Source organism: Varanus komodoensis, unplaced genomic scaffold (genome assembly GCF_004798865.1).
Source record: "Varanus komodoensis strain SLA01 unplaced genomic scaffold, ASM479886v1 scaffold42, whole genome shotgun sequence".
NCBI classification, from domain to species: Eukaryota; Metazoa; Chordata; class Lepidosauria; order Squamata; family Varanidae; genus Varanus; species Varanus komodoensis.
Genome location: NW_025335972.1, coordinates 8,024,435 through 8,095,388, shown reverse-complemented (window position 1 = coordinate 8,095,388; position 70,954 = coordinate 8,024,435). Strand labels below are relative to the sequence as shown.

At 44.7% G+C, this 70,954-nt stretch overlaps 3 protein-coding genes and 1 long non-coding RNA gene across 8 annotated transcripts in view; 2 read left to right on the top strand and 2 right to left on the bottom strand.

The window, feature by feature from the left end:
- The window catches only part of CNN1 (calponin 1), a 45,330-nt gene extending 29,977 nt beyond the window's left edge, over positions 1-15,353 (top strand). Inside the window, exons 3-7 of the mRNA XM_044443594.1 lie at positions 3,128-3,194; positions 5,002-5,139; positions 7,758-7,868; positions 11,794-11,940; positions 12,889-15,353. Coding sequence (XP_044299529.1) covers positions 3,128-3,194; positions 5,002-5,139; positions 7,758-7,868; positions 11,794-11,940; positions 12,889-13,140 — 715 coding nt within the window. The 3' untranslated portion in view covers positions 13,141-15,353. The remainder of the gene's footprint in view (positions 1-3,127; positions 3,195-5,001; positions 5,140-7,757; positions 7,869-11,793; positions 11,941-12,888) is intronic.
- Positions 15,354-19,503: 4,150 nt separating this feature from the next.
- On the bottom strand, positions 19,504-24,639 carry ELOF1 (elongation factor 1). 3 transcript variants are annotated; one of them, XM_044443599.1, is made up of 4 exons: positions 24,577-24,639; positions 22,693-22,814; positions 21,617-21,687; positions 19,504-20,618 (listed from the first exon to the last, which is right to left on the bottom strand). In XM_044443599.1, the coding sequence occupies exons 2-4, from the start codon at positions 22,806-22,808 to the stop codon at positions 20,554-20,556; spliced, it is 252 nt and encodes an 83-aa protein (XP_044299534.1). In that variant the 5' UTR covers positions 22,809-22,814; positions 24,577-24,639; the 3' UTR covers positions 19,504-20,553. The 3 variants fall into 3 exon arrangements, with proteins under 3 accessions (XP_044299534.1, XP_044299535.1, XP_044299532.1); XM_044443600.1 differs by lacking the exon at positions 24,577-24,639 and adding an exon at positions 24,169-24,289; XM_044443597.1 differs by lacking the exon at positions 24,577-24,639 and adding an exon at positions 24,308-24,530 and having other exon boundaries at positions 20,071-20,618.
- Positions 24,640-36,521: 11,882 nt separating this feature from the next.
- ACP5 (acid phosphatase 5, tartrate resistant) lies at positions 36,522-46,212 on the bottom strand. Of its 3 annotated transcripts, none has more exons than XM_044443640.1 (5): positions 46,131-46,212; positions 41,455-41,709; positions 40,334-40,461; positions 39,549-39,894; positions 36,522-38,549 (listed from the first exon to the last, which is right to left on the bottom strand). In XM_044443640.1, the coding sequence occupies exons 2-5, from the start codon at positions 41,704-41,706 to the stop codon at positions 38,307-38,309; spliced, it is 969 nt and encodes a 322-aa protein (XP_044299575.1). In that variant the 5' UTR covers positions 41,707-41,709; positions 46,131-46,212; the 3' UTR covers positions 36,522-38,306. The 3 variants fall into 3 exon arrangements, with proteins under 3 accessions (XP_044299575.1, XP_044299574.1, XP_044299576.1); XM_044443639.1 differs by having other exon boundaries at positions 46,109-46,208; XM_044443641.1 differs by lacking the exon at positions 46,131-46,212 and adding an exon at positions 45,596-45,721.
- A 7,421-nt stretch (positions 46,213-53,633) lies between these two features.
- LOC123030067 lies at positions 53,634-65,768 on the top strand. Its single transcript, XR_006416038.1, has 4 exons — positions 53,634-53,737; positions 57,705-57,823; positions 60,157-60,263; positions 65,446-65,768. It is a non-coding gene; the product is annotated as an uncharacterized LOC123030067 (long non-coding RNA).
- The last annotated feature ends 5,186 nt before the right edge of the window (positions 65,769-70,954 follow it).

Sequence of the window (70,954 nt, the reverse complement as noted above, 5' to 3'; positions counted from 1 at the left end):
GTCCATCCTATCGGAGGGGTTCAGTGCAGGTTATAGGAGTTTTGCCAAGCGCAAGAAGGTATCATCATCTGTGTCAGTGGTGGGTGGACCTATGGCACGCATGCCACAGTGGGCACACACAGTCCTCTCTGTCGGCACGCAAGCCAAGTCGCCCCAGCAGCCGAGCATCAGATAACAGTGCACACAGGAGCCATGAGCATGCTTGGAAAGGAGTAGCGGCGCCAGGCAATGATGACACAAGCTGCAACTCATTAGTCGCTACTCTTCCGATCTTTCGCATGGCCGGTCAGTGTGCTGCCCCCACCCTCTCTCTCTCTCTATATATATATATATATGCTTGGACTGGCTGCGAGTTGTTTTTTTCTAAACTAAAACCTCAGTATTCAGGTTTTATTGCAGTGTTGGCACTTTGCGATAAATAAGTGGGTTTTGGATTGTAGTTTGGGCACTCGGTCTCTAAAAGGTTCACCATCACTGATCTATATCATCTGAACTAATTAAAAAACATTTGAGGAGGCTAGGAAACTAAATACATTGTAACATAACTTTGCTCAATAGAAATAGGATGAAGAAGCATAGTTCTTTCTCATTTACTCATTCTGGATCCGTATGTCTCCAGACCCAAAGCAATTGAATCAACTGCAAGATTGGGAAGAAAATGATCAGGCATCCTCAGAGATGTTTTCAATTTAAGGCAGAGGATTGGAGCACACAAGCTTAAACAGTAGGTGACCCTGTCATGAGGGAGGCATCAGATGGTGAACTTTGGGCCCCCAGTGAAAGGACAAGAGAAGAATAGACATATCAGATACATGGAGGATAACCTACTGGGAACTCCGTACTGCAGAGTCCATGCTCGGTATAGTGGATTGTGTACAGGGGAACTTCCCAATGGATTGTGCCCCAAGTAAACTGGTACCATTTTTATTTTTCACCTAAAGCAGCCTCTTCCTTAAACTGTGTATTGCAGAGCCTTGAATCCCAACCCTTGAGTCCCCAACTTCCAATTAAAAAACATTTCTGATATCTTTATAGGACAAAGAAACAGAGTCAGATGGACTCTAGCAGAGCAAACTTAATAATAAATCCTTGTCTGTCTTTCTTTATCTGCTCACCTGCCATGTTCTTCTTTACTACCATCATCAAGAGGATGCAAAACAGCTTCATAGAATAGTAGAGTTGGAAGGGGCCAGGAAGGCCATCAGGTCCAATTCCCTGCTGTTGCAGGACACCAGTTTACACCATCCCATTCAGATGGCTGTCCAGTTTTGCCTTGAATGTCTCTAGTGTGGGAGTGCCTACCACCTCCCTAGGCAACAGGCTACACTGTCATATTGTGCTGACCATGAGGAAACTTTTTCTGATTATCTAGTCTGAATCTGGGTTGGTACAACTTTATTATTCTGTCTTACACTCTGGTATCAGCAAGAAGAAATCTTGACCTTCCTCTTTGTGACAGCCTTTGAGGTACTTATAGAGGGATACCATTTCCTTGCTCAGTCTTCTCTTCTCAAGGCTGAACATGCCCGGTTCCCTCAGTCTCTCTTCATAGGGCAGTGTTTCCAAACTCTGGATCATTTGTGTTGCCCTCCACTGGACCCTTTCTAATTTTTCTGCATCTTTCTTAAATCTTGGTGCCCACAACTGGACACAGTTTTCCAGTTTTCCTCATTTCCTACTGAGGTGTAAAGGGGAACTACTACTTCTTGTGATTTGGAAGTAATACTTCTGTTAATCCATCCCAAAATAGCATTTGCCTCTTTGGTGGCTGCATCAAATTCTTGGCTCATACTTAGCCTATTGTTCACAGTTACTCTGAGATCCTTTTCTTTTTCAGCTTTGTTAAGCCATGTATTCCTCATCTTGTATCGATGTATTCGGTTTCTTTTTCCTAGGTGGAGGACTTGGCACTTGTCCTTATTGAATCTCATTCTGTAGCTTTCAACCCAGTGTTTGAGTTTATCAAGGTCACCCTGGATCTTTGTTGTCTTCTAGGGTGTTCACTATTCCACCCAGTTTTGTATCCTCTGCAAATTTGATTATCTTTCCTTGTACTTCCTCATCTAAATCTTAAGAAAGATGTTTAAGAGTATTGGGCCCAGGACTGAGCCCTGCAGCAGCCCCCCACTAGTTACTTCCCACCAGTTTGAGAAAGTGCCATTGATGAACACGCTTTGTGTCCGATTTAGCTTGCTGTCCTAGAGTGGCATCATTTGATACAAAGGGAAAATTAAGTAGTTAAAAATGGAAAATCCAGTAATAACCAAGTGATTTTGTTGTAAGATGGAAGTAGTATCTTACTGTTTTATATTAATTATCCTTTTTAAATGTTTTTTCATGTATTAGTTTTTTTAATTATTATGCAGCTTTAGCAATATACCATGCAGACCTTTATCTGAATTGAAGGGTCTAGTTCCAAACTGAAAAGCAGCATCATTCCCTAATATTTCTCTTGCTCAGTCCTAAAAAGATTATATCCATGTTCCTACATAAAAATGCTCACCTTCAGCCCTTTCATGTACCACCCACCCCGCCCCGGCAAGTTAGAGTTTTCTTCTTAGCTTTACTGGCTATTTCACCCACCCTCCTGACCAAGTGCTCCATATTCTCCTCTGTACTGACTTTTTCTTTCTTCAAGTTAAAAAATAATGAGTATTTCTTCATTTTCCGTCATTTATTTGTTGATCACATTGATCAGGCTGAAAACACAGTATCACCATGTTATCTACCCCTGCTGTAGAATAATGAATTATTGATCTCTATCTGTTTGACAGCACTTCATATACTATGATTATAGATGCTTGGTTTTTCAAACCAAGATTGAAGTGGCCTTTGGAGTCTTTTCTAAAGACAGAAAAACAGAATAAATAATAATTCTCTGCTGACTGTCTCTTCTCAAATTACCTGATTTCAAGACTGCATTTTTGACAGCTTTTTTCTCCATGGGTCACCTTTGCGTAGGAAAAAGCCTGCACATCATTTATAAAATATAGTGCATCCTTGCATTAAAATAGTTGCAGATTGGGAAGCCTATGCTTCATGTAGGAGAAATGACACACTATGTCTTAATAAACACACAAGTCACTCTGAAATAAACTTACTGACTTCACCCATTTTCATTGTTCAGCCTCATCAACAAACTCCAACCTGGATCTGTGAAGAGGGTGAATGAATCCACACAGAACTGGCATCAGGTGAATATTCCTCTTCCTTTGCCACTAATTGATGAATTCATTTTAAGTGTGAAAGTGGAGCAGAAAAGTATGAACAGAATAAAAAACTGGGAATGCTGGTAGTCTATGCACAGGCACCAAATCCTAAACTAAAAGTCATGGAAGCAAGCTTTTGTTCTAGAGCCATAAGCCTTCCCTTCCACAAGAATGGAAGAGCCCTCTGCATGATCAGACAAAAGAATGTGTCCCAATCACATTTTACCCTTTCTCTTCAAGCCCTGATCCATCTACATGTGGATGTGTAGGAGTTCCATCCAGTCCCTTTTCCTTGAATGTGTATTCCAGTTGAATGTGCATTCCAATGCAACCTTAACCAAATTAAGCTAAACAATAAAGGTTCATAAAAGAGCAGAGCAGTTCACATTTCTAGGCCCTGGTACTGGGACTGCACAGTCAGAAATGCCTCAAATAAATAAAAATACAGAAGGAAAAAGGGAAATTCACAAAAATGTGAAATATTTGTGCAAGAAATACCCAAGAGATGCTTGAGGCACTCGCACAATCCTGTCCTACACATAAAACTCAACAGCCCTGTCTGGGAAAAATATTATATTTGCCTGGTATACTGTTCTGAGTGCTTGGTGATACCCTTCTAAGAGGACCCCATCCTATGTTCCCTTCTGAGTTTTGCTGCCATTCCCACAGTGGGCCAGCTTGCACAGCATATCAGCCCAGACTGTGGGTTATGTGACGACTGCTTAATTCTCAAATAACCTCTGTTGCTGAGGTTCACACAGCAGGATAAGACAAGGTAACAACCATCTGTGACTTGCAAACACATATTGGCAGACAAAATGCACCATTGTGCTATATGTCTACCCTGTGATCATGAAAACTGGGTCTTGGGGTCTTGGATGCTTTGCTAATCTTGCCAACAGCCAACCTCACCAAGTTTGGATAAAAGAATAACCTACAAGTGGAGGCTGTGTTACAGAATGGACACCTGCATATGTTGCAAAGCAGACAAGCCACGGTATGTCACAATAGTCATGCAAAACAAGTTTTACAATAACCTTCTTTTGGGTGCTGGGAAAATAGACTGGAAAATCTTAGCTGGTGGTCTTGTGCTCTTTGGCAACATGCTGACTGGATTCACGTAGTCACAGCAACCTATCATGGTTGTATTAAGCCACAGTGGATTGGGGTGACTGCAAGTGCTATGTTGCCAATTCAAGCTGCTGCTGCCACAGCTTCTCATGTTGCCTAACCCTACAATACCAAAGCCATACTTGCTGGTTTCAGACAACATGTGAAGTTGTGGCTGGCAAGGGAGTATTTTGCAAATCAGTCTGCATGTGACTGACATGCGGAGTGTGGTTTATAAGCTACCATGGCTTGTTAATGCTCCCGTGATCTTGCAAGCTGAATCATTAACCAAGTTCACACAATTGCAGAGGGGTCAGCAAGCCACTGTACCTGCTTCTGTGCTGCCCAAAGATGGGTAGCATAGACTTTTTGAGGCAGTGGCAGCCCTCAACCCATGGGCTGTTGAGTTATTCAAAGGATGCATGAAGGACTATGAACTCCATTCATTTCCATTACAGAAAGTAATAATGGACTCAGTAGTCTTGAATTCTGCATTTGTGTCTTTGGTTTGAGGGAGGGAAGGAAGAAAATCGCAGAAACCAGTCAATTTGTCCACCATCCACTTGTCATTGGGTTAATTGTGGACGGAAGCCATTACTAGGACAAGAAAGCTGGACAACTTAAGAGAAGCAGAGTAAGAAAAGACACAACAGACGATTCATTGGTTTCTCCTATTTTGCAGCTGGAGAACATTGGCAACTTCATTAAAGCTATCACAAAATACGGAGTGAAACCTCATGACATCTTTGAAGCAAATGATCTCTTTGAGAACACAAACCACACCCAGGTCCAGTCTACACTGATTGCTTTGGCTAGCATGGTAAGTGGATCACCTGACCACCTTTTCAGCAAAGATTCAAATATCCGTGATAAAATAGAATACTAATATTTAGAACATACGAAGTGAATAGAAGCTGCTTGACAAGCATAACCTCAACAATCTCTAGAAACAACTCTAACCTTAAAGCATTTTCCCCAGTTCACAGACAGAGAAGCAAAAAGCAGTAGCCTGCCCAGGCCCATCTGAAGAGTTCATGGCATAAGTATTTAAAGGCACAGCTCACAGTCTCTGCTGCTTTACCTCAATTTGGTGTGGTGGGGTCAGACCAGGCAGCAGCTATACACCCAATGTAAAATGTGTAGATTATAAACTGGATGTGCTAATGGTGGTCATTCTGTTTGTTCTTGGGAGTACTGTATCATGTGCATTACCGCATCTGCATATCAGTTCAACCCATGTAAATAAATCTGTGTTCCAAATGTGCTTCTTATGTCCTTTACTTTATATCTAACAGAGAAGCCTAGCTTCCCGCCACCCCAGCTAGTGGGCAGAGAAAGCCCCAATCTAGAGCTTCACTTCAATCAAGGCAGATCCCAAGAATGTCTTTTAAATATCAGATCTAAGCCCTGGAACATGTGAAGTACTTAAGATGCCTCTAAGCCAAGTACATTTCCCTTCCCACTCTAACTGAAAACTATTCTCACATTTAGAATTAAGGTGCAGAGATTCCAGAATAGATCAGGCTTCTCACTCAGAGAAAAACATTTTTGAAGCACTGATCACTGATCTATCTGATCCCAGTGTAGTAAATCCAGCTGAAATTGTTATTATTTATTAAAGTTATATACTACACCCAAAAGTCCCACATGCGGCTCCCTGGGCAGTATAAACAGGAGAGCTTCTTGCTGCTTCTGGCTTGAATGCACAGTAAATTTCACCCCCACTCTGGAAAAAAAGACTAGGCTCCTTGCTGCATCTTGTTTTATTGCACTTCATGGTTATTGCATTTCTTGGACATAATCCTGTGTCAAGCACGCATGTCTTTTGATGCCATGTTTCCAACAGCAGTCATGCACTTCATGTCTCACCTTTTGGCAATATAAATCTTGCAATTCTGTACTGTATTTCAAACTTTCTCATTACTGTATATTTGTTATGGTTTTTTGTGATCTTTGATGTTACTGTGATCCTTGTAATTGTTTTGACTGCTTCACTCCCATGTCTCTCTCTCCCTCTCCCTTGTGAGACACAATATGCATGCAAATTAGGCCAATTACTGTAATAGCCCTACAATGGCCCCCGAGTGAGTGAGGAAGCTAGAAATTATTCTTAGTGAGGAAGGCATGCTGAATCCAGAAGCTAGGCCTCTTGTGTCAAATGGTCAACCAACAGAATAACCATAAGTACGTGTGACCTGAGTTATTGCTATATTCAGCTTATCGCAGTGGTCTGGAACTGAACCCACAATATCTCCAAGGTATGCCTGTACAGGAGATCCGAGGGTAAAGGGATCAACTTTTTTTTTTTTTTTGGCTCTTGCCTCTTGGCCGAGCAGCAGAGTGGCAGAGGCAGGGAGAGAGTGCTGAGGGTGGTCAAGGGAACAGGAGCAGCAGAGAGGAAGGGGCGGGGCCACCGGCCCGAGAGGCTTTTAAGGTGTCATCCCTTGCCTGTGTCCCTTAGCTGCTGCCTGGGGTCTCCCCCCGCTTTTTTTAATTTAAATTTTTATTTTGCCCTTGTGTGTGTGTGTGTGTGGGGGGGTTCTGTCTGGGAGAACTGGGCAAGTGAGGAGTAGTGCAGGACAGACAAGGCGGGGACCAAGGCAGGGTCTCTGAGGGGTTCCCAATGGCAGGCCAGGAGATGGCCTTGGCGGGAGTCACGGGTGTTGCTGTCTGCTGGGACAGCTGTGACATGTTCGCCCTTCTCCTCCAGGAGAGGCAGGGATACACTTGCCCTCGGAGCAAGCTGCTGACCCTCCTAGAGGAGGAGGTGAGGTGCCTGAGGGCCGAGAGAGCTCTCCAGGCCCCCCGGGAGCAGGCCCCCTCCAACAGAGGGTTGAGGGAGGGGCCACGGGAGGAACAGCCGGGGAGACATGGAGGCCTGTCACCCACAGGAGGCAGCGGCCAGCATGGCCGCCTCCTCCTCCTGGCACTGATCTGGAGCTGGGAAACAGCTTCTCTCCGCTTGGGGAGGCTGGGGCTGATGAGGTCTTGGGCGAGACTGAGGGCGAGACTGAGGGAACTGGGTCTCTTCAGCCTGGAGAAGAGGAGACTCAGAGGGAATCTGTTGGTGACATGCAGGTATGTGAGGGGGTGTCACACGGAGGTGAGTAGAGACCTGATTTCCCCTGCAGAGGAAGGAAGGACATGCTCCAACAGAGCAAAGCTCAGGGAACCAAGGTTCAGTTTGGATGCCAGGAAGTACTTCCTGACAGTTAGGAGCCCGAGGGTATGGAATGGGCTTCCACAGGAGGTGGTTAAGGTCCCTGTCGGTGAGGGTGTTCAAGGATAGGCTAGACATGCACGTAGTGGGCATGTCGTGAGTGGAGCCAGCTGGAGCCGGGGGGTCAGACTAGATGGCCTGGGAGACCCCTCTGTTTCTATGTTTCTAGCTTTACAAGGACAAAACTTGAAAGGATGTCTGCTTCTTATCTGAAACAGGCCAAGACAAAAGGCAACAAGGTGAATGTGGGAGTGAAATATGCTGAGAAGCATCAGCGCAAATTCCTGCCAGAAAAGCTGAAAGAAGGCCGGAACATCATTGGTTTGCAGGTATGTGGTTTCAGAATTCCATCCTAAACTATTTCAACTGGGAATTCTCCCTAATTTCCATCATTAAAATCATTCCATGTGACCACAAAAGATGTCAGAAGCATCCAGAATGCCTTGTACTATTGGAGGAGGAGGAGGCTGAATCCCAGTTCTAGAGGTCTTGAATGACCATTTGGAGGTGGTTGTGCAGTCACACCAACCCTGGTTGTAACCACAAGCAAACAGAAGTAGCAGGTCAGCAGATCCAACCTGAGCATTTCAGAGGAAGAAGGCTTTAGGCATTATGTTGCCACCAAAAGGCACTGCATGACAGTGCACCCAAAGAAACATATTAGGAATAGTGCATTAAAAATGAAATTATTCATAGCATAAAACTGTAAGAATGTCTGTCTTGATGTTATGCAACATAGCATTCATTTGTTTCTCTTAATGGCTGTTCCCAAAGTATATCATCTATAACCCCCCACTTTTTTTTTTTTTTTTTTTTTTGCAGTTTCCACTTTTAGCCACAAATGTGACTTAGGAAAAAGGTGTGTGGGGGGGGTCCTCAAGCAAAAAGTCATGAAGAAAGGAATGACTTCTGTCATTTAGCTCATTTTATTGAACTGGATCCCTACTCCCCATTATTACATTAACCTGCATTTTACCCTTTTGCAAGGAGTCCAGGACAACTCACATGGCCTTCCACCTTTTCCTTTCATTCTCACAACCACTTTGCAAGCCAAATTGAAGCCACCAAGTGAGCTTCATGGCTAATCAAGGACTAGAAGCTGGATCTCACACTCCATTACATCACTCTCTCACATGTGCACTCCTCACCATATATATAGACAAGTGACACTGGTCTACAAGGAGAAAGCCTCGGAAATGAAAGTAGCTAAATTTTACTAGAATTGGGTCACTAATAAAGGAAAATTAAGTCCTGATTATTAATTGGCTCCAATTTCCAAGATACAGCTTCAGGTCAAAATTGCATCAAAATAATTCTAAATTACGAGGATGTGCAATTATGCTCTATAACTTTTCTGCAAAATGTGATATAGCAATGAGAATAGTGCCACACCAATCATTATAAATTTATCTTTTTATTGATACTAATAACATAACTTTCCATTCATTTATTGGTTTTTCATGTAACATTTTCATGCTTTTAGCATGAAAAACTGACAAGCTCTAACATCAGATTAAACGATAGTAGGATTCTGGTGGATCTGAAATTGGCAAGTCCTCACCATGGGATACAAAACGCATGGAATGTTTTGGATATTCCATGGTCCATTTCTTTCTTGAGATCCCTTTTGCAACTGGGGAAACCATGCAAAAATAGCAGTTGCTACTATGATTGGTGGGTTCCCTCCACACCACTGGGACTGCCAAAGGCATGGACTTTTTCTTCTTAACCAATGACACAGATAAGTTGCACATGTAATGCAATAATAATGAGGGGCCCAACTCTTGTCCTGATCCCCTATTTTGCATCCAAAATATAGGTGGTATGCTTTTTTTTACCACTGCCATCATACCGCATTTTTGAGATGCAAATGTAACCTCGCCACAAATGTAGCAGAAATTCGGACAGTATGTATGTCCGATGTATTTTATGATTGATGTTTTTAGTAGTAGTTTAAAAATCCTAATAAAAATCTTTAAAAATATGTAGCAGAAGTTATCTGCATTGTTTACACAGTTTCGAGGCATCTTGCCTTCTGAGGCAAAACATCACATAACTGTTCCTTGGAAATGTTAGGCAATGATACTCTCACAAGCCAGCCGATGTAACTGTATGATGTGTAGATCTGACCAAGACAAATGTACCTTGCAATAAAAGAATAAATTACAGTTAGGTAATAATCTTTAGCCTCAACATGAAGATAAATTTATACACTTCTATGTGGTACCATTTTCATGGTTCTACCATACTTTGTTGAGAAGTTACAAGGCATCATGATCATCAGACACCTCCCTCCCTTGTAGGCAAATATACTCGCCTGTGAAATATCTTGAAAACTTTAGCCAACCAGCACCTTTATCACCTGTTTTCTAATTCATCTAATCAAAATATGTAAGAATTAGCACATTTTATCTCAGAGGTCAATAATTTCCCCAAATTTGTAGACCAGTGTGACAGGCACATTCACAGTCCTCAATTTCAGACCAAGACATGTTTTGCTGTGCTACGTATTTACTGTATTTTGTTGTGTTACAAATCTCCAGAAACCTTCTTGTGTTGCAGGTCTTCAGAAATCACATAATGCAGGTACTCGAATGGAGTTCACTTGTGTGCAATTCCAGTGCCAAATAATTTCAGATTAAATACACGTTTCTAGAGGACCAGAGTTTGTTGGCGAGCATAGCTAAACAAACAGCAACATTAAGACCAAGGATTAATCAATGCAGCTCTTAGGTAAAGCTGTGCAGAAGCAGCAATCAGGATTAGGTTATTTTAAAAAAAATAGCCTGAAATATGAACATTCCTTGGAACACCATTAAATCCATTATTGCAAAGTGGAAAGGATATGGATCAACCGAAACTCAGCCACTGCAGCAAAACTCACTGACAGGGTAAGGAAGGCATTAGCTTGAGTAGCAACAAAGGAAGCCAGTGGTAACTCCAAAGAAGCTGCAACAGAGAAACTGTCCATGGGACAATTATTACCTGGCAACTCCACAAAATTGGGCTTTATGGATGAACGGCAAGAAGAAAGTCATTGCTGAAAGAAACCCTTTATCAAAACCTGTTTGAAGTTGTAAAAAAGGCATGTGGGTGACAAACGTGGGAAAAGTTCTCTCACCTGATGAGATTACATTTTTTGGCATTGCTGCAAACCTCCATGTATGGCATAAAGCCAACTGTGCTCACTGCCCTGAGAACACCAGCTTACTATAAAGCATGGTAGTGGCAGCATCCTGCTGTCTGAATCCTTTTTCTCAGGGTAGAAGGCAAGGTAGATGGTACATTATAAGGCAATTCTAGAGGACCACCTGTTTCAGTCTGAAAGGGGCTGGAGACTGGGGTAGGCCTTCTACTTTACAGCAGGACAGTGACCCTAAATGCACAACCAAACTAACACTGGTGTGGTTTAGAAAAAAAACTTGACTATCTTAACATGGCCCAGTCAAAGCCCAGACCTCAATGTGGTTGAAGATCTGTGGCAGGACTTGCAAGTTGCTGTTCACCAACAGTCTCCATCTAACCTGACAGAGCTATAGCAGTTTTACCAGTAAGAACAGGCAGATACTGCCCAGTTCAGATGTGCAGAGCTGGTGGAGACTTACCCAAGGTGACTTGCAGCTATCTAATTGCTGCCAAAGGGCTTCGATCAAGTGCTGACTTGGGGGCAGGGGGGCAGAGTTCTCATGCAACCAACAAATGTCAGTATGTTTGTTTCTTTTTATGCTACAATAGAAATATTTTGTACCTTCACAAGCATTACCACTTAATGTACACAAGTTATTCAACAATGCTGTTTAAATCCATTTCAGTTCCAGGTTGTAACACAACAAAATGTGGAAAAGTCAAAGGTTGCTGGTGGGGAATACTTCTACAAAGTGCTGTACATTCACTCCCATGCTATTCCCTCTCATAAAAGATTCATACAACAGGTAGCTTGGTACCTTCTGAGGGATTTGCACCACCTAGAGATCTAATCTAATTTAATCTCAGCCAGGATATTCCACAACCTAATTTCCAGCAATGTGGTAAGTGGGAACAAATTAAAGGAACCCCTAGCTGGCAGGTCTTCCAGAAGCACCACATACATAGCAAAGATGTGCAGTGGAAATACACATGCAATGTAGAGTATAGAATTTTCTGTTCAATAGGATAATTTGGGGCTTTATGTTAGTGGGTAGCTGGGCAGATACCTATTCTCCAAAAGGAAACCTGGCAATGACGGATTGACCAATCTAACTATGTCATTCTTAGATGGGAACCAATAAGTTCGCCAGCCAACAGGGTATGACAGCATATGGCACACGTCGACACCTCTATGATCCCAAATTGGGCACAGATCAACCTCTAGATCAAGCCACAATCAGTCTACAGATGGGAACCAACAAGGGGGCTAGCCAGGTAAGAAACGGGAATGCAAAAGGTGTGTGTGGAGATTAGGAAAGGAAACAGAGTTAATCAAAGTACGATCACATGAAGTCCAAGAAAAGCAGTTTCTTAATTAAAAATCAGATGAAATCAAGCATAGCAATGGTATTTCTGGAGGAAGCAGTTGCCCAGATGTTACATGGGTACCTATTTATATCATACTGTACAGCATGAACCAGGCCCCTCTGCAGATTTCAGGCACACTGTTTTAGATAACTACAAATTAAGCATTTTTGTACAGTTCATGTTTAGGCAACATACAAAAAATAGTATTCCACTAGAGATAAAGCCCCTGCTGCAGTTTTATACATAATCATTTAACCCAGAATGAAAAGCAAAACATATCAGTCTCAAACTGAGACTAAAGCAAGTTCAGGCCAGGCAGGGGCCAATATCTCAAGATAAGATTGCCAGTAAACACGTCCTGGCTTGTTCTTCCCTCCTAAGTGTAGTTCCAAAAGCCAGTATGTCTAATCTCAAAGTGTTCAGCAAATAATTCTAGCTCCCTAAAGATCAGGGTAAACATAGGAGAGAGATCTGAGGTATGAGATTTACTAGAATTGAAGCACCTCAACCTTAGAAAGATACTTAAAACACGCAAGCCAGAATTTCCCTTCCCTTCACCTATTAGCAATCCTAAGCAGTAGTGAGCATGTCACGAGAAGTCTGTATGCCTGAAGAAGGTAACCTGGCACTCTGCAGATGTTTGACGCTAGAACTCCCAGACATCTTGACCACTGGCTATGCTGGCTGGGTCATATGGAAGTTGACGTAAAAAAATCTGGAGGGCACTGGATTGTATACCCCACTGCTTATTTTCCATTCTTCTCCTTAAGACATATTGCAAAGCTTTTTATGTTCTTTAACTGTTTTCTATTTATTTGCTCTTATCTTCCCACCCCTACCTACATCCATCCTCAGGCAGGTATGACGGCTCCTGGAACCAAGAGGCAGATCTTTGAGCCCGCCCTGGGCATGGAGCACTGTGACACTCTGAACATCTCCCTGCAGATGGGCAGCAATAAAGGAGCATCACAGCAGGGCATGACTGTGTATGGGCTGCCCCGGCAGGTCTATGACTCCAAGTATTGCCTTACACCCAACTATCCCATTATTGGAGATGATGAAGACAATTACAACCACAGCCATCATAACTTCTACAACTCAGAATAAACAGCAGGAATCATGGGACAGACATTAAACAGAGACACGGGCACTGCAAAGGCACTTCCAAAAAAGATCCACCATCAAGCAGTTATTTTATCTTGGGAATAAGAAGATCCCCAAAACTGCTAACCAGCTCGCTAGAGACTCCTTAAAGCCATGCCAAACCAATTCTCCCCTCCAGCATCCATCACTGAGCCTCAAGAGCTTCACTTTACCTTTCACGCTTTTATTTAACTTATCAAATACTGCCACTGCTTTTAAGCATGCACTACTGTGGCTCAAATCCCTCAGCACAGAATGTCATAGAAAATGACCCAATAGAGTGAGAGAACTAGAAAAAAGGGAATGAGTACTCTTGATATCTCTTCCTTGCTCCAGAATAATTACCAAGCCTCCTCCACGGCCATCACATCTCTGTGGCTTGTGCCAGGCACTGCTGCTGTTTTAGGTCTAAGCAGACGCACACAATGGATGTACAGCTTTTCTATGTGATCCTACTGACTCCTATGTTCCCGTTTTGCACATTCATTAACAGAAGTTGCTCTAGTACAAGCCACATTATCCAGCCTACTCTTGTCTTTAACCAGCCTCATGGTGAAAGGACAAGCATTCCAGCTACCTACTTTGCCATAGGTTCCAGTCACTTTTGTATTCTAAATGCAAACAGTTTGCCCAAGAGCACTGGCAAAGTGAATCTGCTATTGGCTTCTTGAAAATGAAAGATGTTTAGGTAGAATGCATGTACTGTGGACAGAGACTATGGAAAGGAGGTTGGACACTTAAAGAGATAGTGTATGCTCACAGAGCATATCTGAAAGTATGGAGGTTTCCCAAGATTGATGTGATAGATCATTTGGATGGGACAAGAGACAGGAAGATAGACATGTAAACCAAGGCTGTTCATCTTCTAAATTTTCACACATTATCTGCATACCTGGAAAGTAAATTACCAGACTCTTAAGAATCTAGTCTTCACTAAAAAGAAAAAGTGTCTAGCCCTTTTTCTCTTCAGTCTAGCTGTACAGCATGCAGGCAGCTTCTACAATTGATTCAGTTGCTTGGGGATGGGAATTTCTTAGCAATTTATGGCTACCTGTCCCTTCCTACTTTTGACTGCTTCTCCTGCCTTTTATTTATCAATAGTTCTGTCAGAATGGCTCTTCCTTGCCATAAACCTCATTCATCCCAATGCACACAAACTTCATAATAGAAATGAATAAATGTCATGCAAAGTAACCATGTTTGCATACAATCTGCAGTAGTATTTAAAGTTCTTGAGGAAAAGAGCATGGACAGCTTTGGAAAAGACTAACAGATACGCCAGTTGCCATGGAACTAATTCATGTTTAAAACCAAGCTGCTTCTTTTGCTATCCAGATTCATGTGCCTTAAATCCACTTTGCAGTTCAAGGTTAGAATCACAAGTCAAAATATGCATACATACAAATGCACACACCAAATTAAGTTCCACTGAAGTAATTGGTACTTAGCCCCATATCTAAGTTAGATTTAGGACAGGGTTCTCATTTGAAGAAATGTTCATTGTGTGAGTTTTAATCAGTTAACCTGTATAAATTGTAACCACCACCACCATCATTCTGAAGATAAAAGTTCCACTCAGTTTTTTGATGAGGCCTGCATTTGTCACAATTGGTACCATGTAAAAGGAGGCATTTTCTCTCTTATGGAGATGGAAAATAAATGTCTCTTACAAGGTACCTGTAATTACTCACACTGAAAATAGGTTTTTTTAAAAAATCTTTTAACTGATGAAAGTATTTGTTTGGTTAATTAACAGTGCAACCCCACTTTAAGATTGGTGTGCTTGCCTACATCGTTTGTGTATGAATGAAGAACAGGAACAGCTGATTTCACTAACTTTTTGTACTGACATGTTGTCTGGCAGGAAATTTAGAGTTAAGAGTGGGCAATTTGGCCATTTATTCTCAACTATGATGTGTCAGACATTGTTAGAAACCAACATTTCAGACAATGCCAGAACTTAAGACTAGTGAGAAGTCTGCTGTACTGCCGCGAATGAAATCCCAGTGAATCCCCTTTTCCCAGAGTTAGAGACATCCTGCATGCTGAACAGCTTATACTTTGCTCCTCAAAACAAATCAACCCATTTATTCTAAAAATGTTTGTAATGTTCTGCTAATGAACAGTTTTAAAATTCACTATGGCACAATAAAGAGAAAAAAGTTTATTTAACATGATTGAAGATCTCTGACAAACCTATTTAAAGCAAAATATATAAGCTTTATACCAAGCAGGCCCATCGAATCCTACAGTAACCAGCTGTGACTCTCCAAGATCCCCAGACAAAGGCCTTTCTGAGCAAAGTCCTATGCATGTGAAATCTAGGAAGTTTTTATGAGCTAAAATGTTTGGAATTTGGAATGTCTGCTTGCTCTTCCAATTCGCCGTTGAACCTTTGTGTCTGTAAATGGAAAACAGTCAACTATGCAGAATTCATTTTCAGATGTCAGCATGAGAATATGCACGTGTGGTCATAAGTGAGCTACCAATCAGAGCACACAAAACATAGAAAAACTTTTGGCAAATGAGCAAATCTGTAGCCCCTGTAGTTATGGATAAAACTAAAATATAATGGGCAATTTGTGCTCAGTTTAAAAAATCATACTTCTACAAAAAGGGATATACTATGCTATGTATACAGATTTGGCATAGTCTAAAATGGGGGCGGGCAACTTGTAGCCCTGCAGATGTTTCAGCCAACAATTCTCAGCTCTAGCCAGCAGGGATGATGAGGTTGTTGCCAGAACCTCTGTGAGGAACCCACAATGCCAATGACTGGTTTAGAATTTTCTAATGGAAAATAACTCAAAACAGTTTCTTCCAGAGCAAGCCTCAGAAATAAGTACAAAGTCAAGTCACATTTAATTTGATAGCCATCTGTTCAGGTAAAACTGCTGTGAGAGTTTAAAAGCAATGCATTGTGGGCCAGTTCTGCCCATCAAAAAGCAGCTTCTTTGTACAACCCAGAACCCATGCACAAATCACACAGAAAAACTTATATTGTGCACCATGACACTGTGCATTTTATGGCCATAGCAATTACGCCAAAGAACTGTTACCAGCAGGTGTTGTGCCCATATGCACATATACATAGGCTGGGCTCATGTGGAACAAGAGTAATTTGGTCTGGCAGTGTTAAATTCAGCCCTGAATTCTGCTAAACGTCTACAGCAGCCTTCCCCAACCTGGCGCCCTGTTGGTATTCTGCATTACAAATCAAATTGGCTATGTTGGCTGAGGCTGGTGGAAGTTGAAGCTGAAATCATATGGAGGATATCAGACTAGAGAAGGATAGCTTTCAGAAATGCTCATGGCCACTCATTACATGCAAGGAGCGTAAGAGTAAATACTCGGCAAGTTAGGAGAACATTAGCAGCTGTGTTTGCATGAAGACACAGTACCAGAGACTTCACCATGGAGAAAGTACCTCATCTACATTGTCCACTTACTACAGGAAAGCACTTATAAGCCACCAGCAGAGGTCGTACCTCCCCTTGCTGTATGAAAAGAACAAAGCTTTGGTCTCCAGCCTTCAGGATACATGATTATGCTTCCAGCAACCCTAGATGCTGGAGCAATATATTACCCACAAAACAACAGCTAGCCATTGGATCCCAAATGGCTTCAGTTGCCTAACAAGACCTCTATCAAGGCTAATGCTCTCACAGGATGGCTTCTAATTAAAATATATATTTTAATGCTTGTTACAGTAACATAAGGTGCCCAACACTTGTGGCCACACCACTCCATGCTATGCATCCTGCAGCTATTTAAGGAGCAGGACGGCCTTTGAAAGATGAGCTACCAAGAGAACAGAACGATCTGCAAAGGGCCCCCCTGACTGACTTTGCCCACAGTTCAGATTAGACTTCCCCCAGGTTTCATTTACTTAGCCTAAGCTCTCAGAACCAACAAGCCCAGTCAGCTGATGCCACAAATGCTTCAATCTGCCCTCCCAGGTTCTTATCCCACTCTGCTTTTGCTGAGGTCAACAGCAAATAGGATAGTTTACCTCAAGAAACCACTTTAGCTTTATAAAAAAGAAAAGGAAAATAGCAGCAGCAACAAACATAAGCAGATACAATTCAGTAGCTGGGTGGGAGCTCAATTGTCAAAAACTTCATAGTCAACCTGCCATTCGCACTTGTAGGAGGCATTTGAGCCCTGAGCAACAGCAAAAAAAAAAAAAAAAAAAAGAGAGAGAGAGACAGGTTCACTTTAAGGCATGGGTCCTCAAACTACAGCCCTGGGGCTGGATCTGGCCCACCATGCCCATTTATCCAGCCCACCTCAGAGGTTTTAGATGCGCTGCGCCCGCCGCCCCCTTGCTGTGCACCCCCTACCCCCACCCACCCCTGCCTCACCACACCCGTGCACTCGCCCCCTTGCCAGCACCACATTGCCGGCCCTCTCTCATCACGTCACCTTTCAACTGGCCCCCTGTTGAAAAAGTCTGAGGACCCCTGCTTTAAGACAAGGTTAAGCTGCATGTGGAGAAAAAAAAGGCTCTTTTCTCAGGTAGATCTCTAGATGCAGAAATGCAGTCTTTGGCCATTTGACAAAATCTGGACAAATGATCCTCTCCTCTGGAGGAAAAATCAGCAAGGTTTTGAGGGCTCACTGAGCTACAGTTATCTCATTGCCTTAGCAAGCTCCTCTCCAGATGTGAGCTAAAATAATAGAAACGCTAGCTGTGCCTCCTCTTGGCAAGCTCCTGTAAACCATAGCTTATGCACTGACTCCCATGGCCCTTGTCCAACAAAAGGCATGAGGCAGAGCTGTTTTATGGAGTTCTTGAGAAGTTTCTCAAAGCACAACTCTGCCTCCTAAGACAGGCATACAAGCGGGCTCCAGCTAGCCAAACATTTACTTAGCCCTGTCTTCTAGCAGCCTTCCCAAAAGTGGAGTGACACCCTTATGCAAAAGAGAGGTTTTACAGGATAGCACTTAGGTCACGTTGCACCATATGGTTGCAAGGCAGTCAGCTCCTTTCAAGTTCCCATGCAGTTGATACTTATTTTATTCCTCAAGCAACCAGGAGAAAGAGGAGGAAGCCAAGTGCCTCATCACTGTCTTGCATTAAAGCATGCCCAGTGTGAATTTGCACCAGCAGACTACTTCTGGAATTATAATCCCAGCAGAAATTGTAAACTTCCCTTGGGAAAAGTTCAGCTGTTACTGTTCTCTGCCCTTCCAAGCAGCTCAGAGCAGATTTAATCCGCACAACACCCCTGTAAGAGCAGATCAGGACAAATGAGAGAACAATTTACTCAAGGCCACCTGGAAGCTTCTGGGGATTTGAAGGTGGGATGGTCAAGAACACAAGCCATACTAATTTTCCTATTCCAGCTGCTACTGGATCAAGCAGCACTCATTTCAATTTGCAAGCTGAAGGGTTAACAGACACTTTTTGGTCTCCAAAAGGGAAATTGGCCATTGTTCTTGGAAATTTTCAGCCTTCCCCAGCAGAGTGTTCATTTACATTAAGGTATTAGGAGCCATTTAATCCTGTAAATACTACCTGATCATCAGACAAGCTGTTTTTTCCTTCTGGTATGCTTCAGTTTGAATTGGTTTCACCAGTTAAGTGGGAGTGGGGAAGCAGGCAAAGGAAGAGATGCTAGTCATCTAGCTCTCTTCACAGAATTCAATTACACAGTCTTTTAAACACAGGGTGAACAGCAATTATGTACCAAAAACATGCACACACAAGTAAGGTTGTCACAAAGGAATTAGTTAAGAAACACAAAGCAATTGAGAAAGAGCAGCTTGGGACCCAACACCCAACACTAAAAAGTTGCTTCTCCAATATGGGAATCACTGCAAACCACTGGCTGAACCTCTTCAAATACATTAAAGACCAGAGGTGGATTTTTGCTTCTTCAGAAATAGTTTACATATAAGGATATGGGTATTATTTGCTCAGTAGAACATGGAATTAATTTTCACTTACATCTTAAATAGAACTTGATAGGGCAGCAACTGCAATCTGGGAATATATATCAGGATGCTAAGCAAGAGTCTCCTAAATCAATACCATGTAACTCTGAGGAAGGAAAGATGAGGAAGAATATTTTCACCTGTTCTCAACTGACAGATTCAGAATCAAACCCCAGCCTCTAAGCAAAGAGACATGCAATGTATTAGTCACTCTAAAGACACTGGCAATAATCCTTTTTTCCATAGGCACTAGGAAGAAACTAAGGAAAGCCAAACTGGCAATTGAATAAACTGCTCCTGGGAATCAGAGTGCACATAGATCTCACATCTGGAAATAGACTGAAGCAAGCAAAAAAAAAAAAAAAAAAAAAAAACACAGAAAGAATGGATATTTTACAATATACCATTCAATACCACCTTTACATTATACCAGTGCCTATTTATCAATAATGGCACAATTTCTCACCAATGAAGGAAGTCTGCTTCTCTGAACATTTAGTACATCATAATAGAATCCTTGAATTCTCGTGCCCCATGTCATACAAAAAGCTTAGCCTCTAACAGTTAACATCATTAGCAACAAAACTGACTGTAAAATAAAGAATTTAAAAGAAAGCAAAACTTACCTCATAGGATAGAGACTCCATTTAAAACAATAAAACCATTTTTTCCATCATGTTAAGGCTGAAAAATGTCACATTTCCTCATACTGAACTACAGGGCAGGAATTATACTTGCCTATTTCTAACCTTGCCTAGGAAGATTAGATGTTAGAAAAGTCCTGTGTACAAATGGACACAAACAACAATGGCTGGCAGAGAAAAGACTGTAAGAAATTCTGGCAGGAATACAGACATGTTGCCCCCCAACCTAATTGCGGATAGTCTACTGAAAAGAAAATAACTTGAATGCTCAAGTCAAATACTTCAGCAAATAATGAACAAAACCATAACGTATGGGACCAAGAGAGAATTATTTGTTACATTCTGTGTATTCCCAAGCACTGCAGTTTAACCATGGCAACAAGGAGCACAACACTTCAAGGCCTACCACTGAGCACCCAGTGGCAAAACAATTTGCGTGGACACCTCTTCCACAGAAGTTCAACTGAAATGATCAGTTGAGGAGCAGCACTGGATGAGCCATGTTGCCAAGCAGCCTTCTAGAGGAAATCATCCAAAGGCCTGGTTGTTCTCAAAAACTGATGGCCTCTCCCAACCTACCAGCTCCTGCTGATAGTTTAGTCCTCCAAATGCAGGGGAACAATTCCACAATATTCATGTAAAGGGACAGGATTACTGGATAGACAAAACAGCACAAGAACCTCCATTTCCTGGGCACTCCCCTTGCATCTTCAATGTATTATGTAACAGAACCCCACCCCCTCAACCCAACGCAGTCATATTTTATCCTCAGCAAGTTCTTCTTCAGTTGCTGTTATTGATTGGCTGCCTCACATGCATCTATCCAATCACTGTAAACATCAACCGGTTCTGAAAGATCTTTAGGGTCAAAGGTCAAGGAAGAGAGCCTCCTACATAAAATGATCTTATATGAATGTGCAATGCCCACATTCTTTCCCCTTTTTATCTCCCTATAGCCTTTCATACCTGTTCTCCTTTTTCCACCATACAGCACTTTTATAGTCATGCCACACAATGCATTTTATAGAGTCAAGACTATTACTTTAGCCCAAATGTTTTGAGGTAAAAGCAGCAGAGAATACGAAGAACCAGTTGCTATAACCTGGTTCACAACTGATTTTGCCTTATCATGGCTAAACATTCTAGCACCCCACTATTTCACTGTTATCGTTTCAATTTTTTAAAGAAGTCTCCCTTCTGTAAGGAGAATTTTAGCAACTGGGAGTGATAAGTCTTCTTCCTCTGTGAAGTTGCTACAGCCCTGATTACATAGGATAGGCTGGATACAAAAATAGAGAACAGCACAGAATACCTTCTAATGCATCCAGCAGCACACTTCCAGAAAACCTGCCTTTTCTGCTAGCTTGGAAGTGGTCAGAAACCCTTTTCCAAAATACTAATTCTTTCAGAAGTATTACAAACCCTTACTAGTGACCGTTTTTATAAATCATGGTTAAACTGGTGCAAAAATAGGACTTAAGCTTATTTAAATTGTACAGTGAGGAGAGAGAACAAGCTTCAACTGATTAGCACTATGGAATGAGCATCTGTGGTTATGCTCTATAGGACAGATTAATCAGTTTTGATGTATTTCCAGACTCTTATCACAGGACAGGCAGGACACAAAAGCAACCAAAAAAAGTATCTTACCCTTCTGTAACTCATTTTACAAGATACTGTCATGAAAACAAGACCCAACTTTCCAGACTAAAGGAGGATCCACTAGTAAAACAAAATACAAGTACTTTTTCTCCTTTCCTTCCCCACACTGCAAACATACGTTTCCTTTTTACCCAGTAGGACAGGAGAAGCATTTATTGTGGATCCTTTTTGCTGAGTAATAGACCAAAGGATACATGTTATAGGGGTTTGAAATTCTTCCAGGCACACAGTACAAGATATCACACCAGTATTCCGAGCCCTGTCCCTGGAACACAGAAACAAGATTACAGTGGCAAGTATTTCCAGTTCCACAAAATAATTGCAGCTAAAAACCTGGAGGCCAGAAGAATAAACATCAGCAGGGGCTTGTTCAAACATATTAATTTTGGCACTGAGCATCCCTCAACATGCAATGAATAGTGGATGCAAATATCTGTAAATTCATGTCAGCCAGAGACATAAGGGAAGTGCCAGCCACAAAGCTTTCTCTGGCACATAGCCAGCACCTGACCAGTTCTTGGGAATGAGAAGATGGGAGGTTGATACATAATGAAGCAGAAAGGATTTCCCATTTCTGATCCACTTTATTAGTAGCAGAAGAGGCTAGAGGCCATCCAGTGAAACACAATCAAAAGCTTTCTTAGGATTTCTTGGAGAAATGGTGGCTTTTTAGCTTTAAAACTGTCATGCTAAATTCTTGTTCTAGTTTCTATTATTTTTCAATATTTTTACTTACTATTAAGTGCACTCAAGAAATCACTGACTCTGAAGTATTTTTCACTTTTTCTTCTGCCTCAGTCTTTTTATCTCACTGTTCTTTGGTTTCTTCTAAAATTCACTCTAGCTTTGGTGCCATATTATTTTCAAAATCTTTGAATGTCTGTACAACTACTTTCTTTATACCATCTTAGAATGCAAAGGCGGGGTAGAGAAAAGGGTTGAGCTTTCTCACTGTTTTGTCTCAGGAGGGACTTGCTTTGCAACTACACTGCAGTAGCACATATCATTACTGTTTCAAACATTCTGTACAATGTAAAACATAAGCTGGATCAGTGAGAAGGAAGATGACCAAATCAATCTTCTGCAAAAGCGTTCCACCACCATTTCCCCCCATTCCTTTCACAATCCAATACTGTACCAAATAGAATCCTCCTGTACTCTTGTTTTCTGAACCTTCACTTTGAAGGGCCTGGAACCCAAATGGCTGCACTCTATGTAAATACAGTTTGTCATCCATCAATTTGTCCAATTTTTCTCTCATACAACCTACATTTTAACATCACATGACTTTTCATGGTTACAAAAGGGACAAGTAAACTGGGTCTCAAGTGTCCCAGTCATCTTCTTCTTTGGTGGAGGCTTTCGCTTTGATTTCCTTCGGCCCATTCTTGCCTGTAACATAGAAAAGGGAAACAAATGTTAAGGACAAGAAATGTATTTATTTTTGAGGAGCTTTATCATTAGTACCTTTTCCATTCCCAATAGCTGTGAAATATTAAGACTAGATGCAAATTTTTGCAAAAATCTACATCTCTGCAATCATCACTTGGTACCACAGTTACCAGGTCTAAGTGAACTCAGATTCTGTAATTATGAGGGTTCTTCAAAAAGTTACCACACTTTTAAAAACTCTATTTGTTAAGAATTTCAAAAACAATTACATCACTTTTCTACAGTCACTTTCCTTTGTGATGAATTTTCCCAGCGTCGTGCCAACTTTAATACCATCAGATGTGGAAACTTTGTGAAGACCCCTTGTAGATACAGATTTAAAACCTAACAGCCCCTGCAACCCCAAGCAGGAAATCATTTTTTTTTTACACAAAAATAAAAATGGTGTTTTTAAAAGCTGGAGCTCCTGCCTTTGTTGTTGCCTTTTCTGAATGCCAAGGGATGGGAAGGAGATGCTGCGACTGCTTTTTATGCACTCCTAAGGTGACCCTTCAAATGTGCTCCCTGATTTCTGTGGTCAACATTCTGAATTCCGCTGGAAATAGAAGATATAAAAAGTTCAATGCAAATTTGCATCATGTAGGCCTCCAACCAATTTGATCTCCATGGTTCTCCCCACAGTGATTTAGTGTACAACATCGAGTTTGATGAAGACTTCTGGAGAATTCAAAATCTCAAATGTTGGCTGAAACTAAAAAAGAAGTTTGGCAGGTTTTTGTTTTCTTTTCTTAGACCAACATGGCTAACTTTGCTTTTAATGCCCCATCTATACCACCTATATGCCTCTCCCTCAAAGAGCTCTCATTACATAGGCAATGAAAGAGAACAAAACCAACAACACTCCTGATTACAGAAAGATGTGCAACAAATGATACAGTTGGACTTACCTCTACTACCTAATGAATTATGTAGAAACTAACACTTTCCTTACCACTGGAAAGGAAGTAGCTCCTGCCAGGTGGGCTGGGCAAGCAAGGAAAAAAACAGGGAGGCTGCTAACTTTGTCAACCACTTCTGAAAAGGCCCATTGTAAGCTGCTCAGAGAGCCCACGTGCGGGCTAATGTAGCAGCATATAAACTGGATTAATGTAATTGCCCTTTTAAAAGCAGTTTGATTTAGAGAAACTACGAGATTTTACAAATGCAAGGAAAATTTGTACGAGCACAACAAACAAGCGGTAGTACGACAGGCAACACTTTTTCCTAGTCGACTCTAGATAAAACAACATCCAACAAGAACTGATACGGAAGAGGGTAAAGAAGCGAGAAGCAGCTATCGGAATAGCAGCATTACCAGCGAACCCTCCTACAGCCTCTGCCTGGTTCTGCATGACTTGGAAACGGGGCTGTGGCGGGGGAAGGGGGTGCAGCGGCTGCCTTCGGTTTTCTTTGCCATCCCATTTTTTTCTTTCGAATAATTAAAAACAGCTTACAATTTCTTCAGGAAAAGTCTGCAAACCACATGAATTGCTCCTTGACATATCTGGCGTTCCCCCTCAATAACTTTCAGGCTGGGTACGGGCCTGTTCGAGGAGAGCACGCGAGGCAGCAGGCAGCCGACCCTTTCGGCGCTCTCCCGAAAGCCCAGCCACGGGTCCAGCCCTGCTCGGTGCCGAAATACCCGCCCACTCGGGCGCGAGGGGGCACCGCCCCTCCAGAGGACCGGCGGAAACCCTTCTGCGACCCCCACCCCCTTCCCTACCTGGGATCCAGAACCTCCCCAGGCCTCGTTTCCAACTGAGACCGGCACTTCCGGCGTTTGACCCGGAAGGAAAAGGTGGTCGCTCCGCCCTTTTTATTTCAAGCGCTATCCGGACCTTCCGGGTTCTTGCAGCCAAGGTCCCCCCCCCCCACCACCCTCCGGCGGAAGTCGGAGCTGCCCGCAAAAATCAATACTCTGGTCTGGTTAGTGAGTAATAAAACATTATTGCTTTTTCTGACACCGGGCTTATATCGGGTGCAAACATAATCGTCTCAAGAGTTTTAAAACAATTGCAATATTACTGTCTTCCTATACGGCGGCAACGTGTTGCTTTGGCTAGGACAGGCATCATTAGAACAGTCTTACAATGCCGTCCATTTTTGATACTGCAAATCAGCGGTGAAGATGGCGCTGATTTGGGTTTGCAGTAAAAAATCTGAAACTGCAGCAAAGGTCAGCCTCAGTTTGATTTGCATCCCCTTAACCAATGCTTCGTTGCGCTCAGAAGCTTTCTCTGATTTGCATTCAGATTTAAAACCTAACCTGCCCCCGCAGCAAATCGCTTTTTTACACAAATTTATTGTTAGTTAACTGACATATGCTTAAGTATGGAATACAATCTGATGCATGTTTATTCAGAAGTAAGCCCCATTGCGAGCATTGGTGCTTTCTTCCTAGTGTGGTCCCATTCTTGCAGGACTGGGACTCAGGAGAGCTGCATTCCATTCCCCACTCAGCCATGCGGTCAACTGGATGACTTTGGGCCAGTACCAGACAATCAGCCCAGCTTACCTCACAGGGTTGTTGTTGTGAGGGTAAGATTGAATGGAGAAAGAGAATTATGTAAGCCACCCTGAGTTCCGTGAAAGTAAAGAAAGGTGGATAAAAATACATACAAATGGCAACTTTTGTTTCAGTAAGGGATGACAATGAGTAGCACAGCAATTCTAAACTGGATGGTGGCAGAACAACAAAGTGCCAACCAGCATGGTAAGAGTGACTCCACCACTCACACGTAATACCTTGTTTCTGTCCTGGATCGAGGACTTTAAATTTTACCAGCTTTTCCTTACAACAGGAGAAAATTATCCTGCAGTAACTCTAGGCCAGTGATGGCAAACCTTTCAGAGACGGAGTGCCCACATTGCAACCCAGAACCCACTTATTTATTGCCAAGTGCCAACACTGCAATAAAACCTGAATACAGTAAAACTGTGGATTGTGAGTAACTTGGTCTGCGAGTGTTTTGCAAGATGAGCAAAAAAGTTTTTCTAAATTTTAACTTGATAAACAAGCAACGTCTTGCAGCACGAGTATTACGCGCACTTTGCCTGCCGAGCGTCATGTCACAACTGAGCACTGGTTCTTCTCTCTCTTACTGCGGGTGTGAGTACAGCATCGTCTCCCCCCCGAGCACACCTGCAATCGTGCCTGCCTCCCCCCCAGAGCTCCCGCAATTGCATGTGCCTCCTCCCCACCCCGGCCCGCCCGTTTCAAATTTTTGTGATTAAAAAAAAAAAAAGTTACAGAACGGATTAACCTTATTTACATTGAACCTTATGGGGAAATTCGCGTTGATATACAAGTGCTTTGGATTACAAGCATGTTTCGCAATCCAAGGTTTTACTGTGCTGAGGTTTTAGTTTAGCAAAAAACAACTCACAGCCAGTCCAAGAAAATATATACATATTCTTGGCAGCACACTGACCAGCCATGCAAAAGCTCGAACAAGTCGCGGCTCATGAGTTGCGGCTCATGATGTCATTGCCTGCCGCCACTACTTTCCGAGCATGCGCATGACCCCTGTGTGCGCTATTATCCAATGCTCGGCTGCTGGGGCGACTCAGCTTACGCGCCGACAGAGAGGGTTCTGCGTGCCCGCTATGGCACCTGTGCCATAGATTTGCCACCACTGCTCTAGGCTGACATAGGTGAGTGGCCCTCTTGTGGAAACTGAGCCATTGGTTCCTGCAGAATGGCCCCAGAATTCACCTTATACTGAGTGTGTTCCTTAACTAGGCTAAGAGCTACTCCCTTTTATCAATTAGTTTATTATTTTACCATGTGAGCCTTGCAAAATTCAAGCGATAAGGAGATAAAGTATCTGTATTTATTCTGTTATGATGTCCTTGGTTTTGTAAGAGTGGCACAACAGCAACAAACAAAACAGGACCTGCCCTTAGCTGATATTGACAGAGATCCAGCCTGACCTTTTGCTTTGGTTAGGTTTTTGTTCTGAAGCCAACTGCCAGAAAAGCAAGGAGAACATCTGGAGTCTTCTGCTTTGGCCTCCAATCCACAAGGCAAGCACACTTGTTTTCTCTCTTTGTTTATTCTATACATACTAGACAGTCAATTAAACAGATACAAGACACTCCTGGTTACCACTGTTACCTTTGCTTTCACAGACAATGCCAACTCCAGGCTGACTCCCCATCCCTGCAACTAGAACCTGGACTTTCAGAGGAAGTCCCATTAAGAAATGGTTGAGTATCTCTGTCTGGAGGAACTAGCTTCCTGACCCACAGTACAACTTTCTTACCTAGTTTATGGTTTAGCTTACTTATTTTCATTCATCGCAGAACTACTTCCAGGCATCTGTTCAAGAATTCCACAGTATCTTTGGGATTAATGGGTGGAAATGAAAGGTGTCTACTATGATCTACTGTGTAACTCACAGATGTCCTCCTGCAATGACTTCATTTAGAGAGCCTGGAAAACAGGACAGAGCCTTGAGACACCCTATAGGCCTAAGCTCTAAACTGCAGCAGAAATTCTTTTGTACCATCAGTTAAGCATGTCCTACCAGAAAAGGAGCCATCATAAAACTGCACCTCCTCCGACCCTGCCCCCCCACACACTTCAGCAAGACAAGCAAGATATAATGATCAATGCCATGCAAAGTGATTGAGAAGTCCAGGTTGCATCCTACTAGGTTGCCAGTTCATTCCTTGATGTCACTCATCCATCAGACTTACCAACATCCATGCTGGAAAAGAGATTGTAACAGATGGATGCAAATTTCATGCAAGACTGCCTTGGAATGAAGTACAAGCACCCTCTTCCTCACTTCGTACAAAATCTGGACATGTTAATCTAGTGATAGTGATCCAGGACTATAAGGCACCATCACCTTTTTTAATGCAGTAGAAATTTCCTCAAAAGAAGCATCTGAATCTTGTGTTAGAAGCCTAGACTTACCCAAGATGAACATGAGTCCAGAAACATGTGGGCCCAACTCCTCCGAGCAAGTTGTTTCCATATCCAGTCTGCACAAAGTAAAAACCACCTCAGAACGTGACCAGATAATATCCTAACTGTAAAACCATCTCTGTCAGAACTGTAGTAGCCTTTTGGTCACTGTGAGGGGCTTTATGGGAAGAGAAGTCCAGTAAAGCCCTGGTTGGCAAACTGGATTTCAGGCTCATAGTTTACATGTTTTGAGAGGAAGGTTTTATGGGCAAATTATTTATTCATTTATTTAAATTATTCATTTCATAGGTACTTGTGCACCAAAAAATAATTGTCTTTTAAGTAACTGATGATCCATTACTAATGCTTTTGGTTAAAAATGCAAATAAAAAGCATAAAACATAAGGAAATAACAAGCATATTAAGAATGACCCTAATATTCCTACTGCACAAATTTTGAAGAACAGGACCCTTCACAGTCACAGATGAGGACACAGCAAAGTGTTTCCTGTACGTGACATATTGTGCAACTTTTCTCATGCACACTGGCCACCTCTGGTCAGCTGCTGCTGACATTGGGAAGTGTTGTCCAGAGAGGCTGACAGGATAATCTTGTTTTCCATCCCTAGTCATATGGCTTTGGGCTGGAGAACTGCTGGTGTGGCAATTCCTCCTTTTTCTGGATTGTAAAGCAGCTCTTTTTCACAGCTGAAACACCACATCTGATGTTGGAAGGATATTTTCCATAGTGTTTCTTCTGTGTAAATAGGTTCCCAGTTACATACTGCACAGAGGATTGAGAGATCTCTTGGTGTCTTTGTCTTGTTCTAAAAATAGTCACATTGAAAGCTTGGATTGGAGCAAGAAGAGAGGGTAAACTAGCTCACCCTGCATAATTTCCTTAATGCAAACCTCTTGCATGCAACAGCTATAAACTACAGTGGGGAACACATTCAGGTGTAATCAGAGTGCCTACTAAGAGCAGCTGCAGATGCACAATGTATATTCAGAGACTGGTGTGCAGGGAAAGAACTAGCTCCTCCTGTGGGACTGATCCAGGTCAGGCATTTCCTCCATGGCTACTTTTGGGGATAAACAAGGAAAAGGCATTAGGGAATTCAGTCATGAGGCAGTTGCAGGCTGTGCATTGACACTTTCAAGTGATTTGTAAACTTTTACATGTCTACATCTTCCACCTGCAATTCAATTTTGGCTCACCTGGCACCAAGTTCTGGTTTATATCCCATATGTTTTCTCTTTGTGTGTATATCCCTAACTTTTTCCAATTTGGAGTGGGCTCCCACTCCAAATCTGTGACTCTGCTTGCTAGATAGGAAGATGACTTCTTTATTACTAACTGGGTTTCCACAATGCAGCAACCCATCTCAGTAACTTAGACAGGATGGCTTATTATGCTGTCCAAACCTAGACTGTTTCCTGTTGGGTGTTTGTCTGTAAACCAACAACACTTAGCTCGCCCAAGGAGTTGTTTGATCCCTGATATGCTGTCGTGTCATCTGAACCCAGCAGAACATTTTTAGTGAGTTGTAGGGACTGGGCTAGTGAGCTACTTAGGAAGACCAGTCAAAACCCTGCCATTCCTCATCATCTTGCCCAAGCCATCACCAGTGCTAGTCCCTCCACCGATGCCCATGTGGCACTGAGAACAACCATCACTGGTTTGTTACCCTTTTTTCAGCACCAGAAAATTAAGAAAGAACGTTTGTAATTTTAAAAATTATTCTTATTTCTGGCAGTGTTTCACAAATGAGCAAGTATACCCTCATGGCTGTCCAGAATGTGCAGTCTCGACTGGTCAATTTCCTTTTATGCTTCCTTGTATGTCAAAGGGAGCAATGAGATGGATCAGGTTACACAGGACAAAGTGAAACTGCATATAGCTTAAATATATGTACAGCTTCCAGGGGCCAATTGCTGACCAGACAATTTCAGTTTCAAAGCACTGAATAAGATGTGTGTGTGCATGTGTGGGCAAAAGTAGGTGTATCAAAACAGCAGAAAAGGAACAGTGCCTGCCCCTTAGCAATTGAATCCTCTGACTTAAAAGTGTTGAACTGACACTTCTCAGTGTCCTCCACCTTTTCAACACTTCCTAATTGCTTCAGCTATTTGAGAAAAGGAAGCTCCTTTTTTAATTATTGCGCAATAACCTCCCCTCCCCCCACACAGAGTACACCATTAAAAAAACCCCCTGAAGCATTACATTTTTTGACCATAAAGGTTCATAGCACTAATTACATGTATATTGTATATCTCTGTATGTTAGTATATAACACAGCATACCACCAGTATTAAAAATAATTATGTACAGACTTCAACAAAGTCACTCCAAATTTCCATATATTTCTCAATTTGTAAATTATGTCTGTAGGCCACCCATTCAAAGATTGAAAGTTTCATTAAATTTTTCACCCACTGTGCTATTGAAAATGGCCATTTATCTTTCCAGCGTTGTAATATTAGTCTTTTAGCTGTCAAAAGGGTGCAGAAAATCCATTTACATAGAGCTTGCATTAAATTCCAAGGGATGGGTAGGTAATTCAAAAGAACGTGTGCATTCTGGAATAGTAAAGAACTTTATATCACAAGAGTTAGCTGAATTATTACTTCCCCCAAAAGGAAGCTGCCATTAGGCATTGTCAATGCATATGAAAAAGATACACATTCGCAACATTGCACCTCCAACAACTGGCCAATTTAATTAAGCTCTTACCAAAAAGACATTGTGGTGTCTAATATACTAGAAGCATTTTTTTTGTTGAATTGAGCATAGCCTAAGATCCATGATGCCCTGAAAAACAGATGATAATAATGAGGCACTCCATTGATTGGGCAAGTTCATGACTGCATTCTTGATTAAGACCTGTGTATCATTTTTTATTAACAGATAATTATATATACACACATGAATTGTAGGCTGATGCAACTGTTCAGCCTCAATCAATACTTCCAGTAACACAGGCAGCCCTGAAGCTATGATAGCAACAGAACCAAATGTGGATTCTGACAAATGCTTCAGCTGCATGTATTGCTAGGCAGCCGTAGCTGGCAACTTATATTTAGCACATAGAACAGAAAAAGGCAGAAAATCATTATCAACATGCTGATCCAAATTAAAATCAGCCTGTCTATCTATGTTTGCCAAACAAATGTTTTCTTGCCAATTTTTAAATCTTGATTTTCCTATAAAGTTAATTTTGGGTGTGAAAATATGTCAGACTACAATTGATGTAAAAATATACACAGCTCTCTAGTTGCAACAACTGGAGGTGGTACATTATTTTGTTATGAGTGTTTAGTACAATTCACTTAGAAAAAGGATCCAGAAATTAAGATTTCAAAAATGATCAGGGAATCTAGGTGGAAAAGAGAAAAATCCAGTCCATGTTAACAGGCCCAATGGTATAAGGAAAGGTCAGGGAGTCCAAACTCATGTTATCTGATTGAAAGTTGTATCCTTTTTAAGGATATTTATGGTGGAGTAGAACTGCATAAAAATGTACAAAACAAAACATAAACTTCTGGAAACACTTGCCAGATAGAAATAAAGAAATAGCGCATAAAACAAATAATTCAAGGTATTACATTCATTTTAAGTGCATTTACTGTACTCCATAGATGCCTATCTGTCCCTTGAAACCTCATCGACTTAGTCAAATCTATGTCATTTGTGATAATGTCTCTTGGGACAACTATTCCCAGATAGGCAGTGGACTCAGCACAAAATCTAAGCTGCCAATTAGATAATACACTGTGGACTATATTGTCTCCAACAGAATAGAATAACCAGGTATATGTCCAAAAATAAATAATTGTCTGCATCAAAGCAAATAGAGTTATAAAATAATGGGATGAAAGGATAATCAGAGTAAATAATAATAAACTTGTTATTCTAACATTTCATGCACAAATCTATGGATATTAGGGTTTTGTCAAACAGCAGTTGCCGTAAGTTCCAAACATAAATTGATACCTGTGAGGAAAGAGAACATCCCTGACTAACATCCCTGACTAGCATGAAACAGAAACAAAAAGAAAGCTGAGACAAGATTCCATTCATCCTAATTCTGGCTCTAGGAGTTTAATATAAAATTTTAACCTTTCTCTGAAATTCTAGGGGAAAACTAGTATTCAATGTGGCAAAATAATTTTCCAATAAATTTAATTGGTGCTCTTCATTGCATCCAGAGAGATAATGACAGCTCTGCCAGTCCTGTGCTTGTTGAATGCAATCTGATCCACAACCATTTAGGTTTATCAGACCCCTGCCTGTTTTTAATGACTGCTACCTGACCCAGGTGGGTTAATGATACAATTATGTGTTATGGTCTGTCAGCTGAATTATAGTTAGTGTTTTAATATTAACATTCATCAGTGAAATAGGTCAATAATTAGCACAAAGGATATGATCTCTATCTGGATTAGGAATTACTGTAATACAAGCATCACTGAGTGCTGATGAAAGAGGACCCAATTTAAAAATAAAGTAACACAAATATGAGATTTGTAGAAAGCCTTACAATTTTGTTATCCAAATCTGGGCCAAGGCCTTTCCCTGCTTTCATATAATTTTTTGCTTTTGTAATTTCATCAATCCACAAAGGTGCCTTTGAAAACTGCCTTTGTGACAGATCAAGACAGGAAAAATTAGCCTGGGGAGAAAAATGATGTTCTGCTCTGATATTTCACAGCCACTGCAATATATTTTTGAATAAAATGTTATTAATAGAAAATGTATGTCTTTAGGATGAGTAAATATGTAGCTGCTACCATCTGTAATCATCAAGATAGTGTTTCGGTGTTTATGTTGCTGAAGATGATTTGTGAACATTTAACTTATCATTTAACAAGGAAACATTAAGGCTTCAAAGACCAGCAGGCCTTGAGTGATTTGTAAGCAGCAGATCCAAAGTGGGGCATATTCTGCTATTACCCTAACCCAATCTTACAGTCTCTGATTTGGTGTAACAAGAATGTGGAAACAAAAAAATAAGCCAATCAGAGACAATTGTTATGGACAGAAAATACAGCTGCATTGCCTCTCTCATCCAGATGCCTCTTAAGGACCAGCAAATTCCTATGCAGAAATAGTTTCCATCTAAAAACTTGGAAACCTGTTGGGAATATTTGCACAATTTGGAGGGCTGGGAAATACACACAGATTTAATGGGTGGGAAATAGAAGTAGATGGATGGGAGATTGGCACCAATTTGAGGGAAGTAAATGGAGGGTTAACTTACACTCCTGCACTTACTTCTCAATCTTTAAATTAGTACACATTTCCCCACCATTTGCATGGATTTCTGGTCTTGAAGAACTGTCAGGTAAATCTGACAAAGTAAATCTCTCTCCTTACTAGAATAGCTGGAGACACACAAAATGGTGTAAGGTGCTGAGAAATGTTACTTCCATACTTAAAAGTGCAAGGGTTTCATGGCTATGTGGCAAAAATTATCTCCTCTCTGCCCTTTAGGTGCATCTCTTTTTGGCACTCCCCACCCTTTTCAGTACTTTTCAACCCATTTAGCAAGGGTCCCTGGTGTCTCTGTGCAAAGCAGCCCATGCACAGACTCACCCTGACACTTTCCATTTGATGACTGAAATATATAAACCAATAGACCAGATAAGTGAAATATGGGTAAAAGAAAAGGAAATGTGAAGGCAACTGCACAGTTTTCTGGCTCTGAAAGAATAAAATAAAAATACACCCCAATAGCACATTTTGAGGCTGAAAAAACCACTATCCACCACCAGTGGCAAACAGGGCAGGGATCAGACAAGGCAGATTCTGCAGCAAAAGAAGCTGGAGGGCCAAGGGGGAAGGAGAGGAAGAGCATGCCAGAGTGATCCAGGTCCTCTGCTAACTCATTCGTAGGCTGTCTTAACAAGTTGTACAAATAACAACACCAACAAGAACAACAACATTATATTACATTACATTTCTATACCATCCATAGCTGAAGCTCTCTGGGCATTTCACAACATATAAGTTACCCATCCAGATTTCAGCTAGGCCTGTTCTTGCTTAGTTTCCACAATTGCTGTAAACTGTCCTGAGACAGTATAGAAAGGCTTTAAATAAAGAAGGCAGGGTCAGTCTGTACAGAAGCTAATGCAGACATTATGGTATGGATGCTTGCTAGGTGAAGATTACCATCTTGCAATCCTTTAAAATAATTCACATTGGCTTCTAGTTATTTCCTGGGAAGAAATCAAAGCACAGGTTTTGATTGTTAAAGTCCTGAAATGTCTGGCCCAAGAACTGCCACAGACTCTAAAACTGCCAGGGGTGGACCTCCTTTGAGTGCCTCCTTCTGCTGCTGAGAACAAGAGGATGGTTACAAGGACAGGACCTTAACAGGAATGGCACCCTTCTTGCAGTACTAAAGAGGCCTACTGTCTTGCCAGCTTGTGTAGAGATGCTGGAATATATGTTTAGACAAGTTAGACAAATTTAACTGCAGCTCCTGTTTTGGAGCATGGCTGCCAATTAAAATATCTATGTTGATTTGGTTACACTAATTTGCTCGATCCCCTAGCAAGTTGCCCACCATAGGTTAAAGGATGGATAATAAGGCCGATAAAGACCCTTGGAGAGCTGCTGCTAGTCAGAGCAGACAACATCAAGCAAGGTCTGATGACATCTATATGGCAGCTTCATGAGTATCAGTGATGAATAAATGAAAGCATCTTTTCCTGGCATAGAAGCACCATGGTGCATCAGTTGCCTGCCTTCCATGCAAGGCACAGGAGCCCATGCCTAAGGTTATGTTGTCATTATGCCATCTTTTGTATGCAGCCTTAAATTTAAAATATTCCAAGTTATATAGAAAGGCAAAGAGAAAGCCAGGGACTCAAAAATTTGAGACAGCTCAGTAAAAAGATACCGTACTTGCTTTTGATACCTCTTACAAAGGTAGTGAGAAGCTTAAAACCTCCCACCAGCTTACAGGTGGTGCAGAATTAAAACTCATAGAGACAGTGGTGCCAAACTAACAGAGGAAGCCCGGGTTCAAACCCCCAGCCAGCCACGACAGTCACTGTGTGACTCTGAGCCAATCACGTGCCCTCAGCATAACCTACCTAAACGGGTTGTTGTTAAGTGTAGAATGGGGTGAGTAGAAGCCATATGTGTACACCACTCTGAGCTGCTTGGAATGGGGGCAGGGAGTGGATAAAAATCTTGCCTTTTAAGTTGGGCAGGGAGATGAGCAATGTTGAGTCCTGCCCCAAATCGCTGCAGTGCAGGACAGGTTGCAGCTGCCGCCGGCTACCGGATATCAGCATACACAGGTATCCTTTGCAGTGTGCATGTCACCTTTGGATGGACAAGGCTAAGGAAGCCTTCATACACATGTATCATGATTTATTTTTCATTTATGAGAGCCAGCTTTACTTTCTTGCCATTTTGCAACTGGCCATGCCTCCTACTGCAATCATTGTGTGGTTTCTCAAAATTCCTAAATGTCCCTACTCATGTAAAAAGGAGCCCTGACCTAAACATTCACTCATGGCAGTAAAGACGAGATAAGCATATGTGCTGGATAGATTTGTCTGGGTCTTATTGATACTAATTTCATTTCTAGACCACCCAATAATCAAAGGTCTCTGGGCAGTTCACAAGTCATAAAATTTGCTCTTATAAGATTTTGTAATGTATCTTTATACTTTGCAAGATTCCTTCTGCAAAACTGGTATGTGTATCTTGTTGATGAAAAATAATTCAGTCAAGAGGCGCATTGCAGATTAACAATTTCTGTGTGCACATGTGAATTTCTGCAGCAATTGAACATGATCATGCTTCTAAATTGTTTGTATATATTTATTTGTCAACTAGCTGGTGTGATTAACAAGGCTTGTTGTCAGTCTGAGATGCCTGGCCAAAATGAAAGCTGAATGTTGAAGATTCTAAAGTTTCTTTCATTAGGAGGGAGAAGAAAAAATATAAATATGTTAAAAATGAATATGGACCCGAAATAGAATCCTCTGGAAAAAGGGATAGGGATGGTAAGCTGTTACTCTCAAGAAAGGCAAAATCATGCTCCTTCTTCCACTGACTCTTGACATCACTTTCTAATGGCTGCCAAAATATTGTTTTTCAGGTTTCCTGAACAATGGCCTTAGTATCTGAAATTGGAGGCATGGTGTGTGTGAAAGCTGTGCTGAAGCATTAAAGCAAAGGCAATAGCTCAGTTCAGGCAAGTCACACTGAAGGGTACAGCACAGGTCATGTATGGGTAGCCGCTGGACCATGGGTTGTTAAGCAATGGGTTCTCATGTCGTCTGAAAGCAAACTGCTAACAATGTTAACCATGAACATCCCATGACCTCATGGCCTCTCACTGGGTTGTGAACTGTGGGCAGTTCATGATTAACCATGGTTTGTACAGTCAGCACAATAACCCATATTTCAAGAACTGCCCACAGTTAAGTTGCAACTGACAACAAATCCGTACTCAATCCTTAAGTGTGGTTTATTGTGTTTTCTGAACCCAGTCACATTACAAGGGAGATTGTGGTTGTTTGCCACTGACATATCCTTGACTATGTCTAGTAAAGAAATGTGTGATGTGGCACTATGTTTCTTTTACTCTAGATTTTCAGGAAGGTACTAGGTGATCTCTTAGTTAGGCTATAACTGCAAATCAGGTAAGCCTGAGGGAACAAGGAACACCTTGTAACTACTGTTTGTTGCTAAGTTTTAAAACTGAAGTAACCTTCTCTTACTCCTGCATTTCCTCATAGCAACAGTATGCTGGGTTTTTTCTGTGAAAGGATATGAAAGAACATCCATTTTCAGTAGATTTTGGAATTTACGGGTCTAAGGGGGTCTCTTTTTCAACTTAGACATGCAACCTACCCTTCAAAGAGTCATACTGAAATTGACAGTAGTGAAAAAAGCAGAAACTATTCTAAAAGTAATTTATTGAAAAGTCAGTCACAAGAACAGATTAGCTGATCCTATCCTCTAATAAATCTAAGGAGTCCACTGGCATTTGGATGCACAGGATCATTGGTCTTACATGAAACTGAAGCCTGTTTCCAAAGATAACGATCTCAGCAAATAAATGAGTTTGAAATGCCTAAGGACAGCTAATATGGAGAGCAGAATCAAATACTCAACGCACAGAAAATCCAGGAAAGAAGTGATCTGTCATTAGACAGTGAATCCATTTGAAGACAGACAAAACTTTGGTGCTTTTGGCACACAGGGAATGGCATTCTCCAAATTGGCAAGGCTGCGACATTAGCAGGTTTGATGCCTGCTCTGCTTCAACCAAGGCTGTCTCCTGCTCTACAGGAGCTGCTTGCTAAGTAGAGGAAACATCCTGTACGGCTCTACCATGATGGATACCCAGATACTTGAACAGAATGCCTGCGTCATCCCATTGGAAGGGTGCAGGATTCTCACACATGGCACAGAAAGAAGGGTCATTAACATGAGAAGGGAGAAAGAGAGCAGCTGTATGGCTCCCAAGTGGCAGTGTGCGTATGGGTTGGGGGGCGGGGGAGCAGCACTCAGTCCACAGAGCTCACTCCGAAAGCCTCTGTTATTCTCCGTCAAATTTTCAGTTGTGTCCAAAGTCTCCAGCTTCACTGAGTGCTCTGCACCCAGAGCAAAGTTAATGTTCAGCCCCAGCCCTGATCACCCACTGAGTCTCACCCCCTTCACCTGCAACTGCTGACACTGCAGATAGTTTAAAGATGGAGAGCTTAGCTAGGTAAAAGTTCACTCCCCTTGAAGACGATTTCAGGAGTTAGCGGTAGCTCCGAGAACCGATTTTTGCTTCCAGGGGGCTTGCTCAAGGCTGCATTTCTATCAAGTTGTTGCTATTGGCTCCGCAGTTAGCGAAGGAACCGTCCCCACTTTCCCCTCCTGCTATGAGAATTGCCCAGTTTCCCTTTGGCTGCCTGCTTCACATGTGCCTGCATGACAGGCAGCTGTTAAGGGCTCTCCCAGTGGGAGGGTGGGAGAGATTTCAGCTCTTCCCTTTCCATCTCCCTGAGCAAGGCTAGCAGTGCCTAGCAGGACTGCATGGTGCAGGGCTGGGGCAGGGGCCACACTCCGTTAAAGCTGGATAGGCATCAGAGCGCTGCCTGGCACAGCTGCTCCTCGGTTCATGCAGTGAGGCTAGCCTGCTGCTCACGAGTGCCCCCCAGAGAGGCTCAGAGGAGCGGCCCGCTATGGGGCAGGTTGAGCTGGTTCAGTGACCGCGTTTGATCTGGCATGCTCCCAGTTTTGGCAGAAGCCTCAGAGAGACATGAGACTGCAGTGCAGAGTTCACAGAAAAATACGTTGGCTATTGAGGGGAAGGAAATTTGATAAGATTTTGTGTGTGAAGTACTTCGCAAAATATGAGGTACTAGCATGCTCTCTGGGCAGTAATGCTTCCCATAAAAGCCAGTTCTTGTCCAGGGGAAGGTATGAGTGTGCCTGTGCCAGAGATGCCACTAGCGCCCCTCTCTACAAGCAAAGAGAACAAACGCAGCAGTCGATGACGATGGCTGTGCTGTCTTTAGAAACGCCTCCGCCTGGGCAGTGAAGTCTTGTATAGTGACTTGCCTTGGCCCTCAATGTAGGTGATACTCATCTCTTTGCCATTAATCTCAATGTAGACAAACCCCCCCTGAGAAGAGGTGCGGCCATAGAAGAAGCGTAGGTAGCCAGCAGGAACTTGGTGGAGGTGCTGCTTGGAGTCATCCATGAAGTTGCCCGCTCCACTTAGCACGTAGCCCAAGCCAGTTTTGTCCTGCAGGTACTATTGGGGAAAGAGACAGGGGCAGAGGTAAGGCAGGATCACTGCCATGCCCCTTTTGGGTCATCCCAACCCATCATGCTGTCGCCTGGCAAAATTCCTGTGGGGAAACACTATCTGGCAAACTTCCCTTTGGGTCCAATTCCTAGCTCAGTCAGGAACTTACAGAATTGCTGTGGAAAGCTCAGGCATATTCAACTGGCATCCCAAGGAAAGTGGGGGAAATGCATACACATTTTGTTCAAGATGGGCTAAGCAGTGTGTTGCATTTAGTGCTCAGAACGTGCTATTGATAGATTGCAACCCTCCAGTGCCATGGCTTTGCTGGAGAGGACTTGCTACCTGGCCTAGAAGGGCATGGCAGTGGAGTAAAGGAAGGGGTCAGAGCAGCTTTCCAAGTGAGGCTTTTATAATGCATAGTATTTAACTCAATGCAAGGTTTTGTTTTCAACTGTTGTATACAGCCTTGGTGGCTTTTTAGCAGATAATTATAAATGAGTAGGGATGGATAAGGGCTTGGGAGGATGGAGAGAAAGAGGACATATGGCAGCAGGAGATGCACATGTGCCCAAGCTCTGCTGGTTCAATGAAGGCTTTGGTGAAGAGGAAATATGAGGAGGGTTTTGAAGGAGCCAAAATGGCTGAGTACAGAGGAGGTGGTGCTGTCCTCCCTCGACAGGGATAGCACAGCAGGTGGCACAAATGTAGGCGATAGGAGGAGGTTAGCCCCCAATCCGTGCCGCAAAGCAGAAGGCAAAGCTTATCCTTTTGCCCATTTACCGCCTTGCTGATGTGGGGAGGAGCAAATGAATTAGCGGCAACCCTTTCAAGTAGTTCACTCTCCTTCCCGTCTTACAGACTGGAGACAGAGGGAGGATGTGATAGCTACCCGGGGAGCACAGGGCCAGGCTTGGTGTGAACCATCTGCGCTGCAAGCTGTGCCCCCTTTGCCACAGGCGTGTGGCAGCAAGCTCTGAGCATGAGGACAGAACCTGGACTCACCTGCAGGTTGTGGTCATGGCCACACAAGTAGGCTGTGGCCTTGTATTTCAGCAGCAGCGGCTGCAGTTGCTTGACCAGGCATGCAGTGGGGCCGTGCTTCCCCACAGACCACAATGGGTAATGCCCAGCCACCAGCAAGTAGTCATCTTGGGAGGTGGCCATCTGCTTGCGGAGCCAGGACAGCTGGCTACGGGCCACACCTGCATCTCGTGGCCCCCGGGGCTGTTCGTTCTGGAAGTCATCTGAGTTGCCACAGATGGTCACTGTGTCTATCATGAGGATGGTGACAGTCGCATTGCTGCCAGGCACTGGGAACCTCAGTTTGTAGTAATACTTGGGGAAATGCCTGGAAGGAAAAAGCCATGGGAGAACCCTCAGAGGAGAGCAAGAGAAGGCACTCCCACTTTTCAAGATCTCTGAGGATGCTCCAGGAGCCACAGGCACTCAGTCGACAGAACAGAATGAATGGGGAGCCACCTCAGGGCTGTTCTAACTAGGCGTCAAAGGGGAGCAGGCCTCATTGGAGCCAGGAGTTGCCCCTTCACAGGGACAACTGGCTTTTGTAAATCATATAGTGCAGCTGTTCTCCTCCTCCTCACCCCAAACTTGCTGGAAACAAAGGTAGCCATTTGCACACAGGACATTGAAGGTATCTTCTCCTCCTGTATCTTCCCCATGAATGTTCCTGATTTCTCCACACTTGGCAACAGTTGACCCTCTTGCACTGTGTCAAGTAGCACACTAAAGGAATAAATACCCCAGGCCCTGTGACAATATAGTCTTACCAACGTTTGGAGATCTTGCTGTAGGCAATCTGGGCTGAGACATTTCCTGAATGGTCATGGTTTCCAGCCAGAACATACCAGGGCACCTTCCGCAATGAAGGTGCCTGGAAAACCGACTCAAAAGTCTCCTGAAAGGGAAGAGAAGGAATGATTTCTGTGCAGCATCACTCACAGGAATTTCAGTTGGTCCTTGGCTACTGCAAAGGCAGACCACTGCTTTCTGCAGCAGCATGATGCAGTTTGGCAGCCTAAATGCAAGTGTTGAGCAGTTTGGCCTGGCTGGTCACTGCAAGAATTTACTTTTTAACCAAGAAGTGGTGCCTGAATTGTCTAGTTTTCCTCTTTTCTTTTCACTCCCTGCTCCTTTTTCCTTTCCTGAGGGCAGAAACTGTCTTGCTTGCTACTGATCGTAGACAAATCACTCTTGGAACTTCTTTGGATGAAGAGCAGAGCAAAAGTGCTTTGCATAAATACTAAAATGGCTGCAGCCCCATCCAACCCCCCCACCCCCCTCAGTTTTATGCACAGTATTTCTACTACTGCTCTCCCCACATATTGTTTACTGGATGCTACTCCATCCCTCTGCTTGAAACAGGTTGCTTTCCAGCCAGGCATGAAGGGCTCCAAAATAACTGCTGGATGGGCAGTGCCTCCTTTGATGGCAGGAGCTGCAGGCCTCCTGTCGACCAGCCCAGCCTGCTGCTTTACAAGACATGCCTAAGCATCAGCGGCCCTGTGAGCTGCCCATCCCAAAGGCAGCAGAAGAATGTGCTCGGAAGGCAGGGGGCTCCCTAGACGTGTCCCTCTTACTCCTCAGGGGCAGGGAAATATTCCAGTGTGCACGCCCTTTAGTGTGTCTCTTCAGTTGGCACCTGCCTCCTACCACTTTGCTGGGGTACCCCACTTTTTACCTGCTGTGCAGAGGAGCTAGCACAGGCCCAATTTTAGATTCACTTTTTCAATTACATTTCCTTCAGTAGGTCTGGGTTTTGGATTTTGTGGCACTGGCCCTCAGATACCCCCACTGTGACCAAGACCAGTCAACATCCTCGAGTGCTTCAGCTGCCTTCCCTTCCCCCTCCCCACCAGGGAGTCACAAGGCAGTCTCCGTCCCCTGCTACCTGGAAGCGCTTGTCGTAGACATCATGGACGCCATTATAGTAGAAGTTGTCTCCGAGGGACAAGATGAAATCGGTTCCCAGAGAAGCCACAGTGCGCCCCATCTCCTTGGCTACAGCTGCTTCACGGGCGGTGTAGAAAGGAGCATTGGGGAGTCCACCCCAATCCCCCACAGCAATGAAGCGCAGGGAGGAGCCAGCATGAAGCCTGGGGGTGGCAGCTAGGAAGAGCCCCAAGAGAAAGAAGAAGCTCATCCTCTGAAAGAGAGCAGGGAGATGATGAAGCCGAGGTGCATCTATTATGGAAAATGCATTGGGAAAAGGCCACCCAATGGCCCCCTATTTACACTAGGGGGCCCTCTCCCCAACAAGCAATGAGCTCCCTTCCCATCTCCCTGTCATAACTCACTAAAGAGCTTCATTCTACTTTTGCTCTGAACACCCATTTCTGAAAGAGAATCCTATGATGTGCAAAAAGTATGCCATGCTTATTAAACAACCATGCCCACTAAGAGATGTCATTTTAGTTTTTCTACATTCCTTTTGCACACTCTTGGAGATGTAACAAATAACACCAAGAATGACAGAGACACCAATACATTATTCTGGAAATGACACTTGATTCTCCCACCCCCATGGTTTTTATGTTGCTGCCCACCCCCTTGCCCACCCCCTTGCAATCAGAGACACAGGGGTGTCCTCCAAAAGTCATAGGCGACAACTGTCACCCCCTTTGGCCATGCTGACTGAGGCTATGGCAGTTGTAGTCCAAAACGTCTGGAAAGTGCCAGGTCACCTACTGCTGTTATGCACATTTCTTCTGAGTAAACATCAATGAATCCAATTTCCTGCACAGATGCATATAGAATATACCTAGCAGCCAAAACAACTCTCTTTTTTTTTAAAAAAAGCAAATGAATTTCTGTTCAAAGTTGTGTTTTTATTCATATTTGCAAACACAGAAAATTCCAGTACCATTTTGATATCATTGCATTAAATTGAAAAAGTTATGAAAATGCATTTACATCAATATGCAGTCATCTACTCTCATGCTGTGTTGAAAAAAAAGCCACCCCTCATTCCAAGATTACATTGACCAGCTATTTGCACTTACAATGCAAAAACACACACTTAGGACAACTTCTGCTGTGTTGAATGCTGCTTATTCTCCATAAAGCATGCATATGGCTGGCTCTAGACACCTAGCACAAAATCTAGTGGCAGCATGGCCAGAAATGCAAATCAGAAGAGGAGATGACTTTTGCAAATGTTCTACCTCTGTAGTTCATGTACAGTATTTTGTTCTGTGAATGGCAACATCCAACCCAGGTTTGGTACTGAAAGAAAGACAAGAGTTTTTCCTTTTTCACAATGAATCATTTCTGCCTTTTGCCTGAAGCACATTCCTCTGGTAGACATTCAAAAGTTACTTCGCTTCCCATATCTAAGGACTCAGTTCTTCATTTGTAGAAGTCAAGAGGCCCTTACATGGCACAACCAACTAATGGTGGTTGTCAGAATAAAATATATGGAACACTTAGCGTCTTTTCCACTATAGGTAGTCCCTGGGTTACAGATGAGTTCCATTCCTGAGAATGTTCTTATGTTGATTTGTATGTAATTTGGATCACACGAGTAAGCCAAATTTTTGTTTTCATATATGTGTATATGTTACCTTTCTATGCATATAAAACACTTAAGAAACATTTCAATATTCAGTAAAGCATCTTAAACACAATACAGCATTGTAATAATGATGATAATACAATCATAATAAAGTAACTACAGATATGGATGGATGGATACTATGGATATGTATGGATGTGTGTAGGTAAACAGTAATATAAAAAACAAATAAAAGAAACAGAACATTTTGGAGGTGGCATTAAGCCTAACATTAACTGATGATGATGGAGATGCACCTGGTGCGGAAGAGTCAGGATTTGATTGTGCTGCTGGAGGCAGGGGGGTTAGCACTGCAGTTGCTTTCTTGAGATAGGCCTCCAGGGTTGTTTGTACACCCATTTTGTTTTCTCACGATAAATGGCCTTCTAGCAACTGAGGATTTGGTTACGAGGGGAAATGCTACAGAAAAAGCAAAGGGGAACTCAGTATGCTCAAGCCAATGGCCAAAATGCAAAGCTGTGAATACTTTAGCAGCCACTGATGCATCAGTAGTTCCCTAGAGATATGTCACATTGTCTTCTAGAGATAGCTGCAACTATCTGCAACTATTTCAGAGGAAAAGCCATGAATAACCCTAGTGAAAAGCTGTGACTATTCTAGGGAACTATGGGGCCACTGATGACATGTCAAGAAATCCATCACATAGTTCTCTAGATATAGTCACAGCTTATTGTTAGAGATACTCATATTCAGATAGGGTTATCGCAGTACGGGTTGTTCATAACTTGGATGTTCATAACCCAGGGACTTTCTTATACTTCCATTATTGCAGAGTTCCCCAACTGTCTTTGCTATGAACCCTGTCAGGAATCAGAGAAAGAAAGGGCATTAGCTCAGCATGACAAGAACTTTATAACAGTGTAGAAGAAACAAGGAAAAGAAGCAGGAAGCTACATTTTTGCCTGTAAGCTTGTGACCTTGAGTCCCAAGATAAGTAAAATGTTGCTGCTAGTGGCAAGGTTTGTTTATAAAAACAATGAAGAGTGAGTGACTTGGAAAATTACTGTGTGCTTAGTTATTTCTCTAATGGTTTGCAACTTGTATACATTTCTGGCAGACTGCCAAGCAAATACAGTGTCTTGAGACCTGCTCTTCTGTGTACTCTCACACATGCAAGTTTTTCTGTAGTGCCATTCTAATAAAACCGTTACCTTTGTTTAACTGCCATACCTGTTTGTTTACCTAGGCTCTGACAGCCTCACATTTTCCATGCATACGCTTACACTTTATCTCAAAACTTGGGATACTTAGATTGTCTTATTGCCTTATTTTGCACGTTAACACCATCAGTGAGGCTTTATTTTCTTGCTTAAATGGACAAATTGCAATTGGCCTGCAATCAATCATACTTCTTAGCCCATTTTATCTGCAAATGTTTCTTGATATCTTTGCAAACTAAATATTTCCCTCCATTTCATCAGCAATTTATTACTCAGCGGGTACACTCAAAAGGTCTTTCTGCATGCAGCATGCCATTACTGTAGAAACCTTGTACAGACAGCAATTTTCTTCAGATGTTCTGCTCTACAAAACAACCCAAGATTTGCCTGGGGATTAGTGCAAGAACACATATTCTAGGAGTCAGTATATGCATTAACTCACATTCATTTCCATGGGATTTATGGAGGAGAAAATCCCACTAGATTAGACTGTGCCCACTGACATTTACATACCAATCCATGCCTCAGATGAAGGCATGTACATACTTTTACAACTGGCAGAATAAGTCTTCCTATCCAAAATGCTGAAATCCTTCCTGAGGTATCCTTTGCTTTGATACTCAAGTACTCCTGTGGTAAATACATCTATTACTCCTTTTAAGTGGGGTTAGGGTTAGGGAAAACCAATTCCATGACTTGGCAGTCTTATTATTTTCCAGATTGTTTTACATATGGGATTTCTCAAAAGCATTAGGCTTTGTAAGCCTATCTGGGGCTGCAATCACAAACAACTTGCTTGTGAATAAACTCACTGAACATGCAAACCTGAATGGCATTGTGCTGCATGCCTCTAATGATAATACTATAGCAGTCCCAGTATTATAGCAGTACCATGATAGAAAGGAGAAGGACAACTGCTTTTGATTCCTGGCAAGAGAAAAAAACAGATATAAATATAATATTTTAAGTAATATAAATGATATTGCACTGCCTAGGGCACTGGTCTTCACTAAGAACCTGCATGCCTAAGGATTCGTGTGAGAGCTGGTGATGGAGTAGAACAACTCTGTCTAATTTCCAAAGTGACAGAGATCCATACCAGGCATTCCTGCTTTTGCAGTTCAGTCAAGGACTCCTGGGTATAGGAATCATTTTTAGTCATCTCTAGTTTTACAGTGTCTTACAAGAAAAGCAACAACATTGGTTTGAATTGAAGGATTCTACATACATCATCTGCACAGAGAACGTGTTGCAAAGAATTCAGCTAACTTTCTCAGCAGGTTTCACAACTTACTTACCCATTTGCTTGAAAATAAAGACAGAGAGGATCAGGTTGCAACTGTTCCAGTATCCCTCCAGCTGGTTTCCTTTCAACGTTTCTACCTTTACATTACATTTACTATTATTTGCTTTCATTTTGTTCTTTGCCCTTCTTAGTGTAAAGTCACTTGTTCCAGGAAACCTTGATGTTCTTTCATAGCCTCCCTGCTTCCGTGACTCAACCACAGTGGGCTCATCCTGTCTGTGCCTGCCTGGTAATTGGGTAGGTAGTGTCTGTTTTCAGCTTGTGTTAGTCCCTCAGCATTAGCTAGCCAAAAGGCCACCTCCGACTAAAGGGCTTGCCTTCAGGAGTCATTCCAAGCCGGAGAACTGGGAACAGGTTCATCTGGAAATGGGGCTGAACATCATGGAGGAATCAGCACACAGGATGGGAAGCCAACCAAGGCTCCCATCACCAAGAGAAAGAATTTGATGAAACTGTTGCTAACAAGGTCAGCAGCTGTGATTGAGAGTGAAGAAGAGGGACTTACCAAATCTGTCTTCTCCACTAACCTTTCTGGTCAAACTTGGTGCTCCGATCAGCTTATCCTGGGCATGCGAACTCAGCACCACTCTCCGCGGTGAGCATCTACTGTCCCAGTGCAACTGAAGCACTCTGCTGTGATTGGGAACACTTTATCGGGCACTAAAAATGGGAAATGGAGTGTGGGAAAAGGAGGGGTTTCCCTCTTGCACCAATCAGGGGAGTGCAGGAACAGAAAAGCTGAGTGTAACGGAGAAATAAATGCAGTGATGACCCACATGTGGTACTTCCTTCTCTTAACAGCCTGATGTTAAAGTCATTCGTTAACCTGCCTTTACTGCAGAGCTGATAAGAGAAAAAACACAGGGGCACTCCAGCCTCTTCATCCTCAGCTACCCACATTGGACAATACCTAAGAGTAAAAACGTGAATAAGACCAGCAGATTGGATAGAAACAATTCAGCCCTGGGTGTTACTGGAACTGGAAAAGACGCCCCCCCCCCCCACAACCCAGGTCCCACTCCGCACAGGGCCCACTCTGCATAATTTGCTTAAAACAGACCATGGGTTAAACAATTCTCCCTTAACCCACATTTGTTAGTTTCGCACATTATAACCCCCAATCAAGGGTTACCTATTCACAATAGTGGCCACATACACTGCAGCCTCCCTATAGGTTACATAGGCCATGATGGGCTGCTGTGTCATACAAACAGCTCCACTGCCAGCTTTATCAACTCCCCTTTAGTAGCCTTAATAATACCTCAGATGTTTCCTAAACTTGCCTCAAAATTCAGGGGTAGCTCTGTTCAGTACCAGACATAGCGGAGATGGGCAAGCAAAAGTTTGGCACAGGGTTCAAAATTCTGCATCCTTGCAGAAGTGAAAGGATAAGTATTCATTCTTTGTTAAAAATCAAGTGTCAGCCCCTGTTCTTGACCCCTCCCTCCCTTAGCAACATAATAAAGGTGCTCACAAAGGGGGCAATGTCTCCTCTTAAAATTTCTCCTAAGGGCCTTGACCGGCACGCTCTCACTGAACGCACACGAGGCCCATCCATTTGATAATGAGATGAATTGGAGGGGACCTACCAGGTCTCACACATCATGTACTGGGGCAGTATCTCCAGGAAGAAGCCCCGGGGGCAGGCATGGCTCAAAGATCCCTGGGCAGAGAGAGCACACTGCCACCTGCAAGGGCTGGGAGCAGTGTAAGCAGTGAGGAATAGGAGCTCATCATGACCCCAGCTCCCCGCACCCCAAAGGGCACCACTTCTTCATTAGGATTCAAGCCCATGCCAGTGAGCTCCACTGAACCCAGTGCACGTACTTTGGTTAACCCGTAAGACACACTGAGCTTTAGCACAAGGTCTCCAGCCCACTGAAATGCAGTCTTTAGCTTTCCATTAGCTTTAAATCTCTCTAAGAGTGTTACCATCTGAACTGCAACCCTGAAGTAGGAACCCCCTCTGCAAAGGAGAGCAAGGTATCCAACCTCTCCTTGATTATTGTCCTTGTTCCGGCTTGCTTATCGTCCTTGTTCTGACTTTGCTAATGATAGCCAAACAGAAAGCCCTTTTATCATCTTCACTTGCATCATCTCTCCTGCTCTAAGCAAATCCCGGAGCTGTGCTGGCCCACGTGGCCCCTCTGCTTTCCGTGTGGGTGGGGTGCAGTGGTCCATGAAAGGAAAAGTATGGGGCAGGCTCCAGAGTGAGGGCTCCGGGCGGCCACGACACATGACTGCCTTTCCGCAGGTCCTTCCTTGCTTCAATTCCAGGCCTTCCAGATCTTGCTGATCAGCACTCTCCTGATCCAGCTCTCTCCTGATCTAGCACTTCCAGCACTCTCCTGATCAGGGGATATTTTCCAGATACTCCCAACTTTCTCATCATAATGGAATATTTTTATGGAAAGAAAAAAGATGGAAGTGACAGAGGAAAACACGAGAGTTACAAGTAGGTTATGACCATGTCTGGACCCCCACATACAATTCTGAGAAAGAAGCAAGGAACTGCATATGGAGAGCATATGGAGAAACAGCCTTGTTGTAGAGCACCCTTTTCGATCTGGCATCCTGCAGCTGCTTGCCACCCCTGGTTGCACCTCGCTCATCTTTCTCAGCATTTCTGGCCCATAATGCACACTTGTGCCCTGTGTGATATTTTCCTGCACATGCCCATTCATGGGCTCCTCTTTTCCCCACTCCTGTTTTCCCCAGTGACTCTTCCCCTCCCCTCCTCTCCCTTCCATGCCTATATGTTATTCTATAATAACCTCCCTAGAGGTATGTTCTGGAAAGCATGTGTCACCTTAAGAGGAGGAAGTTCATGCTCATTTAGGAAACGAAGAGTAGAAGAAAAACAGCACCTTATACAGGAAACCGACAAAACCACTGCCTGTATTGCACATGCCTCTGCTAAGCAGGAGAACCCACCCAGGCATTTGCCTAGAGTCAAGGTCTGTGATATCCTGGCCTGCCCCTTCTCTCCTGCCACCAGAATGACCCTTTTCTTCCCTCTGAGCCAGCATCTGCAGCCTCGGGAAGCAACTGGAGCAGTTCTTTCCCTGCTGGCAGGGGTAGTGGGCACAGGAGGGGCACAGGACCTCAGAGTTCCCCTTCCGAGGTTTTAGCAGTGCCCATGGTCTCCAAAGGGACATTTTGAGTAATTCTATGGTCCTGGGATGGTTTCCCAGGGACCCTAAGATTGCTTTCTGAACCTCTACATCAGAGAGAGTAGCAAACCCTTGTCAGCCCAGGGGCTGAGTTCAGTATCAGAGATGCTCTTGGGGCTGGTGGGTGGGCCAAAGGCTAAAGCAGAAACAAAACCAGCCTACTTTAGCTCATGCTCTTACTGCTAGTAATTAAGCCAAAGGCTTTTCAAATTTTTAGAAACTGAGAAAGGATTGGTGGTTGGAGAAAGGGGGGGTGGGGCTGGAAGGGGAGGCTGGGAATGGCAAGCTTCTCCAAAGGAACTGCGGAGATTGCAGTTTGGGAGGGGTGCTGAGGATCTCAGACAGAATATGCATCTCACTCTCAGGATATCATAGAATCATAGAGTTGGAAGGGGCCAGAGGGCTATCATGTCCAATCCCCTGTTCAGTGCAGGAATCTAAGTCAAACCATCCCTCTCAGATGGCTGTCCAGTTGCATCTTGAAGGCCTCCTTTGTGTGGAAGAGCCCACAATCTCCCTAAGTCGTTGGTTCCTTTGTTGTACTGCTCTAACAGACTGGAGATTTCCCTCCATATCTAGCCAGAATTGGGCTTCCTGTAACTTGAGCCTGTTATTCTGTGTCCTGCACTCTGGGATGAAGAGATCCTGTCCATCTTCTTTGTGACCACCTTTCAAGTACTTGCCCTTCAGTCTTCTCTTCTGAAGGCTAAACATGCCCAGTCCTTTCAGGCTCTCCTCCCAGGGCTTTGTTTCCAGTCCCTAACCATCCTTGTTACCCTCCTCTGAACTCTTTCCAGCTTGTCTGCATATTTCTTACAAAGTTCTTGGGGAAGCTAACAGACCTTTTGGTTGGTCCAGTCCAGGTTTTCTCCTTTCAGAGAATCACAAACCTTTTCCTGCCAGACAAGGGCATGCACCCATGCTCCTGAGTCTGGCAAAGAACAACATAAGCCAAGCAGGCCATATGACCCCATGATGGGGCCCTGTGACCCAGGCAGAGAACAGCTACTGCCACCCGCACAGAAAGTGTCTGCAGAGCAAGGACAGGTCTAAAGCACAGATGACGAAAGGCCTGTGCATGCTATGGATCTCTAATCTTTGAGTTGGTGTGCGTGTGGAAAGACCCTCTTGTGATCACGAGCAGGCTTTGTGAGAAGAGGTGGTGGGAGCAGGTGTGTGCATGTGTGCACGTGGATGAAGCTCACCTCTGCCTTGTGTACCAACTCCCTGGATGAGTCACCTTCCCAGCTCTGAGGAAGAGAACTAGACCAATACTGCCCCAAGGTCCCCAGTCTGCTTGGGAAAACTCCTTCCCAGATAAAAAATACTGGTAATCTGCCGAAGTCATAGCAAACATCACGCACCCTCTCTGTCTTGCCTTCTCACTAGTTCCTCCCTAGAGCAGCCTTCTTCAACCTGGAACCTTCCAGTTCTTTTTCACTACAGCTCTCATCTTCCCATCTGCAAGACCATACAGCAGTGGTGGAGATCATATGACTCTCCAGATATTGTGGGACTCAAATTCCCATTTTCCCCAGCCAGCATTGGCAGGGAGCTATAGTCTAATGATGTTGGGAGAGAGGCAGGGTCCCTGGCCCTGGCACCCCAGCGGAGACTGGCTGGAAATGTTGGGTTTGCAGTCAAACACACATGGAGCCCCTTAGGATGGAACACCTGGAGGACATCCCTGGAGCATGACAGGCCCACGGAGGGATAATCAAAGGTCCAGCCATCTTTAGTTTGTTCAGAAAATAGATATTTTCCATGTGTTAGATCTTCCACAGCGTTGTGTTCCATTTCTCTGGGTATGCAAGTATGCCATATGTGCATGCTTCACACATAATTGTGCACACAATTGTGATCACTTCTTTCGTAGGTTAAATATACGTCTGACTATTACAACACTACCATCCTATTTGGAGAGTAGCCCCTGAAGATCCCCCACCTAGATGGCCTTCCCTGCCCTGGGCTACATTGTCTGTGGTGATGGTCATACCAGCACTAAATCTTCGTGGCCATACAGGACATTTAACTGGAAACTGCAAGGCAAGCTGCATTTCTGTTTCAGAAATGTGTGCTACACGTCTGTGTGGAGATTCAGCAGGGCTCTTTTCTCCTCTGTTAAGGAAACTTAATTTCACCGGAACCAAAAGGACCAGCAGTAGGACAGCAATGATTTTTCCTACTGTTGGCACTTATCAGTGCTGAACAAATTTGCAGATATTACTAAAATGGGGGCAGTGGCCACAACTGAGGAGCAGGTACTCTGGATCCGGAAGGATCTGGACAGACTATGGAAGTGGGCAGGAGACAGCAGGATGGTGTTCAATGTGGATAAGTGCAAGGTCTTGAACTTGGGGCATAGGAATGGGTGCCATAAGTACAGGTTAGGGGACAAGTGGCTGGACAGCAGCACTTGTGAAAGGGACCTCGGGGTGCTGGTTGACTGCAGGCTAAACATGAGTCTGCAGTGTGATGCGGTGGTCAAGAGGGCGAACGCCACCCTTGGTTGCATAGCCAGAAGTGTGGCTTCTAGATCGAGAGAGGTATTACTACCACTCTATATGACTCTGGTGCGCTCACAACTGGTGTATTGTGTTCATTCCTGGGCTCCACATTACAGGAAGGATGTAGCTAAGTAGGAATCAGTGCAGCATAGGGCCACAAGGATGATGGCCAGATTGCAGGGAAAGCCATGTGAGGTGAGAGTGGGGGAACTGGGTCTTTTCAGCCTGGAAAAGAGGAGATTCCAGGGGATCTGTTGCTGTATAGGTACATGAGAGGATGTTATGCAGAGGTGGGTAGAGACCTGATTTCCCCTGCAGAGGAGGGAAGGACATGCTCCAACAGAGCAAAGCTCAGGGAACCAAGGTTCCATTTAGATGCCAGGAAGCACTTCCTGACAGTTAGGACCCCGAGGGGGTGGAATGGGCTTCCACAGGAGGTGGTTGAGGCCCCATCGGTGAGGCTGTTCAAAGATAGGCTAGACATGCACATGGTGAGCATGTCGTGAGCAGGGCCGGCTAGAGCTGGGGGTCAGACTAGATGGCCCGGGAGACCCCTTCTGACTCACTCTGTTTCTCTGTTTCTCTCAGGCAGGTGTCCCCATAGCTACACATCCACATAGAGACATCAAATGCAGTCAGCTGTGTCAAGCCATATCAATAAGCCACTTCTAGCACTTCTCATTTCCACTCAGAGTGTTTGCTCCAGACCGCTGTAAGGATTCACAGTGAAGCTCCGAGGATGTAGCAGATGATGCCACTGACCACACTAATAACAAATCCCGGTGCTTTGACTGGCTCCACTGCGACACTGCATGTGTGGTAGCAGCTCAAGACCCAGGTGTAGGTGTGTTTGGCCAGGAAAGGAATGTGACATCAACAGCCTTGCCAAATACACCCTTCCTGATCTCAGTGGCTCATTGTCAATTATTATTTTGGCTCTGTGCACACACCCTTTCCCATTAGGGGATTCACTATATATCCCACACTGCAGTCTAGTGCTGTGTGGCTCCATTGTTTCTTTGTGAAGATACCTAAATAAGGTTCAGACTATATTTGGAAGGGCTGGATATCCCATTAGCTGGATTATCAGATAAACATAAAAGGACCAATGGGGAATCCAAGGAGGAAGCTACAGGCTCTTACAGAGGACAAGTTATCCTTTCCTGACATTTAGAAATTGGATGTAACAGAGCAGGCTAGTGGCCATGCTCCATTCATTTCACCATTTTGAATTCCAAGTTCCAGGCATACCTCTCTCCTGCTAAGCCCACGTCTAATACCTGTTTGCCACCATAGGTTCAGATTGCAGGATGCACTTGCATGCAACAACAGGTGCCTGTGTAAACCAGCTGCTGGGGAACATGGACAGCAGAGTCCATGAGCTGCTGATGGAGTTCTACAGGCATCTGCCTGGCCACTGTGTCAGCAGAGTGCTGGACTTGGGGGAGCCAGCTCTGATCCAGCAGGGCTCTTTTGATATTCTTAAGAGTCCAACATTTAGTGTAGAAATGGGATTCAAGGGAATGCTGGCACTTCATTTTCAGGAAAATAACAGCATGGACCAAAAGGTGCAGCACTTCAAACTGTAGCAATAGCTCTAACAGGTTTCACCATGTTTCTTGTGGAATGTAAACCAAGGATGGGGAGGTGGGCAGCAGGTCATGGTTCTCTCAGAGCCCATCAGGTACGAGGAGTGATAGGCCAGGGGCATGTGAGCTGGATGGCTCCTGTGCATGAAAGGAGCCAAGTCATGAGTGTAGCCAGCTGGAGCTGGGGTCAGACTAGATGGCCCAGGAGACCCCTTCTGACTCACTCAGTTTCAAGTGGAGTAGTGCTCCGAGTGCAAGACTAGGGCTTGGGAGCGCCCGTTCTGATCCCACCTCCACTGTGCAGCTCAGTGGCTGTGGGCCAGTCACTGACTCTCGCCCACAGCTCCCTCACAGGGTTCTGGCAGGAATCAAACACAGAGAAGGATTAGGTAAGATGCCTTGGGGTTCCCTGCAGGAACAAGCAGGAGGAGGGTGGGGGGGGATGATGATGACAAAGACCAGCGAATGTGTATTTTCACCATGCAGATATAATCCGTCCCTGACTTGTACACATTTTCCAGGCAATATGCATGTTCTCCAACAGGCCTTGAGAGATTTGTGTCTCTCTCTGAACGGCATTTCATACACACTCTGGGTATTTTGCGTAGTGGTCAAGAGGCCATGGGAATGTGCCCATCCATCAGTAAGGGTCTGTCAATCCCTTGGACGTTATACAAAATCTTCAACAGACTCTGGGGAATGTGCGTATCTTGACTGCATTTTGTACTTTTTGTAATATGGTACTCCATATTACTTTACAGTATCTGTGTGCACAAAAACCTGTCTGTCCCAATGGCTGGGCCTTTCAAGACAACGCAGTCGCTTTCAAGATGCAGAAATCCTTCAACATGGACCTGTCCCTCAGGTACGTAACCCCTGTAAGTTGCACAGAGTTCTGGGAAACCTCCTAGGTCACAGACTAAGTTCCTGCAGGGTGCTCACCAGGGCTGTTTGGCCCTGTCTTTGCCCTGCATTAGTGCTCCCCAACCTGGAGCCCTCCAGATGGGACAGACCTCCTCATCCATGCTGACTAGGGATGATAGAAGTTGTAGTTTGATGAATCTCAGGTTGGGGAAGGCTGCCCTGCATGAACTGATCCTATGCCCAGATTGGGGCATAATTAGTACATGCACAACAGGGAAGGGCTGCAGTAGTGTGCGAAATGTCTCCCAGGGAAGTTTGCCTGCTCTTAATGATCTTCTCACTCAAAATCACCGGGGGGCTCAAGAATTCCTGATGAGACCATCTGGAACCCATTTACCTGGGCAGAGCCCTCACAGCCTCTGGCTCTGCAGAAGAAACAAAGCTGAAGTATGCCCACCCGCCCATCCCCAGACGCCAGCACCTACCCAGCTCTTCCCGCAGGGTTGCCGGGACAGAGGCTCTGCGCCTCACATCCCTTCTTCCTTGTAGCCTCCCTGTCCCTGCTGCGCGCACCACAGCTGCTCCTCTCTCGGCATGCATCTTTCCAGCACTCACAGCACGGCTCCTGCCAAGACAAGAGTCATTTTAAAAATGACTAATTCTGCACAGATTGGGAAGTCAGGCTTCAGATGCAGGATGTACCCAGTGCGCACTTCAGCAAGATGCTCACCAGCCTATGTGCACAATTTAGTCTGACAGCAGACCTCGAACTTGCGGGGCATGGCACTGGCTCTCCTTCTCTGTGTGCTCATAGGGGATTGCTTCTGAGGGGACCTGTGTCGGATTGGCCACGTGAACATGGGTGATCCGTTTTGCCTACACACTAGTCCTCTGTACACATGAGGGCTAAATAAGATGCGGAGGGTGAAAGCCACATACAAAATTCATGCTGGAGCTCCAGAGCATGTAGTAGCTCTGAAAGCCTTCACACACATCTTTCTTGCTCAGAACTGCAGGGGGAGAAGTGGGAACGCTGCAGCTGGGGAGGTGCCTCCAGCCCTGGCAGACCTCCCTGCTCCAGAGCAGACTGGGATATGGGAGCTGCTCTCCCCACATTTTTAACTCTTGTGCATGCAGGCCAAGCCTTTCTGAAGTTCTGTTAGCCCTTGTTCAGATCTGAAACCTGTATAGGGTGGGATGCAAAGCCCCTTTTAGCCAAAGGGCTACTTTCTCTTCCAGAGAAGTATTGGGTGCTGCATTCCAGCAGTGGGTAGGAAGGAAGGCAAAAGGCGCAGGTCCAGAAAAACAAAAAATGCAGGCCTGCCTTTGCTGTACTAAAGCTCTTGCTGCTGGTGGCTCAGCTTTAAGAGAAGCACACTAACCTGTCAGAACTGGGGAATGAACCACATACACAAAAACTGGCCATCAGCAGGGGGAAAGCAGACAGGGCCATTTGGAGAACACTGGGATTTGTATGGGACTCCAAGAAGACCTGAGGTGCTGGCCTCCATGGGTGCCTGGACGGGCAAGTGCTGATAGCCTCAAGGTGGGTGCTTGTAGGTTGCTTTCCCACTGTAGCCTTTGTGGCAGTGGAGCGTGGCGCTGAGGGGGCCCACTGGAGCCGTCGCACTGTGCCCAGTGGCAACTGACTCTGTGGGAGAGTGGCCGGCGGGGCTCCCTCCAGCATCCGGCATCCTCTCTTGGGCACGCTCTGAGGACACCCTCGGGGGAGCCCGTGAGCGGAGTGATGGGCGGTGGGGAGGCAGAGAGGCATGCGGCGGGAGACACAGTGGGGCTGAGAGGTGGGCTGGGGATAGCCATGTCAGGGGTGTCCATGAGGGGTGGCTGATGTGGCCAAGGTGGACGCCTGGCCTCATGCTCAGGCAGCAGCACAGCTTGTGCCAGCCTCTTTACTGGCTTCCTGTCCCCAGTTGCATCGCAAACTGTGCATGTAGACAAGAACCATCTCATTTCTCTTAGACAACAGCAGGAAACTCCTGGACCTCCCCCCCCGCCCCGGCCCCAACCCCTGCTGCCAATGCAATGGAGTGCAGTGCCACCCAGGGGTGCCAAAATTCTTTGAAAATCCATTCAAAATCTTTCCCCACTATATACCTTTATTAAAAATACATTCTAATGCATTTTTCAAATGTAATCACAAGTTGGGGGATTTTCAGCCATTTCTCCCCCAAATGTGACCCTGCTTGTGTTCGAATTTCGAGCTTCAAACAGGACTCGAGGTGCAAACTGGCACAAAACGCTCCCATAGCCCTTGTGCTCCTGAGGGGCTCCTGGCTCCTGACACCATCGGTCACAACCGCCGTGCAGCTATTCCGTCTTTGCCTTCTTAGCAGATTTGTTTGTGGAAAGAAATGCTGGGCAAACGTGGGATAGATACAAGTGGAATGGGATCATGCCTCCCTCTCACCTCTTAAATTCTATCAGAGAAGCAGGGCAATTGCACAATAAAAGCCTGGTCCAGAAGCATCCATATGGACTAAATTTAGGTGGTAGTCCATCCTAAGGCTCTGGTGAGTCCCCGTTTCTTCTGGTGGGCCCCTGGAGTTGGCACATGTTGGGCAAGCTTTTCTCAAAAGACCTGCTGACAGGTTCAGCTGCAGCTCTGTCATTCCCTTTTGTGGGCACAACCAGAAGTGCCAAGTAAGGACCAGAGGTCACTAGCCCCAGACGTATCCTCCCTCTCCATCCCCAGCATCCTTTCTCGGGGAAGGGAAGAAGCAGAATGAGCATTTTGTGGGCACATGCTCTGCACTTGACTCTCTCTGGAAAGGGAAGCCAAAGGAAGGTCAGTGTTCCAGTCTTCCCTTTCTTGGATGCCCCCTTTCAAGGTGGGGTGGAGGGGAACCCAGGGAGAGGAGCATCAGCTGGGTGCCAGGCAGAATTGCTCAGGGATCAGGCTGCTCCGTGGGCTGGCTCCCAGTTCATGAGGAGGAACCAAGGCAGGTCAGATCCTGTTTCCTCTTGCTTCATAGACGCAGGCTGCTCTCCAGGATTCAGTTGCTTTTAAGGGCAAATCTAGGCAGGGCACAATTCACGCAATGGAAAACAGCAGCTCTGGGTCACAACCCTGCTGCAGTGGGCAGCAGGGGCGATCTTTGGACAGTTTCTCTGTGCTGGCCTCTTCCACGCTTGACCTATTTGCATTGGGAGGAAAGCTCCCATATTTGTGGAATACGTGGCTAGAACAGTGGGGTCTGGCTAATCACAGTAACTATCACTTAGCACTGTATGGTCAGTGTGAACCACCAGCCCTGAGTTTGGTCTGGGGCTGAGGGGGGTTGCAGGCCAACCGCCTCCGAGGGCCACAAGGTTCGAGGCCTGCCCCGCCCAGTGTCGCTTATGGAAAAGGATGGTTATGTCAGAGAACTGCAACACTCATTCCCGCCCCTTTCCCTTTATAGTTGGGCCTTGGGTGGCAATTCTGAGCAACCAGCATGTGTGCAGTTGGAATGAAGGACTGGCCTTCCGCTGCTCCCAGAGCTGGCCACAATGCCGCCAAGCCTCTCACAGGTCCCTCCGTACAAGGCACTCACACTGAATGACCCCTTAGTGAAGGCAGAAGTGGGGTGCATGGGCAGCCAGTCCCATTGAGAACTACCTTCAGCTCTCAGGCATTGGGTTTTTACTGGCTCTGCTCCTGTGTCTTTAGCAGCAACCTGACAAATAAAGCAGTAAGGCCATTTTGCTTAGGATGAAAAGCAAATCTTCCTAAGAATGAAATAAGGATGATAAACAAATCAAACTTTTCCTACTGCTTCATCTGCTAGATCAGGCTAAATTTTACAAACAAAACAGGAAGACCAGAACAAAGGCAGTGCTGCTTCTTTTGCCTTCATCCCACCCAGCCACCCCACCTCTTTTTCTGGCAGCAACACGCTTCTCTTTTCAGGGATGCACCCAGCTCTCCCTCTGCTCCCCCAGTGACTCGGCCTTTCCCTTCCTTGCAGGACCTCGTGGATCTGACATTGTGACTTGGCAGCACTGAATCACAGGGCAAGAATCTTTCCAAGAGGTGGCATGCACTGTGGACAAGGTCACCCTTTTATTCCTGATGGGTTAATCCAAGGTAAATACAGTGGTACCTCGGCTCATGAATGCCTTGATTCACGACCAAATCAGGTCACAAACAAAAATTTCATGACAATTTTGATGTGGGTCACGAACTCCGCATTGGGTGGCGACCATGATCACGGCCATCTCCCCACCCCACCCGAGTGGGGAGATGGGCATGATTGCAGTTGCGTTCGTGCAGGGAAGATGTGCGTGATCATGGGCGCACTCCTGTAGGAAAGACGGGCACAATCTTGGCCATCTCCCCCCCCCCCCACAACCAGTACGATCACAGCCATTTCTCCAGCCCCTCAAGTGGGGAGATGGCTGTGATCATGCTTGGGATGGGGGGGGGGGGGAATGGCCAAGATCGCGCCTGCCTCTCTCTCCCCCAGCGTGCCAGATGACGGGCACGTACAGGGATGACAGGCGTGATCCCAGTTGTGCTGGAGGGAGGGGGGCAGGGAGATGGCCATGCTTGTGCTCGGGGTTGGGGATGGGGAGATGGCCATGATCTTTGTTGTTCTTTGTCACTTTGCTTCACATTTTTCTGATTAAAAATGGTTACAGAATGGATTAACCTTATGGGGACATTTAACTTGGCTCACGACCAATTTGGGTCACGACTAGTGTCCTGGAACGGACTAAGTTTGTGAGCCAAGGTATCACTGCATGACTTTCTAATGCCAAATCACTCACTCAGCTGAAAATCACAACTCTGAACATTCAGATACACATTTAAAGGATGGGGGGCAGAGAGTCTTTATTGACTGTGACTTTTCACAGTCATTGAAACACTAGCCAAGGTGGCTATGAGGGAAGAGGCAGTCTCCCAGATGACCAGCCCTGTTCCCATGTGTTGGGAAAATTTGGATACATCCTGTCAGAAAAACATTACTTCTGTGTGCGTTTGAATTGTGGGATCAAATCCTGTACTCCTTCTCAAAACCAAGCTGTCACTGTTTAAAATGGCATTCCCCCGCTCCTTTCTCTCACCGTGTGATTCAAGCTCCTTCCTAGAGGCTGGCTTCTACCTCTTTACTGCATGGAGGCAGAAGGAAACATGTCAGGGCAAGATTCTGTCCCTTTGCTCAGCAACTGGTAAAGCTCTTCTTGCCTTTTGTTCCGGCCAATATGTGCAAAAGCACTGGGACGATTGACAAGGACCAGGCGTATTTATTTTAAATCGTAACTTCGCTAGTGTCAGTACGAAATAAGCAAAAGTTTGCCATAATATGGCTGCTAAAAGCCTGATGCTGCAAGAACAGCTTTAGACTTCAGGTGGAATCCCTGATCTGATCAGGAGACCATGTTGCAAGACTTTCTTCCCACATTAGTGTGCCCATCCTGAAAGGTTTCCTCCCAGGCACACCTTAGACATGCTAATGTTTGCTAGTCCTGAAGGTTCTTCTCTTTGTGTTGTCTTAATCCTTATTGTTTTACCCTAAGGTGCCTCTAGTATACTGTGATCCCCCACCAGATTGCCCACCATCCCCAAACTGTGTATGTAACTAGTAGGTTACAAAAGCTTCTTGTACAAGTTCCCTCTTGCTAGTTCCTGGTGGGGGGAGGGGGGTCCTACATGCCTGGTGGTGTCTGAATAAACTTAGGTGTTCTTTTGACTGCACAGGTCCAGCATGCCTGCTCTCTCTGTTTTTTCTCATCAACCATTGCCCCAACTCATCTTGAATACATGCAAACTTTAACACATATTTCAACCAGCCAAGCAACACATTAGCATTTGGTGAAATCAAATTCTATGTTCATGAAAGAACTCCAGGTGCTTTGCCATGTTTGTCTTGCATATTTGCATCCAACATTCTAGGCCTGACAAATTTGGCACACACAGCAATACCAACTAGACTACTCAGAACATTTGATGCCATCAATCAAGCTTTACAGCTTCCTCTACCTGCCCTTTCCCCTAACATGCATGGATTAGCAGTGAGAGAAAGGGCCCTGTTGATATTGGGCTCTCCTAACTGCCAACTCTGATTCTGGGTGCAAAGCACACTCTCCAGTTTCCAGGATTCTTTTTCTGAATTTGGGGTCTGGTTAGGTTCTATCAGCAATATTGCTGATGGAAACTGACCTCTTGTTAACAAAAGGGAAATAACCACTTGAACAACACAGTTAACCTCAGTCACATGCACAAGTAACTGCAAGGCAATCAATAATGCATGTACATATTTACTTATAGTTATTTATTAATTTTAATCGTTTATGTTTTTCTTAGGTTTTTATATATATATTTAGTGTTTATTAATTCTATTTTTCTTATTTTGTTTTATTTTTCTAACTTTGTTAAATTATTCACAGATTCAATATTATTAAATTATTCAATACCAGGTTTTCCTCTCAAAACCCCACACAAAAATGGTTGAAAAACATGAAAGAGGCTCCAGAGAACTATGAAAAACACAGAAGCTTTGCAAGTGAGAGATCATGCATGCGCAGTAAGTGTCTTGTGTAGAGAAGTCTTGTTCCTGTAAAGGGCCAGCATAACTTACTGTACTCATTATCAGTGGAGAGAGGAGCTTTCAGACGGGACCATACTTTCTGAAATCAGCAGGGGGTGCAGAAGAAGGTGTCTGTGGCCTGTGGCCTTCCTGGGCCTTCCCTTTTCTCCCAGCAGAAAATCTGTTAAGGAGAAGAAAACCATATAGCTGTGCAAGGCCTTCTGACTGGTCCTTTATTATATTTCTATACTGCCCATAGTCAAAGCTCTCTGGGCAGTTCACAACATTTAAGTCACCCACCCAGATTTCCACGTGGCCTGACCCTGCTTGGCTTCCATGATTAAGGCAGGACCAGGCACTGCAGGCTACATGGACTGTGCCAAGAGCCCTACATCAAGGAGCACCCCAGGACAGGGAACTACCGTGTTTGCATGGTCGCCTACATTCCTTCTTGAGAGGCAACCTATGGCATCCTGCAGCCCCGGGCCTCTGGCGGGCCAGTTCTGGTGCCATGGCAGTATCAAAGCTATCGGTGGTGCCTTCTTGCTGAATTTCAGTAGCAAACCACCACGGAAGTTTAAAATGAGCAGATTTAGCTTGGTAGGGATGGGCTTCCTCCCAAACCTGCCCTTGTGCCTTTAAGAGCATCCTGACACAAACACGCACAAAGCAGGCAAACACAACATTCCCCACCTTTTTATTTCTTTTCCTTGCCAGGAAAAGCTTCTTTTCTGTGGTCCAAGTTGCAGTGCGTAGCACAGGCACTGAATCAGGAATCTTTTGTTTTTCTGCACAGGCTGCAACTGCAGTGCATTCACTTGCTAATATAAAAGGGGAAAACAATATTAAGCCCACTCATAGATGCAACATTCTCTCTATAGTCTCACACTAGCATTTTCTCTTTCAACTCCTGGGGTTATTATGAAGTTGAACTGATACAAGAATTGAAAAACAGATTGTGCAAAACAGGGGATGGCCACTTCTAATAGGAGACATTACTGAGGAGAACCGATTTTCAAGCTTGCCTAAATCCCCAAACTCAGGTCAACGCTCATCTTGACTCTATCTAGTTTCCATTTTGACTTGTTTTTCTGCCTGCTCAAATACAGAGGGTCCATTTTGGTAAGAAAGTGGACATTTCTGTGTATATTTTTCAAAAGTGTGTACTTCCTCCCTTTGTCTAAACTGTGAAATTAATATTTTTAAATGCGCATCTCAAAGTGCACTTTAAAAAGAAATGCACATTTCAGAACAAAATTGCAATATTAATTAATATAGCTTGAAAAACAGCACTCGTGGTTGTTTGGGAGTGGTTGTTTGGGACTGTGAAGAGGCATGTTTGCCCAATTTACAAACAGAACTGAAATCTTTGAGTATTGCTGAAGTGAGTTGTGAAGCTGCTGATATAGAGGCAGCACTGCCCTCTAGTGGGGTGTGTGAGCAATGGAATTTGCCTTGGAGGGCCCAGGCAGGGACCAATGTAGGGTGGCCTCTAGTGAATCCCTGCAAAGATGGCCAGCATCACGAAATGAGAGGGCCAAAGGGAACACCTGTTTGCATTATTCTGCCTGTGTTCATTTACATGCATGGACACGAATTTTTGATTGAACAGAAGGGGAACACACACCTGTGAATTTGGAAGCAATGGGGCAGAAAATATGAGAAAAGTTCTGAGTGCCAGTGAAACATTGCCTCAAACAAAGAACAAACTGATGATGATCAGCCCCTGAAGAGGGGAATCTACATTGTTAGAAATGTGTTAGATGCACATTTAGAAATTCTCATTACAGTCTAAGTATAAATATAGGACATAGCAACATAGTGTAGACCCCAGAGACTCGTGTGCCCTGCTCAGTCTGCTGCCCGGGTGATGTAGGGAGGGATTTGAAAGATGTTTCCTCACTAGCCTTGGTGCCCATCTAGTTTTCCTTTACCTGAATATATTCACTCTTTCTCTCTCTTTCCCCCTTCTCTATCTCATAGCAAATTGTGTGGTCTGAAATTTGGGTTTTATATTACAAGAAATAAGCAGAAAACTCTAATTATATTTCTGTTTTATCTTGCTATTTTATATTTTCTCTGGAGTTTTTATTATGTTTCCATACTTTATGGATTTGAAGGTTATTTTGGTGGGCCTTCCAAAATGCTGAGACTGCTGGACACCTCAGAAACATGATAAATGACACAATAGATCCACATTTAGACGTATTAGTGAAGACCAATTGAAATCAATGGGGCTTAAGCTAGACTTTTTCCTTGTTCCATTGATTCCAATAGCTCTTCTCGGAAAGGAGGACTTAAGGGTGCAGGTAGGGTGTGTGTTTCTAGGATGTTTCTAGGCGGGGGTGTGCTGGGAGCAGCAGGGCCTGTTTCCACTAAAACTTCCATGGAATGGTGCCCTGCATTGCATTCCGGCCCATCATGTGTAGATTGTTTAAATTACATTTGTGACACATTTCACAACATGAACACATGGCTTGGATGCATGATTTAGAATGATTTAGATCATTCGTGATTTAGAACGCTGCCACTCCACGTGCCCAGTCACACTTTTGTTGGGGGAAAAAGCAGCTGTTAATGCGTGGCCGGGCCGTTCAGGCAGATGTCTCTAGTTTTACAAGAGAAGACAAATTATTTGTTTCAGCTGTGCCTGTGCCTGTGCCTGCATCTACATATTTTTAAATGTTCCCATAACTGCCTAAGCTTTAATGTACACATCAACTTCAACAAAGGCAGACCGAATGCCCATGTATGTGTGTCTATGTATATCTATATATTTGTATCAGCATTCAGGAGTGGCATCTGTATGTTACACACTCCAATACTGAAAGAGTCATTAAAGGCTTCTCTACATGAGGCATTTAACCCAGTGCTTTTATGAGGCCTTTTCCTCCACTGTTTTTGCAGGTGGATTCTTTTTCCAGCCATTTCCCTCCCCGTTCTTACCTATTCCATTATAGAACACAGGGTGGCACTGTGCCATAGAGTGGAATTGCAAAAATACCCGAAGTCTTTGTACCCAATAATATTTATTTATTACATACATTTTACACTGCCCAGTAGGCCAAAGGCTCTCTCTGAGTGGTTAACAAAATCAAAAACATAAAACAAGTTGCTGACGGCCTCACAACACGGCTTCTGCAAAAACAGGTCCTGCCAGACAAACCTTGTGGAATTCTACGACAAGGTTCAAGGTGGCTAGAGGGAGGGGATGCAGTGGATGTTGTTTACCTGGATTTCAGCAAGGCCTTTGACAAAGTGCCCCATGATATCCTGGGTGAGAAACTGAGGAGTTTTGGGATAGACCAATGCACTGTCTGATGGATTAGGGCATGGCTGACTGACCGAACACAGAGGGTAACCATTAGTGGGGAATTATCAGGATGGCAGCCAGTGACAAGCGGGGTCCCCAGGGCTCTGTCCTGGGGCCAATCCTGTTTAATCTTTTCATCAATGACATGGAAGAAGGGGTGAACAGTCTGCTGATCAAATTTGCAGATGATACTAAAACTGGGGCAGTGGCCACAACTGAGGAGCAGGTACTCCAGATCCAAAAGGATCTGGACAGACTATGGAAGGAGACAGCAGGATGGCGTTCAATGTGGATAAGTGCAAGGTCTTGCACTTGGGGCATAGGAATAGCTGTCATAAGTACAGGTTAGGGGTCAAGTGGCTGGAGAGCAGCACTTGTGAAAGGGACCTCAGGGTGCTGGTTGACTGCAGGCTAAACATGAGTCAGCTGTGTGATGCCGTGGTCAAGAGGGCGAATGCCACCCTTGGTTGCATACAGGGCCATCTTAACAGCATTATCGGCCCCGGGCAAAGCAGTGTACTGGGGCCCCTACAACAACTACAACTACTGTTAATTTTGGAAGTTTTCTAATTTTCCAAGGGTTAACATACACAGATTAGTATGGGGCCCACGGGCAAGTGCCTATCAGGCCCATGCGTTAAGATGGCCCTGGTTGCATGGCCAGAAGTGTGGCTTCTAGATCGAGAGAGGTATTACTACCACTCTACACAACTCTGGTGCACCCGCAACTGGAGTATTGTGTTCAGTTTTGGGCCCCTCATTACAGGAAGGATATAGCCAGGATGGAGTCAATGCAGTGTAGGGCCACAAGGTGGGTGGCCCCATATGAGATGAGACTGAGGGAACTGGGTCTCTTCAGCATGAAGAAGAGGAGACTCAGAGGGAATCTGTTGGTGACATATAGCTATGTGAGGGGATGTCACATGGAAGTGGGTCATGACCTTTTTTCTTCTGTGGTGGAAAAAAGGAGCAAAGCTGAGGGGACCAAGATTCAAGGTGAATGCCAGGAAGCATTAGGACACTAAGTTAGGACCCTTAGGGTATGGGATGGGCTTCCACGGGAGGTGGTTGAGGCCATAATGGTGAGGGTGTTCAAGGATAGGTTGGACATGCACATGGTAGGCATGCCATGAGCGGAGCTGGCTGGAGCTGGGGGTCAGACTAGATGGCCCAGGAGACCCCTTCTGACTTGCTCTGTTTCTATGTTTCTATGAATGAGGCATTTCAGTCAGACAAACACAAAAAGTTTTACTCTGGAAATGACAAACTCAGAAGACACCAAGTGGCTCTAATACTGAGGCAAAATGTAGCACAGGCAGTAGGGGCTATCATGCAAATTCCAACTGAATAATAGCAATCAGAATTAGTGGAAACCCGATCCACATAGTCATCGCTCAAGTCTACACTCCAGCAACAGATGTTAAAGAAGAAAAAATCAGCGTAAGTAAGTGTCCAAGAGGAAACTGATAACACAGCAAAACAAAACATGCTGATAATTGTCCTTGACTGGAAAGCAAAAACAGAAGTTGCCTGAGAATTTGCCCTTAGAGCATCAGAAACAAAGCAGGAGGGCAACTCCTAGAATTCTGAGAGGGAAAGAATCAGTTTATTGCAGAGACATACTTCCAACAACTACATAGTTAGACAACTGCATCCATGGACATCATGAGACAACCAATACAGGAATCAAATAGATTACATAATTGGACGTACAGGATGGAGAACTATATCCTTGCAGCTAAAACAAGACCAGGAGTAGATTGCTGTACCTTCTATGAACTCTTAATATCATAAATCAGAAAATTTATGTATTTTATTTTAATTTAATGTAATCTTGATTTTTTGTATGCCACCCCATTCTTCTAGGATCCAGGCCATTTACAAGAATTTAAAACCAACATCAATTCAAATTTGGACCAAAAACAAGCATATTAAATAAAAGTAATCTGGGAAGGCCTATTGAAGGATGTCTTTAACTCCCTTTTGAAGATGGCAGTCTGGAATATATGACAGACTTCTCCCAGCAAGGCATGCCAGAGTTGAGGGGTGGCCACTGGGAAAGCCCTTGGGGTAGCGGACGTTAATTTTGCAGAAGCAAACTTCAGAAGACTATTTCCAGAAGACCATAGCAGGCGAGGTGGAATGTATGGGCAAAGGTGCCCCCGGCGGTATTTTGAACCTGAGTCATGAAGAGTTTTAAAGGTAAGTACCAATACCTGGTACTACTTCGGGAAACCGATTAGCAGCCAGTGGAAATTCTTGAATATCAGTGGTATATGGAGCCTCCATGATGTCCCAGAGACTAATCTAGTTTCCAGACTAGGCACAAGGGTAGCCATAAGTAGCACATGGTGCAGAAATCAAGCCTAGGAGTTACCAGCACGTGCACTTCTATTTCCATGTCATTCTTCTCCAGGAGGGGTTGCAGTTGGCAGATCAGCTGAAGCTGAAAACAGGCACTCTTGACCATAGAATCAGGAATGCATGACAGCTCTCATGTCAGGGCTAAAAGGACTGGTCAGTGCAAAGAAGCAGCAGATCCAAGAAATCAAAGGGAAATGCAAACCTAGATTAGGAATGCTGAAAGACCAAGAGGGGAACTTACTATCTGACCAGGACGAAATAAAGTGGAAACGATACACAGAAGAACTACAGAGAAGAGGTAAAACAATGATGGGCTCCTTCAAAGAAGAATCCTATGAGGAAGAAACTGAAATATTAGAAAGTGAGGTGAAAACTGCTTTGAAAGCCCTTGGAAGGAATAAAGCATCCAGAATAGAAAGGGTACCAATAGCAATTCTAAGTGACAAGGACTGTATCAGTCCAAATCCTCGTATGCCAACAAATATGGAAAACAAAACAATGGCCCACAGATTGGAAACATGAAATAAATATTCCATTCCCCAAGAAAGCAGATGCTAAAGATTGTAGCAACTATAGAACCATTGCACTGATTTCCCATGAAAGCAACACCATCCTCAAGGTTTTGCAACAAAGTGGGATACCCTACTTGAAACAAGAAATGCCTGATGTTTAAGCTGGATTCTGAAAAGGAAGGGGCATTTGAGATAATATAACAAATGATCTGTTGGCTACTGGAGCAGACCAAAGAATTTCAGAAGAAAATTTATGCTTTCTAAAGTACAGCAAAGCCTTTGACTATTGAGGATGCTCAAAGAAATGGGTGTTCCTCCATGTTTGTTTGTCCTGTACTGTGGACAAGAAGCTACTCTAGGGAAAAATGTCAGGCAGAAGTGTATTTTCTTCCCTATCTGTTCAATCTGTATGCAGAACATATCACAAGGAATGCTGGATTAGGAGCAAAATTAGGGGGAGGGACAGTTGGCCCACCACTGCCGCCGCTGCCCACAGGATCCCACCGCCACCGCGGCTGACCGAGGCCCCGCCGCTGACGACGACGCTGCCCTGAGGGACGGAGGGCATCCACCACGGGACCGGGACTGGGACGCTGCCGGCCTGTGGGCCCTCCACCCTGCCGGCAAGTGCTCTGCGTGCCCTGCTCCTGCCCCCCCACCCCGGCATGGGTGGCAGCTGCGCCGGGCTGGGGGCAGGGCACGGGGGCTTTAACTCGCCGGCTGCGACCGGGGCCAGCGGCCAAAGGGCGACGGCCTAAGGGTGGTGACGCTGTTTGGGGCTGCTTGGGGCTGTGCGGGGGTTGGGCTGGCCATAGACTCTGTGGGTGGGCTTCTGTACTCGGGTGGCTGCAGGGTTTTATTGTTTTTATTGCATTTTAATTTGGATTTCACTCTGATTGTTTTAATGGATTCACACCTGGCTGCTTCCATGGGGCTTCCTGGGGAGCGTGTGGGCACCGCCATTGGGGTGGTTTTGGGCAATGGTCGTTATGGTGTTGGGGGTTTAACGTGTCGGTATAGAAGAAGGAGGGACAGATGGTTGACACCTGTTCCTCCTTCTGGTTATTCCCCCAACCAGAAGGTTCCGGGTATGCTTATCAATCGCCCCTCGGGCCTGACAGTGCTGTTACTTAATGCCAGGTCGGTCCATAATAGAACATCCCTCATCCACGACCTAATTGTGGATGAGGGGGCCGACCTGGCTTGCATCACAGAGACCTGGGCGGGAGAGGGGGGGATGTGTCCCTCTCTCAACTGTGTCCACCCAGGTATCTGGTCCAGCACCAGCCACGCCCGGAGGAGAGGGGAGGGGAGAGGGGTCGCTTTAATTTTTCGAGCTTCTATCTCCCTTATGGGGCTTCCTGTTCTTTCAAGACCAGGTCTAGAGTGCCTCTACCTGGCGCTGGGCGACCGCGACAGATCGGGGATTCTGCTGGTGTACCGTGCACCCTTCTGCCCATCAGACTCCCTGCCTGAGCTGACGGAGATCATCTTGGACCTGGTGTTGAAGACTCCCAGGATGCTGGTCCTGGGGGACTTCAATCTCCATGCTGAGACTGTTCTGACCAGGGCGGCTCAGGACTTCATGGCCTCCATGATGGCCATGGGGCTGTCTCAACATGTCATTGGCCCGACCCATGAATGTGGACACACGCTGGACCTGGTTTTCTCGACGGGGCAGGAAGAGGGTGATCTGAGGGTGAGCAATTTATGTTTGACTCCCCTGTCATGGCCAGACCACTTCCTCGTGAGGTTTGAGCTCGATGTCGGCCTTTCCCTCTGTAAGGCTGCAGACCCTATTGTCTTGGTCTGCCCTCGGAGCCGGATGGATCCGGATGGATTCCTGAAAGCTCTGGGAAGGTTTCCGCTTGATAAAGCTGGCGCTCCTGTTGATGCTCTGGTTGAACTGTGGAATGGGGAAATGGCCAGAGCTATTGACACGATCGCTCCTAAGCGTCCTCTCCCACCTGGCAGAGCCTGTTCATCCCCTGCGTATACACCTGAATTACGGGCGATGGAGCAGGTTGGGAGATGGCTAGAGCGTAGGTGGAGGAAATCTTGGGAAGAATCTGACCAAACACACTTAAGAGCTCATTATCGAGCCTATGCTGTGGTGGTGAGGGCGGCAAACAAGAAATTCTTCTCCCATTGCCTCCTCACAGTGCTGTCCAGAAGAGCTTTTCCGGGTGGTACAGGGGCTGGTACATCCAGGCCCTACGAAATATCCTATACCACCCTCAATAACCCGCTGTGATGACTTTGCCCAGCACTTTAAGGAGAAAATCGCTCAGATTCGTCACGAGCTGGACTCCACTAGTGATTCAGATTCCCTAGGGGAGGTGCCAGTGTCACCGTCTGGTCACATATTGTTGGATGAGTTTCAGTTATTGCAGCCTGATGATGTGGACAAGGTGCTTGGACAAGTGCGTCCCACCACCTGTTTACTTGACCCTTGCCCATCATGGCTACCGTCCAAAGCCAAACACGGGATTGGTGCCTGGATCCTGGAGATCATCAACACCTCTCTGAGGGACGGCCGGGTGCCTGCCCCTCTAAAGGAGGTGGTGGTCAGGCTGGTCCTAAAAAGGCATCACTGGATACAGAGATGGCTGCCGATTATAGACCAGTGCAGGGAGAGAGACAGGGGGAGTGTATCCCTGTTGGTTCTGCTGGACCTCTCAGCGGCTTTCAATACCATCGACCATGGTATTCATGGTAAGGAGGCTGGGAGTAGGAGGCACTGCTTGGCAGTGGTTCCTTTCCTACCTCGACAGCCGATTCCAGAAGGTGGTACTGGGGGACTTTGCCTCTGTGCCATGGCAGCTATGCCATGGAGTACCGCAGGGGTCCATTCTGTCCCCCTCAACTATTCATGAAACCGCTGAGAGAGGTCATCAGGAGGTGTGGGCTGCGGAATCATCAGTACGCTGATGACACCCAGCTCTACCTCTCTTTTTCCACCAATCCAGGTGAGGCAGTGGCTGTATTGAACTGGTGCCTGGCCGAGGTAATGGGCTGGATGAGGGCCAATAAACTGAAACTCAATTCAGATAAGATGGAGGTCCTGCTGGTGGGAGAATCGAGCTCCTGGGTAGATGACTTGGACCTAGTCCTGAATGGGGTTGCACTCCCTCTAAAGGACAGGGTCCGCAGCTTGGGAGTGCTCCTCGACCCGGAGCTGTCTTTGGAAGCTCAAGTGACTGCGGTGGTGAGGAGCACTTTCCTTCAGCTTTGGCTAATCCATCAGCTGCGTCCCTACCTGGAGGACGACTAGGCAGTCACACATGCATTGGTTACTTCCCGGCTGGATTTCTGTAATGCACTCTACGTGGGGTTGCCCTTGAAGACAGTCCGGATACTTCAGATGGTGCAGAATAGAGCAGCCAGGTTGCTGACAGGGACTGGGCGTTATTCTCATATAACCCCAGTCCTCTGCCAGCTTCACTGGCTTCCCAATCAAGTCTGAGCTCAATTCAAAGTACTGGTAATCAAAGCCCTTAATGTCTTGGGACCTGGATACCTAAAGGAACGCCTGCACCAGGAGCCCTCCGTGAGAGACATCAGAAGGCAAAGTACCCGGAGGAGGGCTTTCTCTGTGGTGGCACCCCATCTGTGGAATGTGCTCCCCAGAGAGGTCCACCTGGCGCCGTCGTTATTTGTTTTTCGGCACCAGGCTAAGACCTTTTTATTTAAACAATATTTTAACAACGCTTGATAATATCTATAGGTTTTCATTGTGCAGCCAGGGTGTTTCTGGGTTTTAATTGTATTTGTAGCATGTTTATTTATTTATGTGAGCCGTCCCGAGGCTATACGCAATGGGACAGCATACCAAAATTCTAAATAAATAAATAAAAGAAGCAGGAGTAAAAAGTGGTAGAAGATACATTAGCAATTGGGCATATTGTGAGTGGAGCCGGCTGGAGCCAGGGGTCAGACTAGATGGCCCGGGAGACCCCTTCTGACTCGCTCTGTTTCTCTGTTTCTAATTGAAGAGATATAAATGAGGCCATATTAGTGCCTGGGAGCAGTGAACTGATATGAAAGAAAGAAGAAAGTGTGAAACCATGGCAGCAGCTTAAGAAAACAAAAATCATGACTATAGAAGAATTGCAGAACTTTACTGTCAACAATGAAGAAACTGAAACCATGAAAGACTTTTACATTCCTCATCTCATCAATTCAAACAATGACTTCAGCCAAGGAATTAGAATTAGAAGAAGACCAAGACTTGCAAGGGCAGCAGTGAAGGAACTAGAAAAGTTCACTGTTTCACTGGAGACCAAGGCCAGGATCATCTACACTGTTGCATTCCTGATCACAGTGTATGGGTGTGAAAGCTGGCCAGTGAAGAAAGCTGACAGGAAGAAAATGGATGCTTCTGAAACATGGTGCTGGAGGAGAACTTTGGACAGAAAGAAAGGTGAACAAGTGGGTCCTGGATCAAATCAAGCCAGAACTTTCCCTGGAAGCAAAAATGGCAAAACTAAATCTGTCGT

What these genes read in the sequence shown, in the direction of transcription:
- ELOF1 (XM_044443597.1), bottom strand. Translation starts at nt 24,355, where the DNA reads ATGTCAAGGAGCAATTCATGTGGTTTGCAGACTTTTCCTGAAGAAATT. An exon ending in AAGTCATGTGATGTTAAAAT is followed by an intron (nt 21,688 to 22,692) that starts GTAGGTTGTATG and finishes TCTGTGTTCCAG; the next exon opens with GGACAGGGCTCGGAATACTG. An exon ending in ATTTCAAACCCCTATAACAT is followed by an intron (nt 20,619 to 21,616) that starts GTATCCTTTGGT and finishes TTGACCCTAAAG; the next exon opens with ATCTTTCAGAACCGGTTGAT.
- ACP5 (XM_044443640.1), bottom strand. Translation starts at nt 41,706, where the DNA reads ATGAGCTTCTTCTTTCTCTTGGGGCTCTTCCTAGCTGCCACCCCCAGG. An exon ending in TCTACGACAAGCGCTTCCAG is followed by an intron (nt 40,462 to 41,454) that starts GTAGCAGGGGAC and finishes CTTCCCTTTCAG; the next exon opens with GAGACTTTTGAGTCGGTTTT. An exon ending in AGCAAGATCTCCAAACGTTG is followed by an intron (nt 39,895 to 40,333) that starts GTAAGACTATAT and finishes TTTTCCTTCCAG; the next exon opens with GCATTTCCCCAAGTATTACT.